The sequence below is a fragment of the Aotus nancymaae genome, unplaced genomic scaffold (genome assembly GCF_030222135.1).
Source record: "Aotus nancymaae isolate 86718 unplaced genomic scaffold, 86718_ANA_hifiasm-v0.15.2.pri h1tg000010l, whole genome shotgun sequence".
Lineage (NCBI taxonomy): Eukaryota > Metazoa > Chordata > Mammalia > Primates > Aotidae > Aotus > Aotus nancymaae.
The window spans coordinates 79,633,475-79,704,438 of NW_026988421.1; the positions used below are offsets into that span (position 1 = coordinate 79,633,475).

Here is a 70,964-nt window from a genome sequence, read left to right on the forward strand (position 1 = left end):
GGGAGCAGGCGGTGCAGAGCGTGGCCAGGCAGCAGGAGACAGCCTTTCTCTCTCTCTCTCTCTCTCTCTCTCTCTCTCTCTCTCTCTCTCTCTCTCTCTCATTCTCTCTCTCTCACCTACGGTGTCTGATGTGGAACTGATCCAGGGAAGTGGGGATATTGGTCCAGGGGCTCACGATGGTATAAGGCAAGGAGGCCCCTAGCAAGCACTGGCAGGAGTCCTCCTCCTCCCTGAGTGTCCGCCTGCACCAGCACCCAAGGCACTTTCTAGAAGCTGAGCAGGGATGCCGAGGTTGGTGTCTCAGCAAAGCACCACAAACACGAAGCCCTGTGCCGGGCACTGCCCTGAGAGTCCTGTGCTTTGGAAACCTGGGCTTGTGTGTCCTGAGCCTCGCTGCAGAGAGGGCTTGGTCTGCAGAGGGCATCTGGTTCCCCGCTGGTGGGTCTGTCTCTGAGAAGATAAGCCTAGACTCTGGCATCTGAGGACAGCCTAATCATGAGGGATTGGAGGAGGTGTTTTGACTCATAAAAGGGAGAATGTAGCCGGACAAAGGCAGAATGGATTTGAAAAATACTTATGGCTTCTGTTTGTACCCTGTTGTAATACTGTCATGAAGATTGTCTCGCTTAATCTTTTTTAAAACATGCCTTTCTTGAGACACAATTCACTCATTTAAGTGTATAATTCAACGTTTTTTAGTATTTACAGAAATGTACAACCATCACCACAATCAGTAATATTAGAACATTTTCATCACTTCAAAATGAAACCCTGTAACCTTACACTCTTACCCACTATCCACACCCATATCCCTGCCTCCCAGCTCTAAGAAACAGCTCATCTGGCCGGGTGCGGTGGCTCAAGCCTGTAATCCCAGCACTTTGGGAGGCCGAGACGGGTGGATCACGAGGTCAGGAGATCGAGACCATCCTGGTCAACATGGTGAAACCCCGTCTCTACTAATACAAAAAATTAGCTGGGCATGGTGGCGCGTGCCTGTAATCCCAGCTACTCAGGAGGCTGAGGCAGGAGAATTGCCTGAACCCAGGAGGCGGAGGTTGCGGTGAGCCGTGATCACGCCATTGCACTCCAGCCTGGGTAACGAGCGAAACTCCGCCTCAAAAAAAAAAAAAAAGAAAAAGAAACAGCTCATCTACTTTTGATTTCTACAGATTTTCCCGTTCTGGAAATTTTTCATGTGAATAGAATCATATAATATGTGATTTTTTTGTGACTGTCTTATTTCACTTAGGAAAATGTATTCAAGGTTCATCCATGTAGCATGCTTCAGTACTTCATTCCTTTTTTTTTTTTTTTTTTAGGCAAGGTCTTCCCCTTGCCCTGTCACCCAGGCTGCAGTACAGTGACATGATCATGGCTCACTGCAGTCTTGACCTTTCAGGCTCAAGTTCATTCCTTTTTATGGTTGAATAATATTCCATCCTATGCACGTACCACATTTTGTTTATTCATTAACAGATGCAAATTTGGGTTATTGCCACCTTTTGGCTATTATGAATAATCATGCTATAAAAATGTCTGTACAAGTTTTTGTGTGAACATACATTTTCATTTCTCTTGGACACATGCCTGGGCATGGGATTGTTGGGTCATATGGTAACTCTATGTTTAACTTTTTGAGGAACTGCCAGTTTTCCAAAGAGACTGTATATTTTGCACTCCCACTGGCAATGTGTGAGATCTGATTTCTCCATATCCTTGCAAACAATTATTATCCAACTTTTTGATCGTGGCCATCCCAGTGTGTGTGAAGTAGTATCTCATTACAGCACTGATCTGCACTGCCTGATGGCTAATGGCGTTGGGCATCTTTTCATGTGCTTATTGGCCATTTGTGTATCTTTCTTGCGGAAATGTCTATTTAGATGATTTGCTTATTTTTAAAATTGGGTTATTTATCATTTTATTATTGAGTTGTAAGAGTTTTTTATATATGCCAGATTCAAGTCCCCATCATATTTGTAAATAGCAGCTATTCTCTCTCACTCTGTGGATTATTTTTTCACTTTCTTGATGATGTCCTTTGAAGCACAAAAGCTTTTCATTTTGATGAAGTCCAGTTTATCTAATTTTTCCTTCATTGCTCTTGCTTTTGATTTTATACCTAGGAATTCTTTTGCAAAGCCAGGGTCATGAAGAGTTACCCTTATGTTTTCTTCTAAGGGATACACAGTTTTAGCTCTTACATTTAGATCCTTGATGCATTTTGAGTTAATTTTTGTATATGCTATGAGATAAGGAAGCAAATTTATTCTTTTGCATATGGAAATCCAGTTGTCCCGGTATGTTCTCATTTAACCATTACAATCCAGAGATATCATGAGCCTATTCTTTAAAATAAACATCTCCGTTTTACATCTCCCCATAAGACTCCTTAAAGGGGAGATGTAAAAGGGAGATGCTTATTTTAAACAATAGGCTCATGTGATTGTGGGAGCTGGAAATTCTGAAATGTATTCTGCAAGCCCCAGTGACTGCAAATTCAGACAAGAGTTGACGCTGTAGTCTTGAGGGCAGGCAGCTGGCTGGTGACTCAGGCAAGGTTTCTCTGTTGCAATCTTGAGGCTGAATTGCTTCTTCCTCAGGATTAGATGAGATCCACCCGCATTTTGGTGGATAATCTGCTTCATGTACAGGCTGCTGGTAGCAAATATATATCACATCCACCAAATACCTTCCCAGCAGCATCTAAACTAGGGCTGCACCAAACAACTTGGTACCATAGGGTAGTCAAGTTGACATAAAATCAGTTATCACAGGTAGCATGGTTGCTGTTTCTTAGAAGAAACTGAGGCTTGGAGAGGTTAAAAGCTTTCTCCAGGAGCACAGTCAGTAGCAGAGTCTAAACATAAACTGGATTATCAGGTGTTAGGCGGGGAGTCAAGAAAGGGAAAGGAGAAAATGTTGGTCAAAGGGTACAAACGATACATAAATTCCAGAAATCTTCTGTGTAGCCTAGTGACTGTGGTTAATAATGCTGTATTGTGCACTTGAAAACGGATGTGGTGGCTCACACCTGTAATCCCAGCACTTTGGGAGGCCAAGGCGGGTGGATCACGAGGTCAAGAGATCAAGACCATCCTGGCTAACATGGTGAAACCCTGTCTCTACTAAAAGTACAAAAAAAAAAAAAAAAAATTAGCTGGGTGGGGTGGTGCGCACCTGTAGTCCCAGCTACTCAGGAGGTTGAGGCTGGAGAATCCCTTGCACCTGGGAGGCGGAGCTACTGCACTCCAGCCTGGTGACAGAGCGAGACTCCATTTCAAAAAAAAGAAAGAAAGAAAATTACAAGAGAGTATGGATTTTAACCATTTGCACCACAAAATGTGTAAGGTATTGGATATGTTAATTAGCTTGATTCAATCATTTTGCAATGTGTACATAAACATCACATTGTACACCATAAATATATGCAATTTTATGTGTCAATGGCACCTCATAAAGCTTGCAGACAAAAACGACACTTGGACTGGAAGCTGGCTCCTCAAGTCACTCCATTCTTATGTCCATACTAACTCTCCCTGTTCTGAGAACAGTCCAGGCTTAGAGAGCACTTGACTTCTCAGAATTCCAAGTAGATTCCAGAAAAAAATACCATTTCACTGACGGCAGACACACACACTGTGTAAATGACTAGAATTTCTCTAAAGCATACATTTCTCCTCTCACTGTGCCTCAACTCTTAGTCACAGTGATGTAGGGCCTGCTGGCCAGGTGCCATCCTCATTTAGGGAAGTTTTTCTATGATGTGGCCTCTCTCCTTGTTTTTCTTCCTGCTCTTTCTCCTAAGCCCATCAGACATGTGCGTGTGTCTGAACCCCAGCAATGAACAGGCATCAGGATCTTTTCCCTGAGAGCCAGGGGCACTTGGTTTGCCTTCGGGAGGCTGTGGCTGCCGGGTGGATGGAGGGCCTGTGGGCGTGTGCGCGCGGTAACTTCCAGCCAAGGTATGAGTAGAAAGGCCGACGGCACTAGGAGAGCATGGGAAAGATGATGAAGAGGAGGAAGAGAAAAAAGAATGAGGAACAAAAAGAAGGTTTCAGGTGACAGAGGACCGTGTAGCCCTAACGTTTTCCTGAGCATTACACACAGAGAAGCTGGCAAGGACGGAAGTGCAGGCTTCCCGAGAACCCACGAAGCATTTGTATATGTGGCACTTTGTGGATGATGAGCAAGGATCCAGCAAGCCACGTCCCCTGGCTGTGACCATGCAGCCGGTACATGACCTGGTGAGGATTTGAACACAGGCGGGGCCAACCCTCCCCGCCATGCCCTGCCAGCTACCCCACTGCTTCCAGTTGGCCTCTGCTGTTGGCTTCTGAGCTGCCCCTGACTGTGGATGCTGCATAATATCGTCCAATGCCCTAGTACTCATTCCACAGGAACAGCAGGCATTAACCAGAGCCATGGCAGGCAAGCAAGCCAGGATGATGGCCACTGAGCCAGAGGAAGAGGTGGCTCAAGCACTGCCTGGTGGGAGCATTGTCCAGGGAAGGAAAGAATGGTCCAGGCACTAACATAGATGACCTCAAAAGGTGCCAGAGGTTAGGGTGCAGCCTGGCCTCCAGGATTCGAGTGCGATGCGGGGGTCCTGAGCACTCACACACTCACCGCCTGGCTCACATGAGGTGGTCACACCTCGGGCATTGTTAGGGATTTGAGAAATGTTTGCAGCTTCATGCCCTTTGAGCTAGGTATCCCTCCCCTTTTGTGTCCACTGCTGAGCCTCAGAGGTGCCCGGTAAGGGTTGGCCTGGGACGGCCTGTTGCTGCCAAGAGTCGTTTCCAGGGTCAGCTTCATTTTACTTATGCTGAAACCTCCAAATGCCCTTAGTACTAGGGATGTCACCCCATCCCCAGCTGAGGACAAATGTCAGTGTGTGAGTTCAGAACACTAGGAGACTGGGAGTGCCTGGAATTTGAGACCTCTCTCCCCAGCTTTCTGCCTAAACGCTCTCCTAAGAGCTAACAGGTCAGTAAGACACATCAGGCGTGAAGACATCAGTGCAGTGGCGGGTGGGGGGCACCATCACCGAGAACCACCTGCCCTCAACACCCGTTCATTCACTTCCATTCTGGTTTCCATGTAGGGAGTTTACAAAATCACAGTAGAAAAAAAGACCATTATCAATAAAGTGACAGGTCTTTTTGACATTCTTCTCCTTCCTGGCATTTGCTGTGTGTCTTTCTGGTCCTTTGATGAACTACTTCCTTATATATAAGCATATCCTTGGAACACAGACATTCTGTGCGTTTTTATTTATGTGCCAGATATCACATGCCAGTCCGCAGCCTGCTCGTTTTGCTCAGCACTATATTTTTGACATCTAGCCATGCGGGTGTGCGTCAACTAGTGTGATTTCCCGTGGCTCTACATTATGTCACCATAGGCATGTGTCACTCTTTAGTCAGCTCTTTGCTGATGGATGGATATTTGGTCTGTCACAGTTCTGGTTTCCAGTGAAACACACTGAGATGGGACTGGCTGCAGGAAGCATGCAGGTGGCAGCCTAGGGAGCTGCACGTGACAGGAGGGGAGGGCCTTGGACTGCACAGAGAGAAGGAAAGGTTGAGGGTGATGCAGCTGCCACGGGACCTCAGCCAGTTCCAAGAGGAGTGGGGTTGTCTCTTCAAAGTCACCTCAAATTGAAGCCAGAGCCAAGACTTCATGCCTCTCATGACATTCTCGGATGGAGGTTGTCCGCAGTGAATGGATGGGACCTGGGCAAGTTGCTCCCTATAGACTGCTGAGGGCAATTCCAGGGAGAGGGGTCCTGATCTGGGCAGGTGCTCGGCATCCATTCTGAGGCCATGCCAGCCTTTCATGATTACAAGCGCTGCTGCAGTAATCTCAGTAATCTGCAGCTTATCTCTGAAGTGCCTGTTTGCTCATGTGCAAGCGTGTCTCCAGAATAGGTGTAAATAAGTGGAGTTTCTGGGTCTGCCATCTCTATTTGACTCTGCGAATTGTCCTCCAGGGTGACTGAAGCCACGACAGTCCCACCAGCCACTGATGCTAGTGCTCATTCCTCCCCTTGCCAGTCCAGTGCCACTATGCTATGTTGTCACATGCTTTCATTTTTGCAAATCCAGAGAATATAGAATGGAATCTTGTTTTCATTTCCATTTGCTTTTCCATAATTATAAATAAGGCTGAGCACACACACACACACACACACACACACACACACACTCTGTTGCAAATTCTCTCTTCTGCATCCTACTTTGCCCCTGAATGTAAACCATAGCATCCTCAGACACCGTTTCTTCTCTTCCCTCCTTTCTATCTCAGTTTACCCAAGAAGAGGGTGTTTCCTTTGAGTCTTTTAGTAGTTTCAGAAGTTGCCTAATGCATCAGAAAGTCCTGTTGTGTGCATGTGTGAGCCTGTGTGAGTGTGCACATGTGTACACATGCACGCATTGCATGCACACATGTGTTAATGTGTGGTGTGTCCATGTGTGCACACGTGTGATACGTATGTAATCAACGAGAAGTTTCTGTTAAAGAGCCTTGCCATGCTCATACTCTTTGAAAGAGGAATCCTGACTTGGAGTCTCTATCTTAAAAAATATATGAAATATAGAAAGATTGAATATATTAAGTTATAATGTAATACATTGTTATAGATGGTGTGCCCATGTGTGAACGTGTCGATGTGTGACGTGCAGTATGTCCGTGTGCACATGTGTATCCAGCTGTGTGTATAGGGTGGGTGAGGGAACTGTCACCCTGGTCAGGCTCTGCTTCAACTCAAACCAGTGTTGTTTAACGCTTAAAAAGAGGCTGGTCTCTGGGGTAACCAGAGAAACACAGTCTTGTTATCTTCTGCCTCCTGCTGCCCCTCAGCCGTGTACCCCAGTGACCTCTGGAGAAAAATTGGATGCCTTCTAACCTTACCCCAAATCAGGTCCAGGAAGAAACAGGAACGGAACTAACCACAGTTCATTCAATTATTCTCCTATTGTTGGTCATTTTAGAAAGTTTCCTGTTTTCACTAGGAAAAGCAATGTTCAGTTAACATCAAATTATACTAAATTAAAGCTAAACTTATTTTTAAAATTGATTTAATTAAAATTAATATACTGAATCTTTCCATATTAAACTTTGATTTTTAAGACGCAGACACGGAGTCAAGATTTCTCTTTCAAAGAGTATGAGTATTGGGAGGCTCTTTAACAGAAACTTCTTGTTGATCTGATCTTCAATCCTTTGGTTAGTAGTAAGAGCAGCCTCCTTCCACTGAGGGCTCAGAGCACACCAGTGCCGACGCCTGGGAGGGACCAGCATCTGCGTGCACCTCATCTCCCCCACTCTGGGCTCCGGTCAGGACTCATGTAGTAGTAGTAGTCCCAGCGGTTTGGGAGGCTGAAGTGGGAGGATTGCCTGAGCCCAGGAATTAGAGGTTATAATGCGCTAAGATCACTGCTCTCCAGCCTGGGCAACAGAGCAAGGCCCTGTCTCAAATAATCATTTTGAAAATCAATGCCAAGTTGTCGCAATTTTATTTTGCCAAGTCTGAATGTTACTAAAAAAAAAAAAAAAAAATCGGGCTGGGCGCGGTGGCTCACGCCTGTAATCCCAGCACGTTGGGAGGCCGAGGCAGGTGGATCACGAGGTCAAGAGATCGAGACCATCCTGGTCAACATGGTGAAACCCCTTCTCTACTAAAAATACAAAAAATTAGCTGGGCATGGTGGTGCATGCCTGTAATCCCAGCTACTCAGGAGGCTGAGGCAGGAGAATTGCCTGAACCCAGGAGGCGGGGGTTGCGGTGAGCCGAGATCGCGCCATTGCACTCCAGCCTGGGTAACAAGAGCGAAACTCGGTCTCAAAAAAAAAAAAAAAAAATCAACCTATTACTTACTGTGTCTATTATTTCACAAAAAGTATGAAGATATTTGAACACTCCCAAACTGTATTTGGCTTTTACAAACAATATTTCATTATACTCATTTTTCTTACTTTGATCCAGAAAGTGATCCAGCCCCTGGCCCCTGGTTGGCCCAAGCCCTGCCCATTTCTACCCCAGCCTAAACCCCTCTGCTCTCCAGGGATATGGCTTGTATGTCACGGCTCTCTGGGACCAAGGGGACTCTGGAGTCAGAGCAGAAGCTCATGAGAGGGTGCTGCGAAGAGATGGACTTTGGCTCAGTCTTGGGCACATCCTCCTGATAAATGGGCATGCTCACATGAGCTGGGCTTTCTGGATGAGTGGTGCGTGGCTGAGCCAAAGTGCTCCAGGGAAGCCGAGGTCACTATTCTGCAGATTTCTACCTGGAGTAGGTGCTCTCTTCCAAGGCTCAGATCCTACGATTTGTAAAGGAAAAGAAAAATGTTCTGAAGGTTCTTCAATCTGACCCTGCATAAACCACTTGTGTTCCCTGCTGGTTTGAGGTGTGGCCTGTCTTGGGCATGGTTTCCTTGGGAGAAGGCCAGGGAAGAAACGGCAGTAGTTCTGACCCCTACTCCAAGGCACTGATGCACGATGTCACAGGCCGGCCTTTGAGAGATGAACAGTTTTCCTGCCCTTGGCTGACAAATTGGAGAAACCTCAGGGCTTCCTCATCCTGCACCTGGGGAGGCAGGCAGGGCTGCCTTAGCAGCAAAGTTCTGACTCCTGTCTTTCCAGGATCGAGTCACTCCTGAGGCCTGAAATAGCTCCCAAGTATCTAAGGGACTTGAGAAACCAAGATGCCACCCTCTACATGCATTCAGAATTGGCTGTATCATTGGTGGGGCTGAGTGCAGAATGAAAATGTTGGCTCCTTGTTCAAAACTTATTACACATTTCAAGATGGCAACAGCAGACCATTCAACCAAGCCCGGAGCCTGAGCGCCTACTGGGCCACACACCCGAGCCTGTGAACACTGGAGCGCTTTCAGAGCCAGGTCCCTTGTAGATGAGAGGCCAGCATGGCCCTACTGGCCTCTCCTCTGTCTCTTTGCACCATCACAGCTGGAGGCCAGGCCTGCTGCAGGGGCTATCACGGAAGGGAGCGCACTCCCAGAGGTGAGGGTGGTCCAGGCTCTGCTGCTGCGTGCCTGGCACCGCCTCCTCCACCTCCCTTCCTCGTCTGCAGAGGAGCAAACCCACCTTACTGAGGGCTACTGTAAGGATGACTGGAGATGATGGCATGCAGCCTTCCAGGTCCAAGCGGGCCTATCTCAGAGGCCCAGAATAAGGGGCCCCAGGGGCAGACATAGCAGAAACCTAAGGAAGACTCTGAGGAGGAGCTGATGTCCAGGGCAGAGAGAACGAATCAGAAGAGCCGGATACAGAACCAAAGCCTTGGTGTCCCACAGGGAAAAAGAGCTTTGGCATTCAGTGGAGTGGGGCCTCCCATTCCACCTGTGCTGGGGAGTTAAGCCAGGCTCAAAAAAGACAAGGCTGCACACTCTCAGAAGCACTGACCTGGGATTCCACCTCTCTTCCAACTCTGGTAGAATTCTGAAAGAGAGCACCTACTCCAGGTAGAAATCTGCAGAACAGTGACCTCGGCTTCCCTGGAGCACTTTGGCTCAGCCACCCACCACTCCTCCAGAAAGCCTGGCTCATGTGAACATGCCCCAGTGTTCACACCACATCACTCACCCCAGTGTTTAGTGACTCTGCTAACAGGACCTCTCCTTCTCAAGCGAGTAGTACCCTACAGGCTCCAGGCTGACCAGAGATTCTTATAGTGGCAGGGCAAGAAAGGCAATGCCCAGGGAGGCTGGTTACCAGGGAGGGAAGAGCCCATGGAGAGAAGAATCCAAGGAAGGAAGGGTCAAGGGCAGAGAGAACTCAGGGAGGGTAGTGCCCAGGGAAGTCAATGCCCAGGGAGGAGTGATCCCAGAGAGGGCAGAGTCCAGAGAGGCAGAATCCAGGGAGGGCGGAGTCCAGGGAGGAGAAAGTCCAGGAAGGGTAGACCCCCAGGGAGGGTGGACCCCAAGGAGGGTGGAGCCCAGGGAGGGGAGAGTCCAGGGAGGACAGAGTCTAGGAAGGGTAGACCCCAGGAAGGGTGGAGCCCAGGGAGGGTGGAGCCCAGGGAGGGGAGAGTCCAGGGAAGGTGGAGCTCAGGGAGGGGAGAGCCCAGGGAGGGTGGAGCCCAGGGAGGGGAGAGCCCAGGGAGGGTGGAGCCCAGGGAGGGGAGAGTCCAGGGAGGGTGGAGCCCAGGGAGGACAGAGCCCAGGGAAGGTGGAACCCAGGGAGGGAAGAGTCCGAGGAGGGTGGAGCCCAGGGAAGGTGGAGTCCGAGGAGGGTGGAGCCCAGGGAAGGTGCAGTCCAGGGAGGGGAGAGTCCAGAGAGGGGAGAGTTCAGAGATGGCAGAACCCAGGGCTGAGAGAGTCCAGGGTGGGGGAGTTCAGGGAGGGGAGAGTCCAGGAAGGGCAGAGCCCAAGACAGGGCAGCACCCTGGTAGAGCAGAATTTGCCCAGGAGAGCATAGATGATTTATTTTAACTTATTTATGCCCTTGTTTTGATTTTTCCTGCCACTATTGACTTTGATCTTGACACTGAAGAAAGCACCAGGACTCCATACAGTAGAGAGAGACTGGGCTTGGTGTCACAAACTGGAGCTCAAATTCTGGCTTCGGCAGTTGCTGGCTTGGCTTGTGGTTCTAGCAAAGTGTGAGGGCTTCACATGCTTCTGTCTTCTGTGTGTTTGTAAAAGGCAGAACGAAGACTCCTACTCATCTGCTGGTTATTTAGAGCCACTGAAGGCAGCTCTGGGCCAGGGCAGGTCTCAGAGGTGCTCCTGGCAGCCTCTCTGCGTCCCCATTGTCTCGTTGTCTCTGTCTCTCCATGTGTCTGGCTGCTGCTTTCTACATGGCATTCCTGAGCCTCTCTTCCCTCGCTATGGCACAGAGGTCAGGGCACAATGAGGGGCAGAGGACATCCTGGCCATCCTGCCAAGTGAGTGTATGGGTAGGGACAGTCCCCTGGCTTTGCTGGACTTACACTTCTTCATCCATGTGACAGTGATAAGATTGCCATCCTGATGGAATGCAAGGGAAATGCTTCAGGAAACATGACAAATGCAGTCTTGAACTGGTGGTCATCAGGCAAAGGAAATGTGATCAAAAGAATAACCCAGTGACATGGAGGCTGGGAAACATGCCATGGGTGTTTCCTTGCATGCTCTGTCACTGCAAATGGGTACAAATCATGTTTGCCCTCTGGGAGTGACTAAGGTGAGAAGCACACAGGCCTTGTCCCCAGGGGACTCAAGACAAGATGTCAGCAGCTCTCAGTGCCAGGCCCATGAGGACTGTGCAGGAGGAGCGCTGTGGCCCTCCTCAGAGCCCGAGAGGTCCAACCGGAGCATCAGGAGGTGGGTAGGATGGCAGCACAGTAGCTAGGCCACCAGAAGACTGGCTGGGGCTGTGGGACTGGGAGTGGGGTCAGCAGGGCAGCTCCTCTGGAGGCAGAGAATAAGAAGGTGGTGTTAGGCTGGAGAGGAGGGGAGGACTTAAGCGTTGTCTTTTAGGGCGTTCAGAGTCTGCCTCTCCTGACATATTGGGAGGTGGAGGAAGGCAGGCAAGTAAGTGTCATCTTTGATTTGCAAACCCCTACAAACAGGCTCCCCACCCCCTCACACACAAAAGCCCGTACACAAGCACACCACTCACCTCAATATGCACACACCACATCACTCACCCCAATGTGGACACACCACATCACTCACCTCAGCGTGCACACACCACATCACTCACCCTAATGTGCACACACCACATCACTCACCCCAGCGTGCACACACCACATCACTCACCCTAATGTGCCCACACCACATCACTCACCCCAGTGTGCACACACCACATCACTCACCACAGTGTTCACAGTACATCACTCACCCCAATGTGCACGCACCACATCACTCGCCCCAGCGTTCACAGTACATCACTCACCCCAATGTGCACACACCACATCACTCACTCCAATGTGCACACACATCACCCACCCCAGTGTGCACACACATCACTCGCCCCAGCGTGCACACACCACATCACTCGCCCCAGTGTGCACGCACATCACTCACCCCAGCGTGCACACACCACATCACTCGCCCCAGTGTTCGCACCACATCACTCACCCCAGTGTGCACACACCACATCACTCACCCCAGTGTTCACACCACATCATTCATCCCAGTGTGCACACACCACATCACTCGCCCCAATGTGCACACACCACATCACTCACCACAGTGTTCACAGTACATCACTCACCCCAATGTGCACGCACCACATCACTCGCCCCAGCATGCACGCACCACATCACTCGCCCCAGTGTGCACACACATTATTCGCCCCAGTGTTCACACCACATCACTTGCCCCAGTGTGCATGCACCACATCACTCGCCCCAGTGTGTACACACATTACCCACCCCAATGTGCACACACCACATCACCCACCCCAATGTGCACACACCACATCACCCACCCCAATGTGCACACACCACATCACTCACCCCAGTGTGCAGAGACCAGCCACCTACATCCACCCAGCCCTGGGGCAGCTGCCTGTCCCTCCCCTCTGCCCCCTTAGGAAAGGGAGGCCCATTCCAGTGGGGTCTGGAGGGTGTAGCAGGCAGGGTATGGGTCTAGAGCGTCCTCAAGATTGGGTCTCACATTCAGGAGGGACTGCAAATTAGACATTTGACTTTATTTCCAAGTGAGACTTTCAAGCAGGCACAGAAACACCACCAGTACTGAAAGAAGATGCTCAACACCCGACTTGGAATAGCATTGTAACACCACACTGCCTGGCATGTACCAGAAATTCATATTTTCTTTAACACCAGTAATTAAACCAGAATGTTTCATTGTATTTTTGTGTTAAAGTTGTTCATTGGTTCCATGTAAACATTTAACATAACGCTTTCCCACCCCCTCCCACACACACTGTTTAAAAAAAATAAATGGGAGCTTCAACTGAGGAGCAGCCCTGGCTTCTCTAAGCCTCTCCTAGGCCCTGCTCTGGCTGGAGGTCAGAGGGCCATGGGTGCACTCTTCACTACTTTCAGAATCTTCCTCACACCGCCCCATTCCATGTGTGGCCAGGAGATTCGGAGGAGAGGGTGAAACACTGAGCAAGTGGAAGATGTGTCCTCCCTTGGGTTCATGGAGGCTGGGTCTGGTCCCACAATCCAAGCTCAGGCAGGACTCTGGGATGCATGACTCAAGAGAGCCGGCAAATGCAGGCAGAGCCAGTGATTGCCCATAAGGAATATAGCTCTTCCGAGGCTGGGAAGGCCTCCCACAGGAAGGCTGCAGTCTTGTCACTTGAGGACATGTCACCAAGGCATAAAAATAGGAATGTTTCAAAGACCAAAGCACAAGCACATTTAATTCCAACAAATTCAAATCCAGGCCTGTCTCCCATGGGGTTGTCTCTGGGGGCACCCTAGGTACCATATCGTGGTGATCTGGCTATGCTGAGTAACTGCAGAGATGCCGGCCCCAGACTGCCCCATCCCTCAGGGGAAAGTGTGGCCCGCCCCTCTCAAACAGTCACATGGTTTCAGCCATGGACAGCGAGAGGTCCCGTGTGCGCCACTGGCCGCAGGAGCACTGCACGAGGGGGTCAGTGTATCATGCAGCCCACAAGGCTGCTGTCCTGACCTCTCTGTCTGTTCTGCCATTGGCCTGAGACTGTTTCTCAGTGCCTCAGAGGAGATACTAAAAAACATTTGGCCACTGAGTGAGCACTGGCAACAGTGGCCAGACCATGCCCTGGATGTGACAAGCAGCCCAGTCACACTTGTGACTGATGAGCCTCAGCCCAGCCTGGCCTGAACACTCCTGGGCTCCCAGTGACTCACTGCGCTTTAGCTAGAGAGGACCTGCTAAACTGCAGCGGGGCACTTGGGAAGATCCTGGGCTTTGGGGTCCCACAGAGCTGGGTTGGAATCATGCCATTGATCAATGCTACTTTATGTGCCTGCATTTTGGTCTCTGCGTCTCTAAATTGGAAGCCATGCCCCTCTAACTGGGTTGTGGGAAATAACGTGCAGTGATGGATGTGGAGCGTGGCCTGCTCCTTCCCTCCACTCCGCAGGGTTTCGGAATGAGCCCGTCCTCCCCCACCTCTCTAACTTCCATCAGTCTCTGCAGTCACCTGCCCGCCTGTGCTCCTCCGGCTCACTGCTGCTCAGTTTTCTGCTGACTCTGGATTGTTTTTCCCCTTGTCTCCTTTTTGTCACCTCCTTGCACCCCCACAACCCTCCCAGGCTTTCTCGTTGTGCTCAAACCCCCATTTCCTTAGGGTTCGCTGGCAGTTGAATCGGTGGTGTGTGCTTTGGATGGGGGATGGGGCGGGACAGCAGGCTCCCTTTCCCCCTCCAGGCTGGCATGCAGACAGAGTCAGTCCTTGTTGTGCCCAGGGGGATGCAGGACCTCTCGTGAGGAGCCCCTTTCGCCTGCCTCCCCAGCCCCACAGGCAGGTACTACCTGCACCCACACTCTGCCACACTCATGCCCTCGTAGTGGTACTTGAGGGTGGGCACCCCCATGTCATCCTTGTAGAGGACAGAGATGGGGCTCAGTTTGGTGGGCACACAGCAGGCCTTGCCCACCTTTGTGGGGAACTTGAGATGCACCAGGCTCTGCACAATCGCGTGTTTCGTCGGTGTCACATCATCGGCCAAGGGGAAGAAGCAGTTGCCCTTACACTCGTAGGCTTCGTACTCCTTGGGCGCAATGATCCAGCTGTCCCAGCCAATGTCCTTAAAGTTCACCAGCAGGGAGGTCTTCTGACAGTGGCTGCTCGCCCCGGCGCTCCTTTTCCGTCTGGCTAAAGTTGGTCCTGCAGCCACGTGGCTGTCCATGTCCTCCTCGTGGCTGCTCTCACCTGCCTCTGTGGAGACATCCTTGGACAGCTTCTTGAGCACGCTCTCTTGCTCATGGCCAATCATCTCCCTGAGCTCCAGTCTGGCCTCCTTGGCCCCGCTGCTGTGGTCATTGGAGAAGACAACAAAGAAGGGCAGGTTTCCGGAACCTGGAGGAACGCTGATGTCCAGCTTGTCGCAGCCCTTCCTGTGGCTCTCCACAGTCACTTCCAGCTTATTTTTGCTCTTGGTGGAGTCGGCCCGGACCCAGCGCTTCACGGCGCTGGACACTTCCAAGGTCTCCCAGCCCTCATCCCGAATGTTCTGGGACACCAAGAAGTTCTTGGTCCAGGCAGCACTATCCCAGGCATCTGTTCCATCCAGTACATCATAAATGACCATGCTTCCTTTCAGGTCGTGAGAGGGGTCCACGTGATTTTGACAGGAGACATAGAGTCGGAGCTCGGCCCTGGTGATCTGCTCGTGCCTGGGAATGGAGATGTTGAAGAGCAAGATGTGCTTCTGGAAGGGGAAGTCCTCCGTGGCAGTTACCGAGATGGCGTCTGAAATGCAAACACACCTGGTGGGCATCTGCCGACAGGTCTGTTTCTGTGACCTGAAGCTGAGTCTCAGGGTTTAGACAGAAGAACATCTGGGATAACAGTTTTGGTCTCTATTATCTCTATTTGGTTTCACCCAAGCCCTTAAGATAGAAGAGTGTTTTGAAAGGTACATTTAAGATCTTCCAAAGAAAAGCAAAGGCAGGAGATGCCGGAGATGCCTCCAACTGAGACTGACAACTCCTACTGTTTCCTGAGCATCTACTATGTGACAGGCATTACACGGGAAGCTTGGCAGAATACATTTCACATTAATCCTCACACTCACCCTGGGAGGATCTAATTATTATTCCATCTTTGCAGATGTGGAGACTGGGATTCAAGGCAGTTAACTACCAAAATGCACACAGCTAGTTAACTATCCTGGCACTTAGTAGCACACAGCTAGTTGAGTACATAAAGAAAACAGCAAAACTCACTGTCAGGTCCTGAGTATATGAATTTAAAGGAGGGATCCTGGGTGGGGACAGTGAAAGCTCAATATTAAGACAATGTTAAAAATCTCAGCATTTAAACAGTGTACAAGTCGTCTGGAATTGTAATTTCCAAACAAAGTGAAAGTGGACAATCATTTTCAGTGTTTGAGGGAAAAAAAACTATTGGCTTAAATTGCTTTGTCATGTCAAGCAAAAACGGGGCTTGCCTTTTCCACATAGTTATCTCAATTTCCCATTTACCCTGGGCTGACACTTTGTCATTAGCACGCTCCTGCTATACCGTGGCTGGCTCACGGGCAGAGGAAAGGTTGCATTTTTTGAGCACTGGCTATGTGCCACATGTGTGGAGACCCTGTGTTGTAGGGAAACCCAGCCGGCAGGTTTTGAAGTTCCAGTCCTGCCTCTGCAGACCGATTAGGTCTGGCCCAGCTGTGGTATGAAGCTGGGGCCCTTAGCCATTTGCAAGTCTCAGACCCAGGAGGGGAGAGGCCCTGTGCTCCTGGACATTCAAAGGGAGACAGCAGCAGCAAAAGCCGGCTGTGCAGGCGGACAGGCCTAGGTCAGAATCCAGTGGCTTAACACTTCTTAGGAGACCTGGGTGGGCACCCTTGGTGGCTGCAAGCTTTGACTGAACAGTTTCGCTGTTCAGAAACTCATTTCATCTGCATCATGTGAGCTTGACTCAGTTAGGACATACGTTCTAGGTCCATGTTTGTTATCTTCTAGTCCTTCTAAGTCAGATATGTTTCTACTTAAAAACAATTAGGTTCTCTTCCAACACTTCTCTGTTAAAGAATTTTATCTGATTTTTAAAACCCTTTCACAAGAAAAGAATAGATGTGCTTTCAAAGTTTAAAATATACAAGTTAGTTGGGGAAAAAATAGGTTGTCTGATCTGTTTTGAGTGTGAAGGGGACAGCAAGAGAAGGGGGAAAGGAAGAGAAGTGAATCAGAGCAGGGAGATGGAAAGAAGAGGAGAGCAAAGGGAAAGGGGAAGAAAAAGGGAGCTGACATCCCTGTGCACCTGCTGTGTGAAACATGGGGCACAGCCCAGAGAAGGTGAATCCTTCAGAGCAGAGCGGCCGAGTAGCACTCTCGGTGACAATGAAAATGTCCTGCAATCTGCCCTGCCTGATAGCGAAGCCATTAGCCACACATTTGAAAGGAAGCTGGTGAGGCTAAAGAACTACATTTTAATTTTATTTCATTGTAACTAATTTAAATGGAAGTTTGAAGAGCCTCCTATGGCCAGCGGCCTCCACGATGGTCAGGGCAGCTGTGGACCTGTGAGCCCCACCCCAGTGCGCCTGATGCAAGCAGAGACCTTACCTTCCATGCTGAAGCTCCGCACGATGTTGGACGCTGGCGTGGTTGACTTATCGGACGTGTACCTGTTGTACAGGTCGATCATGTACTGTGGCGGCTCCACTCTGGTTTTGTCCTGTGAAGGGACCCCGCTCAGGTTAAGGCTGCGTAAGAAATCTACCTTCATGTTCTCCAGAAACAGCTTCAGGTTGAAGGTGTGCTCTGGCAGCTCACCTCCAGGCACCCTCAGTGGGCTGTGGGCGTTTCCCCCAGCAGACCCTTGTCCCCAGCTCTGCAGTGGCTTCCCCTGTAGGGAGCCGGCCAGCAGGGACAGCAGGGGCAGGGCCACCCACAGTGCCCCAGGATACATCTTGGGCCCACGCAATCACCCAGAGAGGAGACTGCAGGCGGCCGTGCTGTGTTAGCAGGCACGGGGGGGAGCCGGGAAGGAGCGGGAGGGCATCTCCCTGCTGTTTGCTGTGGAGGAACCGTCCTGGCCAGTGCCCACTCTTGCCTGCCGCCAGGCTGGATTGTCCTCCACTTGTGCTAATTTGGCCCTCAATGCTGTGCTCCAACCTCTTATCTGAGGGAGTCCTTCGTTAATGAAGGCTCTATAAACATCTGACAAACACACAGGGCATGTGGGAAGGACACGGCCTACTGTAAGGAATCTGTGCTTCTCCCGGGGGTTATTGCCCCCTAATTAGGATCCTTTCTCATTTCCTTGCCAGGGCTGTTCAGAAGAATCTCCAGGCAGGGTGACATATACTCCATCTCATGGGCCACAGGAGTGAAGAATCCAGGAAGCAAGACCAGTAAGTCCTCCAAATAAAGAAAGGACAGTGCAAGATCACAGTGAGCCGTGGAGGCTGGGGAGATGGGGGTAGGGTGGGGACCGCATCAGGGCTCAGAGGAGGCCTGCTCCTTGTAAAGTCAGAACCTGCCAGCAAGGCTCCCTGCTCTGTTGGTGGGATACATTGCTGAGCATTAGAGATCACGGGTGAATATGGCCCCCGTGCAAATTAGTGTGGTGATGAGTCCGACTAGACAGAGGCTGGGATCTCAGCTCACCAATTTTCCACAAATGTCACCTGGAGAAAGTCACCACAGCTCTTGGAGCCTCCCGTTCAGAAGATAGTTGTAGACGGTTGAGAGGATGCTGTGTCCCAGGCTGGCTTGGTGGCTGCATTCTGGCTGCCCCATCTCCAGCCCAGGGCTGACTGAGCTGGAGATGGGGGAGGAAGCCCCAGGTTCCCCCGGCCTGCTCTAGGGGAGCTCCACAACACACTGCAGCCTGCGGGGAGCTCCCCACATCCCCACATCCCAGCCCTGTCACTGGTCTGTTGTGAGGTGGTCTTAGCTCACATCGACCTGGAAGACACCTGGGCCACACTCATCAGCAGGGAGAACCACACAATCTGATAGACAGGGGAGCAGGTGGGTTGTTCAGAGACTGGTACATGCCAAGAAGATGATCCCCTGGCCTGTGGAGGCCGATAAGCTGCGGCCTAGGCAAGGGACCCAAGGACTGCGTTAAGAGCAATGTGTCCACACTTGGACTCTGTCCATTTCCATCACATGGGGCTTTGAGCAAAGCAAAGAAGGAGCATGGTCAGAAATACTCTGGGGTATGGTGTGCCTGGTGGTTTACTCTGGGAAGATGCTCCACACTGATGAGGCTGTGGGGGAGAGATTGCAGAGAGCTGAGCAGGTTTAGGGGGTGCAGGAGGGGCCACAGCATGCTGTGGTCAGAGATTGCAGAGGGGGATGGGTGAAAACAGGAACCTCTGAATGGCCAGGTCTAGACGGAACTTGTTATCTCTGTACTTTGACAACATGGGCTAGGGGAAGACGGGAAGGGTGTTGCTTCAGAAACGCTGCTTGGGAAGATGACTGGAAGTGTGCTGGGCTTTGCTCCAGCCCAGTGCAAGAATTCCATGGGGAAGAGAAAAGATGAACAAATGGGTGCCATGCCCAAGAAATGGAGCTGCAAATGCGAAGGAGGGTGTGGTCTGGGAGGAGTGAGAACAGGGCAGATGCCTGCAACGTGCTCCGGCCAGGAGCCTTTCACACCCGAAAGGCTGAGCAGAGGGATAGCCTAATGGCCTGGATGTGCGCAGGGAGGAGCAAGGGGCTGCTACCTGATGTTATTTTTTAACTGTGACATTATGTTCCTGGTTATAAAAGTAATCTGTAGTGTAGAAAACTTGAGGAATGGAAAACATTATTATTATTATTATTGAGACAGTATTTTGCTCTTGTTGCCCAGGCTGGAGTGCAATGGCGTGATCTCGGCTCACTGAAACCTCCATCTCCCAAGTTCAAGCGATTCTCCTGCCTCAGCCTCCCAAGTAGCTGGGATTACAGGCACGCACCACCACTCCGGGCTATTTTTTTTTTTTTTCGTATTTTTAATAGAGATGGGGTTTCACCATGTTGGCCAGGCTGGTCTCGAACTCCTGACCTCAGGTAATCCTCCTGCCTCAGCCTCCCAAAGTGCTGGGGTTATAGGTGTGAGCCACCATGCCCAGCTGGAAAACATTATTAAAGAGAAAATAAAAATAACTTACAATTTAATCATCCAGTGATGCACACAGCTAACATTTTGAGACACCTCCAGCTCCACAATCCTATATCTGAAACCCTTCTGGCCAGGAGTGTGTTGAGACTCTGATAGCTTCAGATTTGGGTGATTTTGTATTGTGTATATGCAATAACATCTCCAAAGGGGTCAGAGAAAACACCTCATAATGACACACATGAATATTTCTGCAGTGAAACCAATAAAGACACAAATGTCATTCAGGTCAAGTTTTCCCAGAAAATGAATTAAAAGAAACTTTAGGTTCTCTGATGGTTTTGTATTTAGGAGGTCTCAGATGAAGGACTATGGACCTGACTGTATCCAGCATCATCACAGCTGCCTGCGGTGCTGGTCACACAGTCTGACGTGGGTGGCTTTCCCTGGAGCTGTACAATGCAACATGCCAGTGTATATCTGAAACAATCTGATGTGCCTCACAAACTCAAGGTATCAATATGTTCACATCTCTTTTATTGGTTTTAATGGATTGCTTGAGGTTTCCTGATCCGTATTAGCAGGAAGTTCAGTCTTCTCCTTTCCCGAATTGTCCAAGTGCCCCACGGGTCAATAAGGCCAAAGGAGATGGGTTGTGAAGGTGTTAGTCCAGCTTCTTCTGCTGGGAAGTGGGAGTGAGAGAGGGGTCCCACCTGCTGTTGCTTCTCAACACCACTGGCTTTGCTGTTGGGCACCGCTCCTACATATGTAAACAACTGTTGTTCATAGCTGTTGGGATGCCCTCTAGCCCAGGTCTCTGGGGTGACCCCATGTGGCAACAAGGTAACAGTGTTCACAGACATGCCAGGCTTACCCATCTCCAGCATGCATGTCTCGGTAGCCAGTTGTTGAGTGGAGAGAAGAGAACAGCTATGATCACACTCCAATTCCAACCTGCCCTTTCTCGAATCCCTAGGTTCTTATGAGGGACCTAGGTCACCAGCGGGACTCTCACTTTCATCAGGTGGTGATTTCAGGGACCTGGTCACCTTTTCATACAAATGGGCCTTGGTCCATCTGAGAAAATCCCCCAACTCCGGGTCTTAGGGAACAAGTCTCGGTCTTGTGCTGCCTTTCCGAGGAGGAGACAGACCCTGGACTTTCCCTCCTGCAGGAGGGCCCCTCCCTCTGCCATCACCAGCTTTGTGTTGTTGGGACCTCAGGAAGGAGCTGCCTTACTTGAACAACAGAAGGTCTTACTTATCCCTCCTTTCCCCCTCCTCCAAACTGTGTACTTTCTAATTGTTCACTGACTTGCCAGAGAAGTCCATCCACATGATTATTCAAAGCCTAAAGATCTGAATTATGGTAGTGTTCTGTGTCTATGCCTAAATAAAGCAAAAGCTGGCATAAAATTTAAGAAACTCTACACCAAAGTGTCTTCAATCTCTGCCTTAGGTTTACTTTTGAAGCCACTTGAGGTATACGAGGTTTGATGTTATACAGGCTTGTTTCTCTTTTAAAATATTTTCTAATTAAAAAAATTAAAAATGCTGTCATTTAGATTCCTTTGTCACAAGGTGCAGAAAAGCTGAATCCAAAGAGGCTTAAGCAAAGTGGATTGTGCCTGACTAATGAAACCTTCTCAGTTGGCAATGATTTGGCTTTAGCATGGCTTGAGCTATAGAACAGGCAAAGTTCTAACCATACTTTCTTCTCTCTCAGTCCTGCCTTCCACCTTGCGGGCTTCACACTCCATCTCTGTGTGTCTTGGCAAGGTGACTGGTCACTGCAGCTGGCCTGCATCTCTTTCATATGGGGGCAAGGTGGGGTCGAGGAGGAGCAAAAGCCTCTTTTTCAGGAAGTGACAGGGAGTCTCATGGTGTCTCTCTGACCCTGGTTGGATCATCTGCCAACACCCCAGCCAATCGCCGTGGCCAGGGAAATGCAATGTCCTGAATGTTCTGATTGGCTGAGGACCCTGGGATGGGCGTGGCACAGGCAGCACAGGGAGAGAGTCCGGTTGGCATGAACTCAAGAAGGGTCTAGATCTGGGCACTAGGAGGAGGTACTGTGGAAGGATTGCATAAATATCTTCCCACGTGATGAAAAACTTTCCATGAACTTATTTATTTATTTATTTGTTTATGAGACGAGCGCTCACTCTGTCACCAAGGCTGGAGTGCAGTGGCGTGATCATGGCTCACTGCAGCCTCGACCTCCTTACACCTTAGCCTCCTGAGTAGCTGGGACCACAGGCATGACCCACCATACCAGCCCAATTTTTATATTTTTTATAGAGATAGGGTTCCAACATGTTGTCCAGTTTGGTCTCAAACCCTTGAACTCAGCAATCTGCCAGCCTCCACTACACAAAGTGCTGGGGTTACAGGCACTGTGCCCAGCCTATGAACTTCATTTTTAATGACTAAACATTTTCCAATTGTATGGACATATCTTAATCTATTCAAACATTTTCCAATAGTAGGACAATCAAAACTATTAAGATGATGTTGCAAGACACATAACTGTACATTATCATAGTGTATATTTTGCGTCATTTTTTGGACAGGTCATTGGAAGTGGAATATCTAGGTCAAGGTATACATAAACATTTGCAAAGCTCTTGGTAAGCATTGCTAAGCGGCTTTCCAGAAATGCTTTTTAAATATACACTCTCATTAGCTGAGCCTAAGAACTTGTCTTACCACACTGTTACCAATACTTCTTTCTAATCTTTAGCAAATTATTGAACAGCAGCAACAAAAAATGCTAATTTGCACTGCTCTGTAGTCTGGACTATATTTTTCCCCACTGTTTTCAGGAGACAAACCACAGGATCTGGGCTTCAGCCTCCAAGGAGGTATAGCCGTGTCCAGGTCTCACCTGTGCTGGTCTAGGGCTGTGCTCAGGAGTCACATTTGTTACCGTGCTATGAGTCTAGGAAGAGGGCCCAAGGGCTCCGCAGATTCCCGGGTGTTCCACGGGAATGTGGCTCAGGGTAAGCATTCAATAACTGGTCATTAGCGTTGCTCTTGTCAGTGCATGCTCTTTCTGTGACTGTTTCTCTCTTCCCCACCCCTGGGACAGCTCTGCCCTTCCATTCTGCGGAGCCGCAGGGCGGGCTGTGCTCTTGCTTCAGGACTACTTCACGCCCCTCCCCACTGTCCTCTGCCTGGATCAGTCCCAACTGCCCTTTAGTAGCTGCCTAGGACTCCCACACCACGCAACCTTTGTGTTCCAAGCAACAGTCAGATTCATCTAACAAGCACTAAACGGCCCTAGGGCTGCTCCTCTGCTGTCAGCAATTTGACATGCCCAGCGAGTCTTCCCAGCCTTCACAGCCGCAGAGGCTCCTCCAGGGCAGGCTTCCCATGCTCTCGTCTCTGCATATGTCTTTGAACACCTCCGAGTGCTCTGTGGTGGGTGCTGGTCAGGCTGGGTTCTGTCCCAGTGGCTGCCAGCTCGGCCCTGTTCCCCTGTCTATTCTCAATGTCCAGAGTTTCTCATGACTGTGCTGTTGTGATATTTAACCAAAACCTCCATAGCATCACAAACATCAGGACTTGTGAATTACAGAAATCATGGTGCCACTGCAATTGCTATGGAAGAAGCACGATTCAATAAACAAGAGAAGTAAATTTGACTCATCTGTGTGTTTCAAGCATTCTTGAAGCCCGTTCCTCCAAAAAGGTGGCATTGGCTTCAGTGTTCATTCATGGAGGGAGAAAGGATCTGCCTGAGTTTCTGTTACACCATGACTCTAGAGCATCAGGAACCCCTTCCCTCCCAGGAGACATCACTAGACCATGATCTCAAAGTGTGGCTCTGGAGCCAGCAGCAGCAGCACCTGGGAACTGGATGGAATTAGAGCCTCAACCTGAATCAGAAACAATGCTAGGGGTGAGGCCCAACCTGTGTCAAGCTCTCCAGGTGATTCTGATCTGCATTCTGCACAGTGGTTTTGACAAAAGGAGGAGCTAATGAGAGACTTCCAAGAGAAAACGTATGAATACACTGTCTAGCATGGTACTTGGCACCTAGGAAATGCTACATAATTGTACAAATAGACGTGTTTCTTCTCCAGCCCACCCACCTACCCTTGATTTATAAAAACAAGCCTGCTGGAAGAGACAGAGGAGTGTGGCTTGGGGTTGGGCTGAGTATGAGTTAGGTGGACTGAAGGCAGGGTACATAGAGGATGCGTGGACATCACTATCTCAGGGAACAGAGAGAAGGGGAATGGAAACCTCAGAAGGACCGGTGAAGGATCTTATGTTCCCAGGTTTTGGTAAAGGGAAATCGTCTTGAACTCTAATGTCAATGTTTTTGGTGCACAAGTCACAGCAGAGCTGGCCAGCTGGACTGCCCTCCTGGTTTCCCACTGAAACTACCTTCCAGCTCTTCTTGGTATGTGTTGCTGCAAACTCTCTTTTTGATGTCCTTATTCCACCAGCCAAGCCCAGCTCTTTCATCCTTCTCGGCCTCAAAGTTGGCCTCTCTGTGGAGTTGTCTCCATTCCTCCTCGTCAAGAGTCCATTCCTCCTCCTCTAGAGTCCCCTCCTCTCACCCTCCCCTTCCCACTTCAGATATCCATAAGTTCCTCAGTTGCAGTTCTGTCTCCATCCTGACCACAGAAGAAGCATGAGTTATAAGCTTCCGCTCTGATGACATTTTATGAGTGACTTAGTCATAGAGAAGCACCTATTGGGACACCCCAGGCAAGACACCTGCCAGTACCAGGACTCAGTCTCCCCATTTCTCCAGTATAAAGGTTGCATTGAAAGCCTTCTAAAGTTTTCTCCCAGCCTTCAAGTTTCTAGCTCTTTATGTTTGTCAGATGAACTAATGTATAAGAGGCCCTGCCCTTCTAGAAGATGTGTAAGTTCAGAGATGGGGCCCAGCTGCAGGCCACCACCCTGCTCCCTCCAGAATGAAATAGGCCCAGGTGAGTGACATCAGCAAACCAGTCACATCTAGACTATGTGCTGGAACCTTCTGGGCTCTTATGAAAATGTAATGTTGATATTTTTTGTTTTAAGGGAAAAAAGTTATTTCAAAGACACATTTCTTTTTAACCTCACTTTACTGTGTCCCAACCTCAGTGTTGTTGGGACAATCCTATTAGACTGGGGATCACTGGACAGGAAGTTCAGGGGCAGTGCCAGCCACGTAGGCCTTGAATCAGGCAGCTTTGACTATCAAACTTAATATTCCCTGTGGTCTTGGCAAGACATCAGTGGATCTGTTACTTACCCTTCCTGAGCACGTTTTTCTGCAGCTCCAATTGGGCAGTAAGTTGCAAGGCTGCTGTGAGGCTAAGCAAGATCCTATAAGTGCATGGTCTTCTGTAAGTTGGAGGAGTCACTAATGATACCATAGAGTTGGGACACGTCATCCACATGCCCCATTCCATATTCCAAGGTCTTCCAGACATGCCCAGGAAAGATGGCAACTACTGATCACCTTTCATCCAGTCACAGGCCTGGAGCCCATGCCCATGGCTGGACCCAGGGAGCATGTCCCAGCCTGTCCTCCCCAGTCCCAGCAAGCCAGAAGTGAGGACTCAGAGGCATTCCAGGTATTTGGAGGGAATCCAGAAGGTCTCCAGGAAACTGTAAGTGCCAGAAAGAATAAGATGAAACTGCTATGTGACAGCCCATACTCAGCAAAATAGAAAGGGGCGGATGAATGAGAATAAAATGAGGGATGGAATATTTGGAAGAAAGGACTTGGAGTTCATCAAGCCCCAACATTTTTACTTATTTTGCTATTAACTTATATCCTGTCACATTCCCAAAAGAATTAGACATGGCAAACCAAGTATTACGTGCAGGTCAGTCTGCGCCAGCCCGGCAACCTACAGCAGCTTGAAGGGAACAATTTGGTCCCATGTCCAATTCCTGTGAGAGTGAAGGAATAAGGCAGTGAGTGTGGAGGACCATCTGCACCTCCCATCCCCTGAGCTCTGTCAGCAGGCAAGGCCATGTGCCCAGCAGACTTGGGTCCCCACTCCATGGCAGCTGTTCACATGTGTCCCAGGACCACTTGGAGCACCTCATAGGAGATACTGAGCAGAAGCTGCAGGGCTCCACACGGGCACCCTCGCTTCCCCCTCACGTACCAGTTCTGGCTAATCATTCTCCAGTTTCAGTGGCTTGGTCTCCAGGGGTTGCCACTCTTCAGATGCTACCTAGACTCCTAGAATCACTGTGGCTGCCTGTGCAGAAGGCCAGGGAAGGGGACTTGACATCTCCCCTCCCAGGGCGGCTGGAAGCCAAGAGGCCCTGAACACCTAGTTCCCTTGCTCGAGGCCAGACTGCCCTGAGGAGTAAGTAAGCGCCAAAACTCCCCACAGGATTGCTCCTAGCTTGCTTTCCTGGCTCACTCCACCCTTGCTCATGTCTCCTGGGAGCACTTCCCCGCACATCTCTTGCACAGGAATCCTGGTCTCCAGAGCCCAGTTTAAAGCCCAAGGTAGACACCAGGGCTGCTTATCTCCTTGGACATGCCCTCTTAGAAAACCACTGTGGCTTTGCAGTCTTCTCTAAGACTTGGGGCCATGTCATGTGTAGGTCCCAGCTGATGGGACTGCTACATATATACCTGTCTCAAGCTGAACCCAGATTCTCCTTCAGAAATGCTGGTCAAGCAGCTTCAGGCACTCCATCGTAAGGCAATTTAATGAAGGGCATAAGGGAAGGATTTGGGGTGGCTATTTGGGAACAGGGCTGCTGGGTGACCCTTCTACACATATGCAAAGGAGAAGTAGGTGCAGGGGACCACATGGCCCTCCCACTTCCTCAGGAGTCCCTGGACCTTGCGAGAGACCCCTACTTATGCTAAATCTTTTGCTCCTTTAATTACCAGAAGTAAAAGATCTCTGACCAGGCAACCATAGATGATCCTTTAAACACCCCAGGCACCTCCCCATCAATCAATGTCCTTGAGGCTAGGAGATGAGAGGAAACCCCGAGAGGCCACTGTCCCTGTCTGGGGCCATGTCCATTCTCGACATCCGCCCAGGTTGGGGATTTTCAGGAACCAGTGGTGGGGCAGGCCCCTGGAAGGCATGGAAAAGTCTGGGTTTCTGGAGCCTGGGACAGATTCCAGAGAGTATAGAGATGGCCTAGGGGACTCCAGAGACCCTAAAAGAGGCTGGGTTCCAGGATGTTTTACTTACAGATAGAGAGCCAGTGAGATTTCGAAATGGGTGGCATTCAGTTTTTCAAGATATCACTGTATCTTTAATTTATTAGCTTTCCATAGAAACACATAACATACACAATCTACAGTATAGAAAGTATAATTTACAAAAATATAAAATCTTGGTTATTTTTTAGTATTCCCACGTTACTGTGTGTGTTATTTCAATATGCATGTTTAAACAACTCACGCTCATTATGACTATGTCTGTGGGGAATGGTGTCAATGCCCTCCTCTTTTGTTGTTTTAAAATAAAATATATATATTAAGAAAAAAACAACATCGGTTACATGTGCATACTGTATGGATAAAAGCTCTGCAGTGGATTTTGAAAGGAAACACCCATTTACACCACGATTATCCTGTTTTCCAAAATCACTATGTGGCCCAAAGTGTTCTGAACTGAACATTTAAACAGAGTTCCTTCCGCATGCAAGGAATGAGCGCCCTAGGATTTGCATAGTCTTCTTGCTCAATCATGAGATGATGATCACATCAAGCCAACGTCGTGGACACCTTTTGTTTTCAGGCCTTCAGAACGCTGGGTATGAACGAGGGGCCACTTTCAGGCCAGGGCTAATTCCTAAATTCCTTCAGGGACTCAGGCTGGCATTTATGGGGCTAGTCATTAGCAATGAGAGACCCCGAAATGATGCACTGGCGGACAGCTCTTTCTGGGCCCCAGTGATGTTGCCTATAAGCTCTGCTGTGTGTCTGCCCCGCACCGCCAGTGAAGTCTTGGCTGCAGAAGGCTCTGAGAAGGCGGCTCTGCTGGGCGTAGCTTCTTTCCACCCTGGAGCGGTCTCACCGGCAGGCACAGGTGTCCACGGACATGTTGGGGTACACCTTAAGAACCACATTTCGGTTCTCATCCAGGAAGAGGACCCCAAGGGAGTTCATCTTATCAGGAACACAGCAGGGCTCTGGGATGCCAGGGACGATGCCCACAGCCCTGACAATGCTCTGGATGGTGGCATGGTTGGACGGGCGGACGATCTGCAAGGCAGGAAAGGAGTAGGGTTACTCAGCTCTGACCTCCTCCACCCACCCGTGCTGTCCTTACAGTCCCAGCCCATACTGCTCTGCTGTTGTTCCCCAGCTGAGGCCACAGAAGAGGCGTCCACCTAGAGGAATGGACGAGATCCCAGGGCTGGGCACACGATTCCTCTAAAATCACACGTATGTTGACTCCTGGGCTGAGGTCTGTAGGAAGCCCCAGGCCTTCCTGCCCCTCGGCTTCCCTGAGGCATGCTGTGTCCCCAACAAGGCACAGCCACACGGGGGCGCCTGAGTGTTACACATCCCTGCAGAGCACCCGGAACCAGGCAGAAGATGCCCAGAGGGAAAGCTCAGCAGACGCCAGCACAGCTCTGATCTCGTGGTCTGAGGAGGACAGGCATGCTTCCCACGAGGTCGTGCTCTTGTCACTGAAGGGAAAGCCTGACACGTGTATGGCAGTGTGACAGGCCGGACTCTGACATTTCCCAGGGGCTGCTCTCCCTGCATCCCCCTAACCCTTTTTTTTGTCAGCATAGCAATTTTATGGAGTGGGTATTGCCTGGACTTTGCTGGAAAGACACTGAGGCTTAAAACGGCTGAATAACTTGACCAAGTCCCCCAGTAGAAAGTGACCTGGTTTGGGAAACTGTGCCCACCTCTGACAAGACAACCCAACCAAGTTGTCCACTTCGGAGCATCACCAGCCAAACAGAGATTTTTCTATGTAGTGTGGTTGAGGAGGAAGCCCTCTTGTGTGGGGTGGTGGAAGGGGAGCAGGGCAGGGACACCTGCCTTTGCAGTGTTCTGGCTGGTGTCCCTGAAGGTGGGGAGGCAGCAAGCTAGGGTGATAAGCTAAGCGCATGGCTGGCCAGCTGCAAGCCTGCAGGGTTCCGGGCTTGCATCTGGCTGGGTTTGTGCTAGGCCCTTTTAGCAGGCCCTGTCTCTCTGTCAGGTACCTCCCTTCCTCTTTCTTGCACATACATGGTTTTGAGAAGCCATGTAATTCCCAAACATGTTACTGCTGCCCCATGTCTGGGTTTGGACTTCCCCAGCTGGCTGATTTATTTAAGTTCAAATTGGATTTATGCACTGACTTCCTTTTCTTGGAGGGAAAGGCATGACCTGCACTGGGCAGAGTAACTAAGCAGGAGGAAACTGTGTGCTGAGCGTCGAGGGCTGACATCACAGGCAGCCAGGCTCCTGTAGGGCAGGCTGTAGGGAGAGGGGTGGATTCAGCCACAGACCAGGCTGGAGCGAAGGTGAGAATAGGAAAGCCTGGGCTGCACAAGAGACAAAACAGCCCAGTGCTGTGTGTCCTGCAGATCCTGTGCACAGTGAAGGCTGGTTGCCTCTGGATTCCTGCCCCGAGCTGCAAGGAGGGAGCCCACACTGGGAGAGCCACTGAGGCTAGCACTGTGCTGGTCACAGATCGCCACACCCTGGGGTCCAGGCTGGGAACAGAAATGAGAGCCTTGGTCAGGAGGAAGCGTCTGGGACCTGCCCTGTGTATAGGAGGCAGCATCTACTCAACCTCTGCAGATAGTTGCTATGTGGGGATGCATTTCTAAAGAGATGAATTATCTTGTATTTCAACAGAATGTTCTGATTTTGAAGTCCCAATTCAACCAAGACAATAAAAAATAGGGCCAAACACAACACATATGTGGGCGGCAACTACCCAACGGGCTGTCACTTGGTGACCTATGTCTACCTATGTCCTGCCTGGAATAGATGGGAGGTGCTTTATCCCCATATTGCAGATGAGGAAACAGAGATCATGCAGGCTGAGGAGCTTGAAGGTAGCGGCAAAGCTGAGCCTTAGAATCTGACAACAGGCGGAAGGCACCCTACCTTAGGCATGGGGAATTCGCATGCTCCCGCGCAGTAGTAGGCATCGAAAGATTTGGGTGAGATTATCCACTCATTCCAGCCGATGTCTGCGAAGTCCACCTTCAGGTATCTCCGGGAGCATACCCTCGGCTCGCCCCACTGCTTCCTCCGGGCTTTCTGCATCGTCTTCTCGTCGAAGTCCAGCACCTGCGAGGAGGCAATGAACACCTCCTGGCCCTTCTTCCTGCGGTCTTTGCGCCCCGGCCGGGGTTTCAGCGCCCGGAAGGGGCTGGACCACAGCTGGTGCTTGTGGAAGTGCTGCGCGTGGGTGCGCGGCGGCCTCTCGTCCAGCCCCGGCAGCTCGTTGTCCTGGAGGGGCCCGGTGGCCTGGGCAGCTCGGCGCACGCGGGGGTCTGCTGAGCTGTTGGGGGCTGCACGGGGCTCGGGGTCTCCGGCAGGGAAGGGGTCGTATCTCTGCAGCGTCACCGCCACGCTGTTGGGCTCCGAGATGGCCAGGTCGTTGGCATAGACGAGGATGTAGGGCGCGTAGGGGCTGGGCCGGGGCACCCCGGAGTCCCTCTCCCCAGGATCCAGCTGGGCGGAGAGGAGCAGCTCGCCATCCCGGCGGGCCGCCTTGACGATGGGGGAGATGTCCTTGGCCTGCCACAGGCCGCGCGGCGGGGACGCCAGGGCCATGGCCCCACGGAGTAGCCCCTGCGTGGCCGCGTTCTGCGAGAGGCTGCGGAAGAGCAAGTGCTGGCGTTCGGACGGGCCCGGGGTCAGCGGGCCGCCTGAAGCGTTCTTGGCCCGAGGCTTGCATAGCACCTCGCGCGCACGGGGCCACCGAGGCGGCTCTGAGTAGAAGTGGAAAGTGGCCGTAAGGATCATTTCCGAGTCCTGCATGGAAGTCAGGTTGAAGAAATACACGGCCTTCTGGTCGATCACTTCTGTGAGGGAAGGAGAGACCACAGGCTGTGAAATTCTGCTTGGCGCGCCCAATGGTGACAGTCTCCCACCCAGGGCTGGAGGAGCAACGCTCACTTATCCACACTTCCAGGACGTGCCCCTCCCCTGCTTTGCTTCCCTCATTTCATGTAGTCCTCACATGAAACTGATGAGGGCGCCCTTTGTAATCCTCAGGGCACAGGTGAGGAATTAAGGTTGAGATGGTCAATATCCCATAGCAAACGAACAAACAAACAAACAAAAGGAAGCAGCAGCAAAGAAATAGGAGCAGACAGGGAGGCACTCAGGCCTGCAGACTCTAAAGCTCCTGTCCCCCTGCCCTCTACTGCCTCTGCATGCACAAATGAACAAATGTCACTGACACCTTCATTAAGTGCTCAGGATGGCTTGGGTTGGGTCCAAGTCCTGCATCAAGGCAGCCCCTCCTGTATTTGCACAGCCCTCTATTTATGCAATCAGTTTTTAAATGCACTCATTAAATACACTTCACATTAAATCCAAACATTCTTCCAAAAGAGATGAGATAAATAAACACTCATGCTTTTTGAGCACCTCCTAAGGGAAACCGGGATGAAAAGTGCAGCCATTTCGGCATCTGTTCTTTGTCCTGCCTGAAAACTTTTAAGATCGTTTTAAAAAGCAAAGAGCAATATCAGGATTACACAAGGCCACTTGACTAAATCTCCAAGGTCCAGGTAAGGACCAGGAAGTCTCAACCATTACATCTCCAACTTGGCTCAAGAATGCTCCAGCTCCTGTTTCCCTGGGGCTGATGGCCACTCCTTCCTATTTGTCTGGTGGAAGCAGGCATTCCCCAAGGCCCCAGGGCAGCACAGCCACAGTCTGCAGTCCCAGGAGGCTGCCCCCGCCTTGGCAGCAGCATGAGTATTGTGTCAGGTTTGAATCGCCTAAACATTATTATCTATCAGTGAGCGCTCTCAAATAGCCAAGTCCCCTCTAGGCTTTGGAGGGGTGCAGAGTCTCTCCTGGTGCCTCCCTGGGATGCTACACACTTAAAAGGACACCAGAGAGGCCAGGTGGGCTTTCTGCTTCCCACTGCTTCCTTTCCTGATAACCAAGTGTCCTTCTGTTGGGGAACATCTGGAGAGGAGCAGAGCTGCCAAGCCCGGGAAGTATGGTGGGGGGACACTGAGCTCTCTAGGGGCATGGGTGGGGGCCACACCTCTCTGACACCTGTACCCACAGGATCTGCAGGAATTTTTTTAACAGAAATATTCCACTTCCTCTTCTTTGTTTCTGTTGGGAAGAAGGCATAATTCAATTGGGATGGTTCTCATCCTCTTAAGGGATACGAGAGGGAAGAAACAGAGAAGCACATCTAAGGAAGGCCTGATAGAGAAAGGCTGGTAAAGGCTCAGCTGACACTGAAGCTGTTACCTTATTTAATCCTCACAACAAACCTGCCAGGGCAGTGTTGCAGCCCCTCAACCTGCTCCACACAGGAGCAGCAGCCCAGGGTCTCCAGGCACATTTGAACGGGGCTTCCGCAAGCCTGTGGCCTTGACTGCATGACAATGACTTCACATTTTTTTTATTGCATTTTAGGTTTTGGGGTACATGTGAAGAACATGAAAGATTGCTGCATAGGTGCATATGTGGCAGTGTGATTTGCTGCCTTCCTCCCCTTCACCTATATCTGGCATTTCTATGACTTCGCATTTTAATCAGCACCCCAGGGGACGCTGGCCCTCAGGGAAGTTTGGGAAGTCAGCAGCAGCTGATAGCTCATTCCGGTGGTTTGACCTATGGGTAGGGTGAAAGTCCACCAATAATGCTGCACCCCCACCCCCAAGCTAAGAAATGCCCTAGGAACCAAGCTTTCAGGACTCAGTGGGGCCACGTCCTGAGCCTTGCTTTCCCCATCTGCCTCACAAGAACAACAGCCTCTATCTCACGTAGAGGATTATCTGGAGGATCACAGAAATAACCTAGTGAAATGCCAGGCACAAAGGAGATGCCTCCAAATGTGCTTTCTGCCACTTGCATCTAAAGGACCAAGGCTGCAGAGCAAGCTCCCCTCCATCCACTGGGGTACCTTGCATTCACCAGTCCAAATATCTGAGCTGCAACCCGGCCAACACAGCATATGTGTTTTTCTTTGATCTAGTTCAAGTCTCAACTCCTCCATTGTTCTGCTAACAGATTCAGAGTGGGATGGAACCTTTGAGGTTATGCAAAAGGGTATGAGTCCTACCTCCATGTGGCTTGAATACCTCCAGCCAGAGGAGGAGACTGGAGGCTCATCCCTCACCGGGAAGCCTGCTCTGTGAAGACCCTCCCTGCTGGGGACTGCTGGGGACAAGATGGGTCACCCCCAGCCCCAGTGCTTGAGGGCCACAGACTGGCCCTCTCTCTGGATATGCCGGCATGTACGAAGTGCAGGGGGCTCCAGGTTGTGGCTCAGAGAAGAAACCTCAGCCTGAAGTCTCTCAGTTTTACTGAGCCTAGGCCATAAAAGAGAAGCCCCGAAGAGAAAGTCCTTATTTCCTATGATGGGTGCTGGTGCCCTGTGGGCCGTATCTTTTCTCTCTTCTTTCTTGTCTCCCTTCTTCTCGTCTCTTTTTTCTTCTCCTCTTTCCCCTTTTCTATCCACCCTCTTTTCCTTTCTTTCTTCCTCCTCTTCTCTTTGTTTTCCCAATAAACATTTGTAAAACTCCTATTCTGGGCTAAGTTGGGCCGAGCAGGGTCATAAAGTTCCAGAGGTAGGCAGGCCCGATAAAGTAAGGCCTTGGTAAGGGGTTGAGTTTCATTTGGGGGCAATGGAGGGCTCCAAGCTTGGGCGTGACCTAGAAGAGAGACAGATTCATAATGGCCATGACGACCATCTTCAGTGTCCCCTCAATTTCACAGTTTTATAGAGCACTGTCCAAGCGAGGCCCCTGGTGTGCTGGGTGCATTCCATCACAGGTCACGCCCAAGCTTGGAGCCCTCCGTTGCCCCCAAATAAAACTCAACCCCTTACCAAGGCCTTACTTTATCCGGCCTGCCTGCCTCTGGAACTTCATCTCCTATCCTCAGCCCAACTCCATCCCTCTGCCCCCATCACACTGGCCTTCTCGTCCTTCCAACATGTGGCTTTCTTCTCAGGACTATGCTCCACACTTCCTTCCACCTTCATGGTTCCCCATCCAGGTACCAATCAGCCCTCTTCAGGTATCTGCTCAAATGGAACCTCCTACAATAGGTCCCTTGGGCTCCCATGGCTGGACAAGCAGCCCCATCACTCTGTCTGCCCCTGATTCTTTGACCTTCCTGACACCCTGCTGTATACTGATTTGTTTATTGCTCTTATCATTCACCCTAAAACATAAACTCTAACAGGACAGGGCATTGCCAGTTTTATTCACTACTGCACCCCTAGGCCCCAGCATAAGGCTTAGGTGTCAGCTGCAGCTCAGAGATGCATGTTGAATGATGGGATTCTCTGTGCAAAGCCTGTCCAAGTCGGGACAAGAGAAAAGTGTGGTCTGTTGCTTCAGTTAATACTGGGGATTCCTGATATGCTGCTCTAGAATGCAGTAACCACAGCCTTAAGAAATCCAGAAATCCTCATTCTTTACAAAGATGCAGCTGATGATGCAAATCCTACTGGAGACAGTGGGCAGCCAGATCTTTAGCCTGACTTCTCCTTGAGCTTCAGTGTTCCCATCTTTAAATCGGAACAAAATTGTTTATTAATTATGACATTCTAAGCTCCAAGTGCATGTGCTCAGCCTTGTGCTGAGTGTTCTGCATGCTTGATTCATCATTTCCACCATGAGGAGAGTAGGGAGGGGTCATTCATTCTGTGAACCAAGAACTGAAGCTTCAGAGAGGATGTACAATTTGCCTAAAGTCACACAGCTGGCAAGGGGTGGAGTCAGGGCTTGTACCCAGGTCTGTTTGACCCCAAGCCCACGCCTTTTGCTTCTCCATGTGTTCTGGGTGTGTTCATGATCTGCCTAAGAGCTAATGGACAAAGACCACGTGCTGTGAACCGCAGCATGTTTTGCAAACAGAGGTCATTATTTTGATATTTTGGAGTTCTGACTCCCTAAGAAGGGAAAGACCGACTTTATTTTGACAAGCTGCTCACTCAGTGGCTCTTGGGAATTCTCAGAACCGTGACCAGGTCCGCTTTGCTGGGCACTCAACCTCCTTCCTGAGGGCAGTGGGGATGGGACTAGGGGAAGGGACCTTCTCATCCAAAGGTCTGTCCAGCCCCACTGCTGGTCAACTCTCAGCCAAGAGCAGCCCCTCAGATGCTCTGCCCTATGTAAAAAGACTCCAAGACGTTTTGGAGATCTGTTCTTTCACCCACTGCCCCTCAAACAGCCATCAGGGCAATCAGAGTGACAACGCTGGGCTTAGATGCACGCACCAACAGAAGCTGGAGGAAGGGGCGGTGGGAAAGGGCAGTGGGCCGGACGGTGTTGCAGAGAAGAGCGGGGAACTAAAACGGACTTAGTACTTACTGCCTATTTCCATGCAGGCTGTAGGGTTGAGGTTCAACTCCTGCTTGCATCCCTTACTAGCTTTGGGGCCCCAGGTAAGTCATGGAAGCACTCTGTGCCTCAGTTTCCTCACCCATAAACTGGATAGAGTATTTGCACCTCGAAAAGTTATTGTGAGATCAACTCTGCAGAGCGCACTAGCAGCACTGTGCCTGGCACCCAGCAAGGGCTCAGAATAGCTGTGGCCTCAGGAGCTGTCAACACCCTCAGGGCACCACGCCCTTGCTCCCTGACCTCCTGTCCAGTGGGAGGCCTCACTTCCCCTCCAGCCCCTCCAGGAGGAGCCTGATAGCTCTGGCCTCTCTCCCTCCCACTTTTAAGCAATCTCTGGGCTCTGTTTGCTCCGCTTCCTGTTTCTACACAACCATCCTGAGCACAGCATCTTTCCACCCTGCATTCAGGGCCCCGGACCCAATCACAACAGTGATCGCAGAGCTCTGTTGCCTCTTACGTCACACTCATGCCTCAAAAGCAAATCGTCTATTAGAGGTGAAAGGTTAAGATCTTTACTATGTAAAGAATATCTGCATATCAGGAAGAGAAAGCAGGGACCCCCATACACGGAGGCAGTTTCCACAGGGAAAACTTCAAATGGCCAGCAGGCATGGGGAGAAGTTCAAGATGACCAGTAATGAAAAGAAGTAATTTCAAATGGAAATACCTGCAGGTTTTACCTGCATGCTGAAAATATAATCCATAAAAGCTATGGATATTTGTGAGATATATGCACCTATATCTCACATATATCTATCTTATATATATCCATATATATCTTATATATAAGGGTAAAATGGAGATATGAATAGATAGATAGATAGATAGACAAATGATATAGATTGATAAATGATATAGCTGGAATGACTCTACCAAAATATCACACTAACAACTCTGGTTGTATCTGGCTATGTGATTAGGGATGACTTATGCTCTTTACTGTGATTTTCTATAATTTCCAAATTTTCCCCAATAAGCATGCATTTCATATAATCTCTCTCTCTCCTTTCTCCCTCTTTCCCTGCAGTCCTTCCTCTTCCTCTCTCTCTCTTCTTTCTCTCTCTCCCTTCCCTCCTTTCCTCTCTCCCTCCCTCCTTTTCTCTCTCCCTCCCTCCTTCCCTCTGTCTCTCATGCACATTGCCTGTCGGGGACAAACTCATAATACTCATGACTCTCCATGGCCTGCTTGCTCGTCCACCTCCATCTCCTGCCTTTCTCTCCTTGCGTTATCTTTTCATTAAAACCAAACTCCTGCCAGTCTCTAAACACAGTGGACTGCTTCACTTCCATACCTGGCTAAGCCCCACTTGCCCTTCAAAGTGGCTGGGGCCTGGCCTGCTCTGGGAAGGCTTTCAGGGTCCCAACCAAAGGCCCCGCCCTTGCCAGGTCAATGGGCCCTTGGGCTCCCACAGCACCCCAACCCTCCTTCCTCCATTGCACCCCCAGGCCCACTGCCCTATTCTGCTGCTTACTTTGATCTGCCCTGCCAGTTTATGAACTTTTCTGGGCATCTTTGTGTCCCCTGAGCTTACAGCACTTGCCACCAAACCAAGTGCTTAGAATATACTTGGGGAACTGAAATCAACTTGAATTTTGGCATTTTTGACAGGTGAGTATCTAGTATTATTCTCATTTTAGAGATGAAGAAAACCAACTCAGTATCACATTGGTAGGTGACAAAGCTTAGATCTAAACACAGGTCATTCAGTGGGAATTGGGAGTGGTCTAACCTTAACCCTTAGGGTCAGGCTCGCAGGCTTTCTCCACTGATGCAAACTTAATAGGGAACAAAATGTACTTCAGGAAGCAATAGGGAGGGAAGGAAGGGGCGGCTGTATAATAACTGCAAGAGCTAATACATCATTGACACTTCCATGTGTCAGGACTGGTGTAAGCACTTGACATACCTCAGTTCCCATTAAAAAAAAATCTCATAAGAAAGGCAGCATCATTACCTCCATTTAGAAGTAAAAAAAAACTGAGTCACGGAGAAGTTCAGTCCCTTGCCCAGATCGCAAAATTGGGATTTGGACCCCACCAGGCCAGCTCACAGCCAGCACTTGGCAGCTGCGCTGCACTGCAGGTGAGGTATAGTTGTGCACTGCAGGCTGTGGGGATGGAGGCATTTGTTCTTCAGGATGAGTTGCTGCCCCACTGAGGCAGGAGATACCCACCACTGGGGAACAGACTGAGACTGGCACGTTCTCAGACCAGAGCTGAAGCCTACTACATGGGTGGCATCATCCATGAGAGAAGGGTACCTGCCCAAACTCGTACCTCCTCACAGATGGGTCGCTGGATCAGGAAGCAGGTGCATCTGACGGCAGGCAAGAGGCTGGGTGAGAAACACTTAGATGAATTGATGGGGGGAGGATCAAGCAACCTGCCTGGGCCCCCACTGTATGTAAGGCACAAAACCTACTTAGCCCATTTAATCTTCACCTCTTCACTGTACCGCAAGGGAACTGATGCTCAAAGAGGTAAGCTAACCTGTGCCACAGCACACAGCTGGTAGCTGGTACAGTTGGGATTCACACTCAAATGTGCCTCAGGCTTCCAAAGAAGAGGGATTTGTCAGACACTCCGGACTGTACCAGAATCCAGATTTCCCAGGCTTGTCTGTTTCGTCCTACCTCTCCTAGACCCTGGTCATAGCTCTTATGGAGATGGTAGGGTGTGGGGAGTGGCAGTGAGAATAGCAATGGCCTGGCAGATGGGAGGTGCCAACCCTTGCCACTCTCAACCACCCGTGAATCTCAGTTTTCTTATCTGTAAAGTGGGAGTGCTGGATTTAAGGTACTGTCTTCAGGTCCTTTTTGAGAATAATATCCTGAACGCCACTGTTAATTGTACTACCCACTTTCTGTGAAAACAGAATGACACAAGCAGGCATCTCCATGCCTGGCTGCAGCAAGTGGATGGGCTCAGTGGGCAGGCTCACCCATGTTGCAGCAGTGACCCTGCTGGCTTCGAGGATTGAGTTAACAGAGATGCAAGGTCAACTCTAAACCCACAAGAATACACAGTACTTAGCACAATTCTTTGTGCTCCCAGGGGAATCCCATACATCAACACTTAATCTGGCCAGTGCTGGGCTCTGAGCTTACACATATGACCTCATTTCATCTTTCCTTCAGCCCCACAGGGGAGATACTGGCAAGCCTTATCCATTTTATCGAGGAATACACTCAAGTCCACATAGCTTTAGTGATTTACCCAAAGTCATATTCACGCCAGGTGATTCTTAAATGACTTAATTTAACAATGTTCCTCCAGAAATGGACCCCACATGGTCCATTTCTTTACTATGTAAAGAATATCTGCAAGAAAGTTATGAGTGAGGATGGAGTTAGATCCAGTTGGCCTGGAGCCCAGGGCCACTGACCTGGTTAGTCTGCTAAGTGGAGGAGGAGGGCATAGGGCCTCTTTGTGCCAGGTGCTCCCCAGTTCATGGTTATGGGAGGCCACAGATGTTACCTTGAGTCACACAGCCAGTGACAAATCTGACTCCAGGCTGTCTAGCCCCACAGCCAGGCTTGTTTCCCTCTCCCTCATGGGGGAGCCTGTAGGCTGCAGATTTTTCTCCCATTGAATGGTCTCATCCTCTGCAGAGCTGCAGGGGACCCTCACCCACATTTTCTGGAACAGTATTCTTCAACCAAGAGTAATCACCATGACAACCAGGGTCTTCTCACCACCCCTGCGGCCCAGGCTGCACCTCCTCTCTACCCAGGGCCTGCAAAGCTTGGCAGGCTGATGAAGCAAGAGCCTGAAAGCGCTCTCAGAGCAGGGCTGCCTGGGCCTCTGCAAGTGCCCTCTGCTCAACTCCATCCAAGGGGCTGGGGAAGTGGAAAGACAGGACAGAGACTGGAGACAAGCAGAGTGTTACCACTGACTAAGCCCCTGGACCCTTCCTTAAACCCCTGTGGTCTGAACGCTTCATACCAGTGCGTGGAAGTCCTCAGTCCCGGACAGCCAAGGCCCTTCTCAGTCCACTCTGCTTCCCTGGACACAGGAACCATGACTGCCACCAGCCAGAGGCTACTGCTTCTTGACTGGAACCTCTGTCAGCATTGCCTATGTTCACCGCCTGTGCCTTCCTCATTTGTAAAGTGCCTACATAATTGACCCTATGACAGGGATACTCCCCTGGCCCATGTCCCCTCTGCCACTCTGTGATTAGAGCCTTGTGTAGGGGAAGTCTGTGTCCAGCAATGTGGGAGCACCCCAGGGGCAGGACCTCTGTCCACCCTGTGCCACTGTGGAGGTTCAGGGTCTGGCGTGGAGAGCTCGGTGAATTATTAGTGAAAGAATGAATGAACCACCCACCCGTTGGCCAGACTGAAGAGGAAAAGTAGAGGTGCACGGGTGGGGAGACAGAAAAGTAAGGAAGGGGGAGAATGAGGAGAAGAGGTCCCCGGGGCGCCCTCTACTTACCCAGCCTGGCCCTGAAGCTGCGGACCGTGTTGCCCCCTCCTGGTCTCGCGCCCTGCCGGCTGTACTTCTCATAAAGCCGGTGCATGTGGACAGCGACCATGTCCTGGGCGCCAGGTCCCAGCGTGGCAGCCGCGTCCCCAGGGAGCCGCTGGGGATCCCTGTCCCCCTGCAGGCCGTCGGCGGCGGCGGGCAGTGCGGACCAGGCGCGGGCCATGTGGCTGCCGCCCGCGTCCCGGAGTAGCAGCAGAAGCAGCGGCAGCAGTGGCAGCAGTTGGGGCCCGGGTCCCCGGCTGGTCTGAGCGGGGTCACGAGCCATGGCGCAGTGAGGGCGGCGAAGGGCGAAGTCCAGGAGGAGGAGGGCGAGCGCGGGCGCACCGGAGGCTGCGGACGGACCTCGCGGCGAGAGGGCGCGCGGGGAGCCCGGGCAGCAGGGCGCTGGGTACCGAGGTCCGCCTGGGGTGAGGGGCTTAGCGGGGGTGGCAGCGGGCGCGCGGTCTGTGGGTCCAGGTGGCCAGAGCCCCCGGCCGGCAGTCACGGCCGTCCGGAGCAGCGCAGAGCCGAACCGGTGCGCTGCCTCGGCGCACTCGGGCCACGAAACTTTGCAGCCCACAGCGCTCCTGGCCCGGCGGGTTCGAGGGGCGGGGAGGGGCGGGGCAGCCCGCGGCGCCCTCGGGGGGACCCGGCTGCACGCCCCAGACCTCTGGGGCTGCTGACGAGAGGGCCGTCCCCGGCCCGGCTGCGGTGTGCGTGCGCCCGTGTGTGGCGGCGTGCGCGCGCTGGGGAGTGCGCCCGCGAGTATGGGGGGCGTGGGCGTGGGCGAGCGCGCTCCCCGCTCCCCTGCCGAGAGCCCGAGACCCAGCCCCGCGGCCGGCTCCTGTGTGTCGGCGCCGCAGCCTGGCCTGGCCGCGAGGGGGGCTGGGCGGCATTTGGAGGGGGGCCTGCCTGCTGGGTTGCCCCTGCAAAGGCATGCGATGGCTATGTGGTTGCAAGATGACAGCTCCCCTGTGCGGACCAGAGAAGGGATGTGTGTGCGCCCAGTTGCCTCTGAGCCAGCGTGTGTCCAAAATGCGAGTGTGGGGAGCAGGGATCCCCTCTGGGCTGACTCCGAAAAGAGAAGCCCTCACCACAAGGCTCATGGCGTCCAGGGCAAATGGAACAAGATCCTGATTAAAATTCAGAATTAGCTGATTAACCGTGCCTTATTTGGCAACAGTGATTCCAGTTGTTGAAGGAAAACATCAAAGGTCCTTATTAATCTTTGGACATGTAGCCTTCAGGATTGTAGGGGTAAGACATGCTTTCAATTTGCCCTTCAAAATATGTCCAAAGCATCAGAACAGGAGGAGAGAAAGCAGTGGCTTTCCCAAGAAAGCTTCCCAAAGAAGTGAGGGTGTAGTGAGTCCCTGGCCCCTGCCCCTCAGCTTAACCCTGGGGCAGAAGGTCCTGAACTTTATCTTGCCTCTAGCAGGATTTCTTCCCCATGGATAGAATTCAAGGGCTCCTATGAACTTGATGGGGAAAAAAAATACATCTTTATTTTCATTAACTCTAGCTGAAACTTACCATTAACTAATATTATAAATGCAAGCAACCAACTACAGTGGTATTAGTGACTTTGTCACCGATAGGCACCATCCACAGATATTTTCACATCGTGTGAGAGTGGTTGCAGATTTATCACAGTATCATGTTTGCTCAGTACTACTTCAGTTAGGCCTATTGCTAGTTAGTTAAATACTTAACAAAAAGGAACATAGTTACTATGGTGCAAAATTGTTTTAAAATATTTTTGATAGCTATAATGTAATTGTCTTCCTCTGTAACTCTGCATGTTTCATTTTATGTATTTAAAAATAACATTATTTTAAGAAAGGGACCACAAGCTTCCCCAGACTTAGAAAGGGGCTCAAGACCCACCTAAAAAGTTTAAGGACCTTTGGGAGAGAAGAAAAGGGCCACTTCAAGCCCATGTTCTTCCAGAAAGCTCCCAGGTACATACAATCCATGCTACATTTCAAAGAACTATTTGCAAACTTGTGAACAGGCTGTTCCCTTTGCTTGGTAACTTTGGGCTCCGTGAGCCAAAATGGTTACTTTTCTTGGAGGGCTCACAATGCAATAATTGAAAAATTGCTGGAAAAAGCTTCTGTTGGTGTGTAAAACACAACCCGTTTGTAATTTTTTAAAATCTTGCAGTGTCAAATTAGAGGCCATCCTATTAAGAGCTTCTGAACCTCAGACCTGTAGCTTTTGGAAAATCAGACAGAAGTGTTTTATTTCTTTTGAAAATTAGATCACAGTGTGTTCAACTTCCCATTAGGATAGCTCCCATTTGTTCTGAACCAGTTTTCCAAAATGGTTTGTCTGGAGGTGAGATGATCGAGTCTCAGCCTGGGACTTAGTGAATCTCTCCTTATAAATAATCTGGACCATCCTTCAGTGATCCCTTCCCCCACTCCCACCCCTGTTTCCCTCCTTCTCCATGTGCCCGTCACTTCCCCTCTGTCCCCCTCTCCCCTTCTCCCCCAGAATGCCTCTGACCTGCACCGGCTGGGGGTAACCTCTGCTCATGGGTAGTTTTGTCTTTGCTGGGGCCATACACAATCGAAGCCTGTGAAAAGGAGGGTGAGTCCGCAGGAGGCCCTCACAAGCTGGGCTATTCGGAATCCCCGTCCATTAAAGCCTTCTCGCTCTCCTTAACTCATTCCCGCTCCATTCAAGCCAGCCTGAGGGTCAGGCTTTAGCCAGCACTAAAACCTGTAGGGTACAGATTCTCTGACATTGTTGGGAAAGAATTAAGGCATCAGCCAGGGACGGCTAATATTTCTTGCCTCATTTTATTGCTGAACAGCGGGACTGTAAAGTCTTGAACACGAGCACTGTGGCCCCCTTTCATGTAGCCGAGATGATGGGATAAAAATGTGTTTGGTGAAGCAATTCAGATTACCACTGGGTCACATCCTTGCTGACTCTCAGCACGGTCCTTGAAACAGCATCGCTAAGACAAGAAACAATCTCTGTGCAATTTCAGCTCATGCAGAACAGTTTTTCTAGCGTAGAAATGAGGCTAATTGTGGAGCTTGCCCACGAGAGTGTTTTGTTTTTTAATAGCTCAGGCCGCAGCTCAAAATAAGAGTTGAGATGGCAGATTGTGGAGACAAGTCCTCGGAGCTGTGATTTCTGACAGCTTCCTACAAAATTATCCTGGTCCTAGGAATTCCGTACATTTCAGTTACCCAGGGAGGTCTTGAACTTGCCGATTGGAGTGGAGAGTGTTCTCTCTAGGGAGATGAGAGGTAGTTTGGGGACCCTCAGTCCTCTAGGCTTCCTTGCCATAGACTCCGGGGTAGCAGGGCTTTCTTCAGCTCAGAAAGCCATGAGCAAGGAGTGAAGAGACTCCATAGTTATGAAGCTCTGCACCCAAGTAAGGAAGCAAAGCAAACCCTGGGTAGTTTTGAAAAGCAAGCTCATTTGGTCTCATCCAGAACCTCTCCCCAAGTAAGTGTTCCCAAGCGATTGTTTCATGACATTGTCCAGTTAATTTGTGGCAGAGCCAGTGTATGATTCTAACTAGCTCTGCAACCCTGGGGCAGCCCCATTGCCTCTCTGGAATCCTGGGAGCCCCTCGTTTAAGTGAGAAGTCTGGCCTCCAGGCTCTGCCGCTGCTCCCGTACTCTCCTTCTGGTTCCGTAGTCCCATGTCAACACGTTCCTGGAAGTGAGGGCGGTTCCCATGACCCTGTGGAGTCAACTGGGACTAGATTCGTGTCCCTGTTTTCACTGCTACTTAGCTGTGTGATGTTAAGCCAGTTACTTGCCTTCTCTGGACCTCAGTTCTTTCAACTCTAAGATGGGGACAAAGGCAGGATAGTATGAGGATTCTTGGCAAGGTTTTAAAGTGAGATAATATTAACTGAATTGCATTCATCGTTGGGACTGGTCTTTTCATTTATTGTGGGTTTGAAAGAAGTTGTAGCACATTTAAAGTGGACCCAGACTGGCAGATTTGGTGAGAAGTTCAAGCTTGGCTATTCCTTACTCTGCAGAGGAAATTTGTTTCTTAGTGCACAGTGCCAACAACTAAAAAAAAAAAAATGTTGTGAGGGAAAGGAAATGTTTTCTTGATGAGGAAGGCATAGACCTCTACCAAGGAGCTGTTATGCTGTTATTGTCTGTGTCTGCAGGTTCTTATCCAAAGATTGGGAGGATGATTCACAGCCCTTCATCTAGATTTTCAAAGCTCCTCGCCCTTAAGGACAAAAGCAATGCAAGTGAGTCCCTGTTCCCATTGGGGCATGAGCTGTGGGGCGCTAGAGACAGGAACCCCAGGGCCTCCCCAGGCCGCCAGGCCAGAGCGTAATAAATCTGTGAAATAACAAGCACAAAGGACTTTATAATCAATGACAGATTTTATTTTTGCTCTGGCAAAATCCATCCGTGGAGTTAACATTTTATAGGGAAATAACTACCCACTTTGTGACTCCTCCTCAGCCCATATTCTCTTTCCTAAAGTTGGAAAAAACTCAGAGAATCAAAGTCGGCTCCTCTGAGAACCGTGGCAAGCGAAAGCATGACTTCCCCTGGGCGGGAACCCAACTCTCCCGTTACTTCCTAGGGTGGTGGGGGCCATTCATTTCTGTTTTGCTAAAATACCCGTGACATGTGAATAAACCAGGATTACAGAACATTGTCTCGGTCAGTAATCTGAGCCGGCATGGGCTCTGGTTTGATGAAATATGGTGCTCTCTGAGCAAACATGGGAATTGGTATTACTTCTCGTTAAAGCTGAACAGTGGGGCTATTTAGAACTGACGCATGAATGCAGCACTGTGGGGAGTGACAATCTGAAGGGAACCGATTTGGGGGAGGAGGGCAGTGGGGTGTGTGTGTGTGTGTGTGTGTGAGAGAGAGAGAGAGAGAGAGAGAGAGAAAGAGAGAGAGAGAGAGAGAGAGAGTTGGCTGGAGCCAGCCAGTTAGGAGGAGTCTATGGGAGAGGCAGCCAAGAGGACACTTGGAAAATTAGGGCCCCTTCGTGGCTGCACGGTCTCCTTATCACCCCCAAATAATCTTGCTCAAAACCTTTGACTGCTGTCCTTCACAGGATGGATAAAGCCTTCTGTCCTTGTCCTGGCATTCAAGCCCTAACTATCTGACCTCTCTGTCCTGCTGGAGTCTTTCTCCAGCTTCTGTTCTTATGCATCCTCTTCTGCCCCAGAATTTAGGGCAGCTTCATTCCCTGAATTCTCATCCCAGGCCCTTCCCCATGGCCTTCGGGTGACTGTAGCTAATCCCCCTGTTGCCAGCACCCAGGGGTTCATGGCCTCAGCTGCCAGGACTGCTGTCTGCTGAGGGCTCACAGTGGAGTGCCTCCCCAGGAAGGCTGACAGGAGTGGCCCCACTCAAAGTCATCTCACGCTCTGGGGACAGCCAAACACAGTGACAGGGTGCTCCATAGGGCCACCTGCCTCCAAGGCTCTCTATACCACTGTGTCATTTAGCTGCTCCCTCTGGCTATCTGTTCCTTCCACTCCCTTATCGGTGTTTCCCCCTAGCACTCTCCCATACACTTCTGCACTCAAATTTCTATCTCAGAGGCCCTACCCTGAGACACCCGACCTGAGATAGTTCATGCCAGGAACGATCTAAGGAAGTGGGCTGTAAGGTAGGGTCTGAGGCCCTGGTCATCTGACGTCCAGTGGCAATGAGGACTCTGTGGCTAAGTCCCCATAGCCTGATGCTGTGGTGGTGAGCTGGAGGGGTCACTTTCTTATGGGTTAGAGAGGTTCAGGGGAAGGAATGATTTTGAAGACTGTGGGATGGTTGAGCGCCATGGACGCATTGGAGAGAGACAATAAAAGGTTGAGAGGGATGAAACACTAATTCAAGGCAGAGTGTGAGAATTGGAGGGTCTTCTTGGCAGCACCTAAAGAAACTCTAGTTCTTACAGCCAATTCTGCTGAGGACTGGGTCCAGGACTTAAGTTACATATGAAGGTAATAGCTTCAGAGATGGTTTCGTTCTTAACCCCAGCACTTCTGTTATACCAAAATCAGGCCCTGGTGGAGAAGGAGTGGGGACCCTGAGCCTTAGGGTGGGAACATCTTGGTGGATATACTCAAGAGTCTTAAAACCTTATACTTCCTTGAACACTCTGGGCCTGGGGAGGTGGCCTCTGTCCACCATGCTTGAAGATGATAAAGATGTAGCATGTGCCCCTCTCATAATCTACCCTTACCTGTACCCTGGCTGCGAGATGAAAGCTGGGCTTATGTCATCACCTCGCCCAGCCAGGGAATTGCCAGGGCCAACTAAGGGGAAAAATACTGTAGACTGGAGGATCTGTAGAGTCAGCGTGTATAAGCAGGACTTGAAGAGAGAGTATGCTTGCGGTGGGTTGCACGGGTGCTGAATCAAGGCGGACTGGATATGGAAGTGGATAAGGGAGAGTTCGTCAAGCCAGGAGCATGGTCCCATAATGCAGGATTTCCACCATGGCAAGGGCCCTAGGGCATGGGGCTGATATGTTTATGGGTTGGCCTTTGGATACTTGGAAAAAGCAATGGCCTTCACAAAATAAAGTGTCAATGCTGAAATAGCTGTGGTAAGTGATAGAGGAATGGACTACAGGCTCAGAGAGTAGACATGCTGGATTAGAAATGGTACACAGGCTGGAAAGCCACCAGCCTATATGTTCTGTGGAAGGACTCAGAGGACTCTCCATTTACCAAAGTGATAAGAAGTCCACGGGTGAGAGGGGCACCAGCAACATGCAAAGGTCAGGGATGGCTTTTGTCTGTAGGTTGGGGCTGAGGGTAGAGGGTATTGTTACTCATCTGGGCTAGCAAAAATGGGGTTGAAAGGATCCCAGAATAATGGAGTACTTTGCTGTCCAAATCAAAGTAGATGCAATTATCCAAATGAGAGGCGTGGTCAGATTGCAGCCAAGGTTCCCAACTCACGTGGAGCTATGAAGATGCTTAATCAAACCTGCAGTCTCTAGGGGTCATATTGATGGGCAGCCCACAAGAGCACCACTCAATTTGTACAATCCGAGGATGGATAAATGAGGCTGAGGGCAGCCATTCCCAAAACAGTCACACTCCCTTGCTGGGCTTGAGCCAGTTTCTGTACCTGAACACTTTGAGTGAAGGAGAGGCTGGGACCTCAGGAGGAAGGAACCTGCAACACCACAGCAAGGATAGATGGTCATGATTTCCTGTCCTTCCCGAAAGGGACCTATCGCCATTCACTCAGGTAACCACTGAATCTGAGGGAAGGGGAGCATCCAGACACTTCAAGAATAAATGGATACATGGTCCAAGGTGACAGTGATACCAAGGACCCAAGGCCTCATTATAACTCTCTTGCTAGAGTGGATTTTGTGGAAACCAGATGGTCAATGAATCCTGGTGCAGCCCAGCTCACTGGGCTTGTGGACTCATCCACAGCTATTTCCCTACACCTCGAATGTAGAATTGCAACAAACATCCTTCGTAGCTGCCAGAACTTTGCATTGGTTCCTTGGCTTACAGGGCAAGAGTTAGAGGAGTGGGGAAGGCAAATTGAAACTTGTAGGGTAAGAGTTACCATAGTAGGGAAGTCCAAGGAGAAGCGTCTGAAACCATTCCCTCATCCCCGTCCTGGCCAGATGAATAAGTCAAAATCAGTGTCATGTCCCAAGGGAAATGATAGAGATTAGTGCCATCCTTAAATCCTAAAGGATGCAGCTGTGATAGTTACAGGCTCTCCTCATTTAATTCACCAGTCTGGCCCCTACAAAAAAATATGCTAGAGAATGATAGTGATGGCTGCAAATTCACCAAGTGATGTGTCAATAGCCCTTACTGCAGTGTCTGTACCAGATGTCAGATCTTGGCTAGAGCGGACTGACATGGCCTTAGGTATCTGGTATGCAGCCTCTGACCTAAGGAATGTGTTCTTTTTCATCCTATTCAAGAATGTAGAAGCAGTTTTTATTCCCATGGGGCAGGTACCAGTATACATTTACTAGTATGTGTATTTCTTGCCCTAGGGCCATGTTAACTGTACCACCTCTGTCATGAGGGATCAATTGGACCTGGGTCTTCTGGATATTCCATTGAGCATAACATTGGTCCTCTGTATTAATGACATTGTATTAACCAGAATAAATCATAAGAAGTGGAATCAGTAATCAGTAAGAATACTTGAGGGACCTTGGTAAGATGCCTGCGCTCCAGAGGGTGGGAGATGAACCCCATGGTGATTCTGGGGTCTGCCTCATCACTGAGACTATTAGATGGTGTGTTAGTCCATTTGTGTTGCTATAACAAATACCTGAGACTGGGTGATTTATAAAGAAAAGAGGTTTATTTGGCTCACAGTTCTGCAGGCTGTACAAGAAGCATGACCCCAGCATCTGCTTCTGGGGAGGGCCTCAGGGAGCTTCCACTCATGGTTGAAGACAAAGGTGGAGCAGACGTCACATGGTGAGAGAGGGTGCATGAAGGAGAGAGGGAGGAGGTGCCAGATTCTTTTAAGCAAGAGATGTCACGTGAATTCATAGAGTGAGAGCAAAGTCGTTACTGTGAGGACAGCACCAAGCCATTCATGAGAGATCTGCCCGCATGACCCAAACACCTCCCACTAGACCCACCTCCAACATTGGAGGTCACATTTCAACATGAGATTTGGAGGAGGCATCCAAACCATATCAGGTAATGAGTGGCCGGAGCACCTTAGGACATCCCCTTTAAAGTAGAAAACACATTTTGTCTTGCACGTCCCCTCTCTAAGAATTAAAAACAATTCCTGGTAGACTTTTTCGGGATCTGGAGATGACAAGTTTCATCCTTGTGAATGTACTCTGATCCAGAGGGACACAGAAGACTGCCAGCTTTGAGTGCACCCAGAGCAGAAAAGAACTCCGCAACCCATCCAGGCTGTGAAAGCCCAGCTTCTTAGATCATAGGAGCTGTCAGACCTGTGGTATTACAGGTATCTGTGAAGGAAAGACATCACATGGGATTTATGGCAAGGCCCAATAGGAACATGTCCAAGCCCTCTGCAGCAGTGAATTATCCGCCCTTTGAAAAGCACCTCCTGATGCTGGGCTTCATTTGAGATGAAGAGCCTACTCATGGGCCATCAGCTGATCAAGCAGCCAGAACTGCCTGTCATGAGCTGTGTTCTTGTAGATCCACCACGTCTACATGGTCCGTAAGCTTGGGCGGGCCCAGCAGTAACTCATCAAAGATGGAAAAGGTCCACTGGGATGGGCATGAGTAGTGCCAGGGGGTGCAATGAGGCTGCACTAGCAGGTGGCTCATACCTCCATGCCATCTACCAATGGGCACCTGTGCTTCTCTTTCAGTTCACACCTGTGGCCACATGGGGGTCTCTTATGATAAGGTGATGGAGAAGGAAGATGTCTGAGCTTGGTGCAGGGAGAGGTAGACTGGGTATATGGCTGCAAAGTGGAAATGGACTTTTGATGCACTGTACCCTAACTCAGGGACGACCCTGAAAGATAGAAGCAAGGAAGGGAAATCCCCCTTATGGGCAGAGCTTTAGGGGTACAGCTGGCATCCACCTTATATGGAAAGAAAAGTGACCTGAGGGATTTTGGGGCAGTGGGAAATGGCTTGGTTAGTTGACTGGGGGCCTGGAAGAAAGCATCTGAAACGTCAGGGCTACAAAGGCTTGTGGACAAGGCATGTGAATAGGCCCACAGGAGTCAGCAGGGAGTGAGAGGATCTTTATATTGCATGTCAGTGCCCACCAGAGAGCACCCACTGTGGAAGATGCACTGAACAACCAAGGACGTAGACTGGCTCTGCAGTGGACATCAGCAGCCTCTGTCATCAGTCAGAATGAGTGCCTGCCTGGAGCTGCTGTGGCAAGAATGGGAGCTGTGGATAGCATGGCAGCATGAGCACCAACTGACCAGGGCCAGTCTAGCTCTGCCACTTTCCAGTGTCCAGCCAACCAGCAAGGGAGACCAGTGCCAAGCCTGTAATATGGCCCATCCCCAGCTGAGCACACGAGTTACTTGGCGGAAGGATGATTAACTGAATTCTTTCCACCCTGGAAAGAGCAGTGTTTCATCTGGTCTGGAGTCTACACATATTCTTGGTTTGGTTTGTTGTTTTTGCCTTCAGAGCCTCAGCCAGCACCACAAAACTTAGAGAGCATTTGATATCTTCCTTCAGGATCCTATGTGACGGAGCATGGAACCAAGGGACTCACGTTGCAGCAAAGGAGGCACCACAGTGGACACAGACCGATGGGGTTTACCAGTTCCAGCACATCCCCATGACAGAGCATTGGAAAGTGCGGCTGAAGCTCCGTCTGGAGCGGATGCTCTGAGAGGGTGGGAGGCCATCCTCCACAACACAGCACTCACCTTAAACCAACGGCCAATATGCGGTGCTGTGTTTCAGCCAGTAGAAGTCATGGGTCCAGGAACCAAGGCACAGAAACAGGAGTAGCATTGCTCACGGTCATACTCACGGTCACACTCATGGCCCAGGGGAATCTGTGCTCCCTGAATGCTAGGCACAGTGGACTAAAGGTCCTGGTGCCCAGAGGAGAAATGCTTCTTCCAGAGGACATGGCAAGATTCCCTTTTCATGTTCAGTGACAGATGCTGCCAACCACTCCCAGCTCCTACGTCTAGAGACTGGACGGAAGGAGGGGAGTCTCCATCCTGCACGTATCTTCAGCCCTGTGCTGTCACACACTGGGGCAGGGAGGCTGTGCTTAGCATCCAGATGATCTACTGGGCCATTTCCTGGTACCTCCCTGCCAATTCTGATGACAAATGGACAAGGGCAGGAGCCATAGCTGGAGAAGGGCATGACCACCCTCTGGGGCGAGGGTCTGTGCCACCCCCCAGGTGAGTCCCTAGAGCAGCAGAAGCACGAGCCAAAGTGGAGGACCTGGCACGGGTGGCAGAGAACAGAGGTGTTGAGTACCCGAGGTCCCCAGCCCAGCCGCAGCACAGGCACTGTGCTCATCTCTTTAACCTTCCTCTTGTAAATTTTCCCAGGAAAAGAGACCAGGCATCCTGGGGAAGCTGTTCCCAGGTAGGACAGGATTATACAAAACAAATGAACGCAACTGTGGAGAGGGAGGCCTGAAGAGGAAGCTGTGGGGCTGCCCGGCTCTGCCCTTCAGGGCTGAGGCCCTCATCTCCCAGCTTTCAAGGGTGGTGCCTGCTGATGGCTCCTGGCTGGGACCCTCCCCAGGAATTGCCCTCTACAGCCTAAAGGAGCTGCCCTGCCCACGGCCATACCCACTCTTTCCCAGGGCCACTGCATCTCCTAGCTAGGATCATTTGGCGATACAAAAGCCTGGGCTCCCTAGTCTCAATCTGGGACAACTTTGAGGGACCATCCCAGCTCCAGAGCCGCCTGTGGGAGCAGCCACAGCCCCTGTTGTGATCACATCCCAATCAGCTTCTCGTCTGTCCAGCAGCCTCTCTCACCCGTTTCAGGAGGCGATGTTCCTAGGTTCTGGGAACATAAATCTGCCACACTCACCTCTCCACCCCTGAGCCTGGTTCCAGGGTGCTGCACGTGAGGCAGCAGGACCCGGGCACCCAGAGTGGCCGTGAGTCTCAACACGACAACTGCTTACTTCCTCATTCCCTTTCCGTCTTTCTGAAAAATGTCATTCTTCTTTTGGTATTTCTCTAACATCTCCCTCATACTTCCTGATTCCCTGCATTCACAGGGAATAGCAGCCTGCAGATTCATAAGAAATTCATGAGCCCATGCTTCTTTTATTTATTTTTATGGTTAGCTTCTATTTATAACAAGGAATGCTGGTTTTCCATTTATACTTGAGATGTAAAGATTCTGTTTAAAATACTTGTAAGTAAAACAGAGTGAGTAGGCTTTTTAAAAAAACAGCTAAGTAAATGACAGCGACCGCAGGCATGGTGAAGGTGGTTCACTGAAGGATGGTAACCTGGGCGATGCCTACACCAGTGATTTCTCCTGCCTGGGGGCCCCTCTGAGGCAGGTGAATATGTGCCCTGCAAACCCACCCCCAAGACTCCATTCTTTGCAAAGGCCCTGGCCCCTACATTTCAGAGAGAGTCTTGCCTTCCCATCAGATGTGTTCCACTCTGTGGAGCAATCTGTCTCCTCATCTCAACTGCAGCCGGCCAGCAAGGGCCTCGAGCCTCGAGCGCCGAGTCTTTCTTTCTTTCTTTTTTTTTTTTTTTTTTTTGAGATAGACTCTTGCTCTGTCTCCAGGCTGGAGTGCAGTGGCACAATCTCTGCTCACTGCAATGTCCACCTCCCGGGTTCAAGTGATTTTTCTGTCTCAGCCTCTGGAGTAACTGGGATTACAGGCATGTGTCACCACGCCCAGCTAATTTTTTGTATTTTTAGTAGAGACGGGGTTTCACCATGGCTAGGATGGTCTCAATCTCCTGACCTTGTGATCTGCCCACCTTGGTCTCCCAAAGTGCTGGGATTACAGGCGTGGGCCACGGCGCCCCGCCCAAGTCTTTCTTATTCCCTGTTGTTACTCTAGAACTTAGTAACAGGGACCAAGACACAGGGATTCTAAAGTGGTCCCCATAATTCTGCCCCTGGTGCATTCGCCCATAGCAATTCTATACTGAGTTGGGGTGGGGCCTTTGACCCTGACGTGTGTGACTCCTGGGATTCACTTGTGTTATATGGCAGAAATGATGAGATTTTGTGTAGGTAATTGGAGGCCCCAAAACAACTGTTTTGATGGAATGAAAAGGGAGATTATCCTGGGTGTGCCTGCCTTAATCCGGTGACAGCCCTTGAATGGAGGCCTGGGCCCTTTATGGAGAGGGCTGCATGCTGGCTGTGTCCTGAGACAGGGCCCCATCATGAGGCTCTAGGAGCTGGGAGCCAGTCCTGCTCACTGCCCGGAGGAAAGCGGGGCCCTCAGTACTACAGCCACTAGAGGCTTGGGAGAGGGAGGGCTCGGGCTCCGGAAAGGTCTGCATCCTGGCGGACACCTGCATGGCAGCCGTTCGGGAACCTAACTGGAGGGCCCAGCCAAGCATGCCCAGACTCCAGGTCCATGGAAGTTGTGAGGTAACATGTGTGTGCTGTTTTAAGCTGCAAAACTTGTGGATGTGTGTTATGCAGTGTTAGGAAACGGGCCTTGCAGCCTGGCAGACATGGGCCCAGTGAGTGTGCCAGCCTTCAGGGTGCCGTGCCCACTGGCTCCTGAGATTCATGGGCGCTTCCCACCTGGGGAGATGGGGCTGCCGGTGCAGGAAAGGGGTGGCAGCTGCTGCAGTCCTTGCCTTGCCCCTCACCTCACAGGTGCAGATGAGGAATAGGCCGAGGACTGGTCAGGGTCACTTAGCGGGGAGCACGCCCAGGAACCCCTCTGAGCCTGGCCTCCTCAGTCACGCTCTCGGTGCCGGCCAGCGCGGCGCCCACTCTATGCCCTTGAAGGCATCACCATCTCCTCTTTCTTTGGTGACTTCAGCTGTCAGTGGATCTCTCCACCCTGCTGCCTCCCCATGGGGTCTGAGCATCTGAGTAGCAGGTGGAATGTACCCTCTCTCCTCTCCCCTACGCTCTGGCTCTGGAACACAGTGGCTCTCCCCTCTGCCCCAGGCAGGCCTTCATCCTGGAACCCTGCCTTGGGTGCTCTGATAGCCTGGCCCCTCGCTCCAGTCTCCCTCACCCCCATCCTGCCACTCCACCCCTCGCTAGCTGTTTTGTCTGCCTGGCATGGCTTCCTGCCTTCTTTTTGAAACAGCTCTCTCCTTTCTGTGGAGGAAGGCTTTCCCCAAACCACACATGATGCTCAGTGGAGCTTCCTGTCTGAGAGGCTAAGTGCCATGCCAGGGGGTTGCTTCGTGACCTTGCCAGTCCTAACGCCTTCCCTCAAGTGAATCCCAGGAGAAACCCTAAGCTGGGTTAGTCATTGTTCCATAGGATTCCTCTAAGCAGACTTAGTGGTGAGAGCCCCGCTCTTCAGTTTGCTGAGGGGGAATAATGTCAGGTGGCCAGACCTGGCTGTGGCTGCCAAGGTTCCTGTAACACAGAGACATGTGTCTCTGAGGCAGCAGAGAAGAGGAGGAGGAGGTGGAGGAGGAGGAAGAAGAGAAGGAGGAGGAGGAGGGAGGGGAAAGAGGGGAGGAGGAGGAGAAAGAGGAACAAAAGGAGGGGGAGAATGAAGAGGAAGAGGAGGAGAGGTGAAGATGAGGGAAGAGGGGATGTGTTTTAGTTACAAATTATCCCCAAGCTTACAATGCCTCAAAACAATATACAGGTCCTGTCTCACAGCTTCTGTGGGTCAGTGGTTCAGCTGTGGTTGAGCTCAGGGTCTTTCTCAAGATTGCAGTCAAGGTGCGGGCTGGAATCACCCTCATCTCACACCTGCTTCAAAGCCCTCTCGAGGCTATGGGCAGGGTTCAGTTCTGGGCTCTTGGACTGGCAGCTCAGTTTCTTCCTAAGTTCTGAGCTAAGGATTCCCTGCTTATTCTGGGCCTTCTCTTTCAGAACATCTCCATCCACTTCCCGATCCGGCATCTCCACCCAGACCGCAGGCCAGCATTCCCCAGCAGTTCCAGGATGCCAAGCTCTCTTCCAGGGATCACCTGCTCCTCCTTCTGTGCCTGCTCCCCTCCTGTAATGGCGCCATGGAGCTGAAGGTTCATGGCTGGCTCCTCCCTCTTTTCACCTCATCCCAGCCAGCTGCCATCCTGTGAAGCGTCTCCTGGCTCCCCCTCTGCCTGCTCTGCACATGGACACTTTCTCATCCAGGTCTTGATGCTCTCTTGCTGCTTGTCCCCAAGCCAGTCTCACCATCTTCAGTCTCCTTTCTCAAGACCACAGAGCAATCTTCCTCACCACAGAGGTGTCCCCACCATCCTCCTGCTTGTGGGACCCCACCTGTTTCCTCTCCATGGCATGACACCTGTGTCAGACTCCCACACATGGTCCCCGCCCCTCCTCCACGCCTCTCTTCCAGGCACCTGCATGTCGTCTCATTTCCTGCCCACACACTCCTTCCTCCCAAGCACAGGCCTCCTCAGCCCTTCTCAGCCTGACATGTCCTCCCCGAGACCCACCCTTGAATCTTCCCCACCCACAAGTCCCAGGGTCAAGTTCATCTAGCCCAGGAGCCCTCTCAGAAGCCCCCCTGCCTCCACAGCCCTTTCCTTCCCCCAGGAATGGGACTTGCTCCAGACAGCCCTGTGTAGCGCTGTCCTGCAGGTGGCTGTCCCCTGCCCCAGGCTCATGAGGGGATCCTGGCTGATGACGGTCTGTCCCATGACAGGTGCCTGAGTGTTAGGGAATTTGCTCCAGGACCATGGGAAGGGAAGAAGGGGTCCATGACGCTTGGGGGTGACGCCCTCGATGGCATGAAGCCCCTCTGCCCACTTCTTTCCTCAGGCCTCCCTTCTGAGCCCTGATCATGAGGCAGGAGGGAGGAAAAGTTCACGGCCAGAAATGCTCAGCTCTGAGCAATTGTCGGTTTCCTATGGTTCTCCAGGACTTGCTACTCCTCCATTATTTACTCAGACATCACTGACGACAGAAGCCAAAACTAAACTAGAACCACTGAGAATGAAGGACTGATTGGCTGAGATAACAAAACTGCCTAGAGGGAGTGGTAAGCTAGGCTTGCGGAAAACTCAGAGTAGGGACTTTCACATTGTCAGCCTCCCTTCCTCTCCTCCCTCGCTCCCCTCCCCTTCCCTCCCTTCCCTTCCTCCCTCCCGTCATCCCTTCCCTTCTCCTCCTTCCTCCCTGCCTCCTCCTTCTTTCTCTCTCCCTTTCTCCTCTTCCCTCTCTCTTTCCCTTCCTTCTTCTCCCTTCTCTCCCTCTTCAGAATGAAAACAGCTTTGCTGTTAATTGACAATGTAATTACTGCTTGGCTGCTGTAAAGTGAGAGTGATGTATAAGGTAGTCCTATCCACATTCTGACTGTCATGTGGACACACAGGCAGGAAATGTTTGCTCTAGGGGCCAGACAGTCAATATCACAGGCTTTGTGGGCCATATGGTTTTATGAATGCAACCACAGACAATATGTCAATGCATGGGTATGGCTGAGTGCCAATAAAACTTTATATCAAAGAAGATGGTGGGCTGGATTTGGCCTGTGGGCTGTAGTTTGCCAACTACTGCCATAAACATTTTCTTCTGGCCTCAGTTATCAGCATCATTCTCTCCTATGACAAAATAGTGAAGCGGGTGGATGTATGGTGGTCATGAGTTTAGCATCTCTGGGCCCTCTCCGCCATGATTTATGGCCAAGGAGGAAAGTCCTGACTCTCTGCCAGCCCAGCTTGTGGATGCCAGAGGTGGACTGATTGGCCTGGCATGAGGCAGGCGCCCAAGTCTGGATCAATTGTGGAGGGAGGTGTGTGGCTCTTGGTGGCGGAGGGATGTGCTCTTTGATGAAGGGTGAGTTGTTTGGGACATGCAAAATGATGAATGTCCAGTACATTCTATATCCCTTGAACAGAGCCCAGCTTTTATGAAACCAGTCTTGCTTATTACTATGGCATGACATTTTTTAAGAAGAAGATTGTTTTCACTTACTCTGTCCCATCGTTGACTGTTTACACAGAAGTGCAGTATATCCCCTGACTCCTTCCCACCTTTATGAATGGGCTCCAGGCTAGGGAGTGTCTCCCAACTGGTGTTATTCAGTCCAGAGGACTCACAATATTGGCTTCCTGGGACCTACTTGATTTCTTGCTGACATTTCCCCTGTCCCCATGGCCCATTTCCACACCCCACCTCCTGCCTTGGGTAGGTCAGACTCTGGGAAGCATTGGCAGGCTCACATCCAGCTAGACACTGTCATAGCTAAAGCAGTGCTGTGATCTGTGCGCTTCTACCTCTGTGGGTGGAGCCCTGATCCCCTCCTGTGAACCTAACCTGCCCAGTGCAGGCTCAGATGTCTGTCTGGACCCAGCAAGCAGAGCTGTGGAGTCAGGCTGGTGGCTGAGCCCCTTGCACCTTGGAGAACCTGGGGTTCCTGCCTGTTGTCTCAGCGCTGCCTCCTTTCTGGCTGCTGGAGCTGCTGTGCCCGGCTCATTTCTGGTGTCAGCCTCTCTGGGGCCAGCTTCTTGATGCAGGTACAAGGCCTTGGCAGGCTCCTCTGCTGGAAAATGCAGATAATGATGACTGTTCCTCGGGGTGCTGTGAAGAGCAAAACGATTGAGAAAGCACGTGCAGGTCTTGGCTCACCACCAGGCAAGGGTGACCATCTTCATCTGCCCTGACTCATCCGGGTTTAAGCACTGAACATCCCGTATTTCAGAAAACCCTCAGTCCTGGACAAAGGAAAGCTACAGTAAGTGCCACCGGGGCTGGCATTGCTGGTTTCTTCCTGTCCCACCGTGGCCTGCACAGGGACAATATCCTCCCACACCTCCATTTCCAGGATGGAGACAACTCAAGGCCATCAATGAACAGCTCTTCTGCCTGCTGGGTGAGGAACGCAGAGATCAAACCCACCCGTGTGTTCCAGCCTCAGCCTTGGTTGCTTCCCTCTCAGGCCATCCTAGGAGAAGCCAGTTCCTCTGGGAGGGTTGTGGCGGTGCCCGGCCACCCACCAAACCTGGCTCCTGACTCCCCCATACACACACTGCTGCTCACTCAGGGCCGTGGGACTGCCAACCGCTAGCCCCCAACCACCCCTCCTCTCCCTTCTTCCTCCTGCTGTGCTGATCGGACCCCATACGTGTGCGTATGATGACCTCCTGCCTGGCCAATCTCTGTGCACACCCCTCCCTCCTCCTCCGATGCCAGGTTCTGCCTCCCGGGACTCCCTCTGTTCATGATAGCATGCATTGATGCCCTTCTCTGATGTTTAGCTATTTTCAGGGAGGAGTAAACAGCGTGGTGGGCTAGACATGGTGAGTACAGGGTGAAACTGCGAGGGAAACTAGACGGCCGGGCTGCCGGTCAGTGCCTTCTATGGACATGGGAGCTGTGGGGAAGGCAGTCAGCAGGGAGGGGTGGCATCAGGAGGGACTTGGAAGATGGGCTGGGGAGAGCCCCAGGAGGGAGGTAGTGAGGGGCTGCCACCTGAGTCTTCTGCTTCCTGGGAAGGACTCCAGGGGTAGACCTCCTCTCCCTCTGTGTCCACAGTGCCTGTGTCAGGCTGTGGCTGCTGCTGGCCCCACGGGACAGGAGCCCCTCAGCTTCTGCATCATTCCTGCTGCCAGGGCCAACCTTATAGTTAAAGCCAATTCCCTCCAAAGCCAACTAGACTCTGGGTGGATTCTTCTAGTGCCACTTTGCCCAATGATGCCCTTGCTTCAGGTTCAAACTAACCAAATGAACATACTGGGCTAGTTCATTTAGTTAGTTTGAACCAGAAGCATGAGATGGTTTCAGCGCTATACGAAGCAGTTGGATTTCTATTAGATTTCCCCTGATTTTCTTCCTTGTGAACATTTTTTTGTTACCCAGTCTAGCACTCTAGTGTTTATCACGTTTCTACTTTAGATACAATTCCTCAGACAGAGAGTGCTTCTCAATATGCATTCCTCTGTGGGGCTTGCTACTTCCTTCTGCCCATTTTAGTGTACAGTATGGCTTTCGGTGTCTGTCCCTGCTTTCAGGGTTGCCCTCTGTGACCAGGGACCCCAAGAAAACCATACCATGGTGCTATATTAGACCCTGCACCCCCATGTCAGAGCCATCAAGCAGAAATACCAACTTGCAGGGGGCTGAAAAAATGCTTCCTTATTATAAATGTACTTACAACTCATTGAGCAATATATGGAGCATCCCCATAGCAGAGATAGAACGAATTCTCTTTTTGTAGTGCCCAAACTTACCATTACCAGGTGGTTCAAGTCTCTTCCATCTTTTCTCTGTGAATGACTTCTTTTTCATACAGTTGATCTTTCTGTAGGCAACAGATTTGGAGTTTCTTTTTGTCACTAAGTGTTAGAACATAAGCATTTTTTAAATATCACAAATAAAATTTCAAAAACATATTGCCATAGAGTGTGGAATAATAGACATTAGGGACTTGGAAGGGTGGGAAGGTGGGAGGGGTGAGAAATCAGCTAAAGGGTATAGTATACACTAGTTGGGTGATAGTTACAGTAAAAGCCCAGACTATGCAATATATCCATGTAACAAAACTGCATTTGCATCCTCTAAATTGATATTAAAACATATTTTAACTGACTTTCTTTCCTTCCTTCCTTCCTTCCTTCTTTCTCTCTTTCTTTCTTTTGTTTTTTTGAGACAGAGTCTCACTCTGTTGCCCAGACTGGAGTGCAGTGGTGCAGTCTTAGTTCGCCGCAAACCTCTACCTCCTGAATTCAAACAATTCTTGTGCTTCAGCCTCCTAATTAGCTGGGACTACAGGTGTGCACCACCACGCATGGCTAATTTTTTTGTGTATGTGTGTGTGTATTTTAAGTAGAGACAGAGTTTTGCCGTGTTGGCCAAGCCTCAAGTGATTCACCTGTCTCACCCTCCCAAAGTGCTGGGTCTACAGGTATGAGCCACTATGCTCAGCCAATTGACTGTATACTTCATTGGTTAGCTTTGTCATGGTTCAGCTAACCAATATTCCCTTACTGTTTATTCCAGTTTTTACATATTATAAACAATAGCAAAAGGAACATCTTTGTGCCTAAATACCGTTTTTCTATATTTGTAATTATTTTGGCTTTGACAAATAATTTGCAAAAAGTACCAAAGAACAGATTTGCATAAGTGAAATTATTTGCTCAAAGAATACAAATATTTGCAGAGCTTTTGTACATATTTAAAACTGCTATCCCAAAGTAGTGATATTACTCAGTTTATTTTTTACATATCAAGTTTTACACTTTTCTAAAAGCAAGTCTAATTCTTCATGTTGTTGATACTTCTAAGCTTTGTGACGTCTCTCTCCCTAGATTAAATATTCAGTTATAGTTTCTTCTTGCATCACTTATCCTTTTGCATTTAATTGTTATCGTGTGTTGTTACAGCTACCTGTTAGGTCTGGATGGGATTTCTTTTGACCCACCCTGTGAGGCACGTGGGCTCGAATGGCTGGCTATGATTCACCTGGGCATGAATATTAAGAATAACCTGGGCTCCTCAGCCATGATCCTTCTCTGAACCCATCAGCTTCTGTGCATTCTTCCTGGTGGCTAGAGGGGCTTCCATTTGGGGTGTCAGGAAATGTGAGATACTGTGAGGCTTCACGGAATGGGTGGATGGGTGGCCCCCACATAATGTGGCAGACGAAGCCTCCCCCAGGTGGCCCTGCTGTCATCTCTGCACCCCAGCACCCTGGCCTAACCCCAGGACTCCACAAGTTCTGCTGAGCAGCTAGGCTGTCCCCTCATCTTGAGTAGCCACTCTGTCAGGTGGTGTCCGGCAGGAAGGATAAGCTCTATGTCACTCGCTGATGACAGGAGGCTGGGGCAGATGCTGGAACACTCCTTGGGTGCAGGTAGGGAGGCGCTGGTCCTGCCTCCCTAAGCCAGGCTCACAGGGCTTTTGGAGTCCTGATTTTGCACTCCCACTGCACCCACTGGGACTTGGCAAGTTTTTTCTCTTCAACATCCATGTGAAAATGCTTCCTGAGGGCCTTCTGTGAGCTGAGCACTGGGGCAGGTACTTCTGGGGATGAAGAAACTAAGAGCAGTGGTGCCCAAAGCTGGTGGGGGGGGTATGGCAGCTTCTGGGGACTAAGAGTAAGGTCAGGGCACAAGGTGAGGACAGAGGGGCAGGTGGGAGGTGGCAACGGTGGCAGGGCTCTCTCACTGGGGGACCCTAGCTGGGCCTGAGTGGAGAGGCCCAGAAGGCTTCCTGGAGGTGGTGACTCAGCTGGGAAGGAAGCAGCACAGGCAAAGAAGGACAGGCTTTGCAGGCAGGGCTCAGAGACACGAAGGCAGAGAGGGGAGCCGGCATGAGCTTTCCAGGAACTGCAAGTGTCTGGGTAAAGTGGGAGGTCAGGATGCCCCCGGCCTTCAGAGGCCTTCAGACAATCACAGACAGGAGGACCATGGCATCAGAACCCTGGGAGAGAAGAAGGAGGCAGTGGCATCTGGTAGCTGCTAGAGAAGAGTGACCTTGTAGGCAGCTCAGGGGCCCAGGTACCGATATGGGCAGAGGCATGGGGCTGGGTCCTTGCTGAGGCCGGGCACTGAACGTGTTGGTGCATGAGGTAAAGCTTGGAAGTTGGTCATCAACCCTCTCCCCAAGTCGCCACCCTAGCTGGAGGTGGATTCAAAAGATGACAGCCTCTGCTTTAATGGGGGTGGTATCTGGCCTCACACAGACCTGAAGGAGGCTCTCTCCAGACCTGGAGGAGGTCCATGGAGGGCAGCAGGCAGGGAGAGTGGCTGTCCTGACCAGACAGCAATGGGTGGAGGAGGGGCCGGCTGTGGCTATACGACCTTGAATGACCTTTGACTCCGCAAGCACAGTGTCTGTGTGTAACATGTGCCTTGACCGTGCATCTTGAGGTTTAAACATCATTTTTTAAATCACCCTCCATGATGCCAGGTCTCCTAGCCCTCAGAGAGGGCAGCCAGCTGGTGTTTTTCAAGCGGACCACCCACAGCCTTGCCAAGACATCTCCTTATGTCCAGGAGCCAGGTGTCCGGGTCCCTGCGCAGCTGTGGTGCCATCCTGTCCCAGACCTTTGCCACCCTGGGGGCCCGTCAGCGCCTCTCTGGAGCCTACAGAGGCACCTGGCAGGCTGGCAGGCAGCTTTTATGTGCCTAGTTAGGGTTTTATGGTGCAGCCGGGAGGATCTGCGTCTGACAAGGAATGCGTGTGGCTGTGGCGTCTGTGTCCCTGGCTGAGCCTGCCTGAGAGCACAGACTGGTGGGGTCACCTTGGGGACCATGCTCTGAGGCCCAGCCACAGAACAGGGGTCCAGGCCATTCCAGCTACGCCTTGCTTCTCCTGAGGTACTGATTTCCATTTATTCATGAATGGGCAGGGCTGAGCCAGGCCCAGGGGCTGGAGGACATGGGGCAGGGAGGCCTCCTGGCCTGGGGGAGTTCTGGGAGTGCCTCTCCAACACCCAGGGCCAGCTCTAGGTCCTGGCAACTCAGAGGGCAAGCTGCAGGACCGGCCACCCCACCCCGCTACCTGTCTCTGTGCAGTTTGTATTCCAGTGGGCAAGGTGAAAATAAACCCATAAGTAGACAAAGTACTCACAAGATGGTTTCTAGCAGGGTGGCTCTAGGAAAGACAGAAGGCAGGGCTGACTGGGAGGGTATGACAGTGGCAGGTGGTTGGGCTCACCTGGGGAAGAAAGGCCTGCTGAGATACAATGAAGCTTAGTTGCCAGCCATCAAAGGGCAGGCAGCAGGGCCACGTAACAGTGAGTTTAGGGTGTTCATGGTGCAGGCTGCAGACCAGAGCCAGGGAGGGCAGGAGGTGGCAGGGCCAGACCTGGGTCTTCTTGTCTTTGGTGAGGAATCTGCATTTCTCTTTGATTGGCATTGGAGCACTTGCAAGGGCTCACAGTCATGTGAGGCAGTTAATCATTAGGGGAGGTGGGGACACACTTGGCTACATACAGCCTAGAGAGATCAGCTCTGCCTGGGACCATCTCCACTCACACCTAGTGACCTCTGTCATTCTCAGAAGTGCCCCAGTCTAGATGATTAATTATGCAGTCAGCTTCATGATAACCGTCCTCATAGAGGGAGAGATGCTAAATTCTGACTCCTGAAAGCAGAGGATGCTCACCAGGCAGGCAACAGGGAAGAGAATTCTAAGTTCTGGAATTAGGAAATGCATGAATGTGTTGGGAATTGCAGGAAGCTCTGTAGGGATGACTCCTGAACCATCAGGGAAGGGATGCAGAAGAGGCAGGAGTGGTGCTTGAGAAGACTCCGTGAAGTTTGGACTCAGCCTTTTAGCCTTGGGTTGTTGAGAGTCACAAGAGAGTTCAAGGTCTGGGAGGAACCTGGTCAGCCTTATATTTAGAGAGAACTCGGTGGGGACTCAGGGAGGGGAACCAGGAAAGTGAGGAGCCGAGGCAGGGGGTAAGGAAGGAGGCTGTCATAGTGTCCCAGGAAGGAAGCGTCAGGGACCTGACCTATAGCAGGATCATGGGACTGCAGAGAAGGATGGATATGGGGGACTAATGAGGCAAGCTCAGCGAGGACGAGCAGATGCAGGAGGGGGATCCCGGCTGGGGCCCAGGTATAGGGGTCTAGGTGGAAGCCATGGAAAGCTGGAGAACCCAAGGTGAGGACAGCAGAGCTTGTCTTGTGCAGTCAGAGGGTGGCAGGGATGATTGATGCTCCCCTCCCAAGTGTCTGTAGCCTTCTTCTGTACTTCCCAGCCTTCTTTGAAGTTGGCAGAGGCCACGTGGCTAGCTCTTGCCAATAAGAATGTGAGTGGAAGTCAGGTATCACTTCCTGTCCAAGAACAGCATGTAGGGAGTGAGGTCCTCCACATTTCCCGCCTCCTGAGCTCTCCAAGATGACAGAATAATGAAGTGGAATCTACTGAATCCCTGATCTTCCAATCAAGGAAGGCTGTCTGACTTACATAGCGAGCCTGCAATGAGAGTGAAGCTGCTGGGGCTTACCACCACTGACTATGGAGGTCCTGTGTCCTGATTGCTCACATGGAGGGCAGTGGGACAGGAGGAGGTGACAAGGCACAATGTTGTCCTCAGTGTCCATCCCAGATTCACCAGTCAGGGAGCCCTCCTGCTCCCTGGGGAGACTGAAGAGACACAAGGCTTCAGCTGCTCTTTCCAATGCATCTACAAGGGCAGGAGCTCTTAGGTGTTCGTTTCATCTCTGAACCTCTCATGGCTTAGCCTGCAGTCAGCTGAGGCAAGGCTGTCCCAGAGGAGTCAGCAGCCAGGGGACTGTCCAGCTCCTGCTGCCATGAGGCTACTGCTCCCCGGGCTCAACCACTGCCCCTTTATTCATGCATCTGGCATCCCTGGTGAGCAATTTAGCTTCTCCCCATAGAAGACTCTAAAAGTAGTCAAAAGAGAACAGAAGCTTCTCCCCATAGAAGACTCTAAAATTAGTCAGAAGAGAACAGAAGGGAATCCCAAGGCTCTAAGAAACTCTGGACTTTTAATTATAGCACCATTCTGGTACCCATTGAAATTACAAAACAGAGGCAAATCCTCAGCTACTCGGGCAGTTAATCCAAGCAAAGCAATGTTCCCAGATTTTTGTATTTAGTGAAAGCCACATTGAGGTTACTGTTGTCAAAATCCAAAGCAAAGATCCGGTGGTAGCTGAGGGAAAGAAAGTAAATGATGTTTATTGAGTCTGTTCTGCAAAATTTCTTTCCTCTTCTTTTCCTTTCCTAGTAGCTTTCTGTAGATTTTTGTCCTGGGAAATCCCACTAAATAAAGATATGAGTTTAGTAAGTTCCAGTCTTCTGAGGTGCATCCATTGTCCACATTTATCTTATCCAGTGCTATTCTCCCAAGTCAAATAATCCCCTGCAAAAGGCAACTTCCATTTTAGCTATGTCTAAGCAGGCCTGGACTCCATCTGTCGCCATCCTGCCTGGCTCTGCTTTGGGGATCTTGTCTTCTCTCTGTCTATCATTGATGTCCCGGTTTGATTTATTTCTTCTTGGTCTTTTCCCTAAAGGCATATCACTGTTACACACTGGAACTATCCAAGCTTCCAGAATGCCTACTGAGAAGTTCAATGTCCTGTATTTCTATTTTCTTTGTAACCTGTCTTTGTTCTCCAGTTTTTTTCTCTGGAAGCTTTAGGATCTTCTTTTGATTCCCCATGTTCTAAATCTTCATGCTGATGCAGCTTCATGGGGTTTCTGCTGTACATTGTGCTGGATACTGTGTAGACTCTTTCTATGTAGAAACACATATTCTTCCAATCTAAGAAATTTTATAATTACTTCCTTAAGTTTCTTACACTTGTCCCCTGTTTCCCATCTCTCTCTCTCTCTCTCTCTCTCTTTAAATATTTATTTATTCACATATATTTTACATTCAGGGGTGCATGTGGAAATTTGTTACATGGGTAAATTGTGTGTTGCTGAGGTTTGAAGTATGAATGATCTCATTATTAAAGTAGTAAGCATCATACCTGATAGGTAGTTTTCCCACCCTCCCTCCCCTTTTACACTTCTTGTAGTCACCAGAGTCTATTGTTCTCATCTTTTTATCCATGTATACTCAATGTTTAGCTCCCATTTATAAGTGAGAATGCATGGTATTTGATTTCCTGTTACTGTGTTAATTTGCTTAAGGTATTGGTCACCAGCTGCATCCATGGGAGGAAATTTTTTTTATTGTTGCATAGTATTCCACAGTATATAGACTGATTCCATGTCTTTGCTATTGTAAATAGTGCTGTGATGAACATACAAATGCATGTGTTTTTTGGTAGAACAAATTATTTTGTTTTTTGGTATGCACCCAGTAATATGATTACTGGGTCAAATGGTAGTTCTGTTTTGAGTTATTTGAAAAACCTCCATACTAATTTCCATAGTAGTTGAACTAATTCAAATTCCCACCCACAGTGTATGAGCATCCCCTTTTCTTGCAACCTCTCCAACATCTGTTATTTCTTGACTTTTTAGTAATAGCCATTCTGACTGGGGTGAGATGGTAACACATTGTGATTTTTACTTACCTTTCTCAAAATAATAAGAGCCACCTATGACAAACCCACAGCCAACATCACACTAAATGGGCAAAAGCTGGAAGCATTCCACTTAAGAAATGTGCCAAACGAGGCTTATTCTCACCTCTCCTTTTCAACGTAGTACTGGCAGTCTTAGCCAGAGCAATCAGGCAAGAGAAAGAAATAGATGGTATCCAAATAGAAAAAGAAGACATCAAATTATCTCTCTTTTTTGATGATGTGAGATTCTATACCTAGAAAACCCTAAAGACTCTGCCATAAGGCTCCTAGTCTGATAAATCACTTTGGATAATAATAAGGCTCAGGATGCAAAATCAATGAACAAACATCAGTAGTGTTTCTATACACCAATAATGTTCAAGTTGGGAGCCAAATCAAGAATGCAATTCTATTTACAACACACACACACACACACACACACACACACACACACACACACACGCAAACCCTAGAAATACATTTAACCAAGGAGGTGAAAGATCTCTATAAGGCGAACTATGAAACATTGCTGAAAGAAATCATAGATGACACAAACAAATGGAAAAATATCCCATGCTCATGGATCAGAAGAATCAATATTTTTAAAATGGCTATACTGACCGAAGCAATCTACAGATTCATTGCTATTCCTACCAAAGCACCAATGTTCTTTCAAAGAATTAGAAAAAAACTATTCTAAAATTCATATGGAACCAAAAAAGAGCCCAAACAGCCAAAGCAATCCTAAGTAAAAAGAACAAACCAAAGGCATCAAACTATCCAACTTCAAACTATATCACAAGGCTACAGTAACAAAAACAGAATGGTATTAGTACAAAAACAGGCACATAGATCAATGGAATAGAATATAGAGCCAAGAAATAAAGGTGCACACCTACAACCATCTGATCTTTGACAAAGTTGATAATAACAAGTAATGGGGAAAGGACTCCCTACGTCATATGCAGAAGAATGAAACTGGACCCCTACCTTTCACTATATACAAAAATTAGCTCAAAATAGACTAAAGATGTAAATATAATATTCAAAACTATAAAAATCCTCAAGGAAAACCTAGGAAATGCCATTCTGGACATTGTCCTTGGCAAATAATTTATAACTAAGTCTCCAAAAGAAATTGCAACAAGGCTGGGTGAGGTGGCTCACTCCTGTAATCCTAGCACTTTGGGGGGCCAAGGCAGGTGGATCACTTGAGGTCAGGAGTTCAAGACCAGCCTGCCCAACATGGTGAAACCCTGTCTCTACTAAAAATACAAAAATTTAGTCAGGCGTGATGGCAGGCACTTGTAATCCCAGCTACTCAGGAGGCTGAGGCAGAAGAATTGCTTGGATCCAGGAGGCAGAGGTTGCAGTGAGCCGAGATCACACCACTGCACTCCAGCCTGGGTGACAAGAGTGAAACTCCATCTCAAAAACAAAACAAAACCAAAAACAAAAAAGAAATTGCAAGAAAAACAAAAATTGATAAGTGGGACCTAATTAAACTAAACTGTTTCTTCATAGCAAAACAAAGTACCAGCAGAGTAAGCAGACAACCTGTAGAAGGGGCGAAGATAGTCACAAACTGCACATCCAACAAAGGTCGAATATCCAGAATCTATAAGGAACTTCAACAATTCAATAAGCAAAAAACAAAGAATCTCATTTAAAAGTGGGAAAAGGGCATGAACAGACACTTCTCAAAAGAAGACATACATGTGGTCAGCAAATATATGAAAAAATGTCAAGTACTCCTATACACCAATAACAGAGAGCCAAATCATGAGTGAACTCCCATTCACAATTGCTACAAAGAGAATAAAATACCTAGGAATACAGCTAACAAGGGATGTGAAGGACCTCTTCAAGGAGAAATACAAACCATTGTTCCAGGGAATAAGAGAAGACACAAACAGATGGAAAAATATTCCATGCTTGTGGTTAGGAAGAATATGGTGAAAATGGCCATACTTTCCAAAGTAATTTAGAGATTCAATGCTATCCCCACCAAACTACCATTGACTTTCTTCACAGAATTGAAAAAAAACCACCTTAAACATCATATGGAACCATTAAAGAGCCTGCATAGCCAGGACAATCCTAATCAAAAAAATAAAATAAAAATAAAAAAACAAAACTGGAGGCATCACGCTACCTGATTTCAAACTATACTACAAGGCTTCAGTAATCAAAACAGCATGGTACTGTACAAAACAGAGATATAGACCAATGGAACAGAACAGAGGCCTCAGAAATAATGCCACACATCTACAACCATCTGAACTTTGACAACCAGACAAAAACAAGCAATGGGGAAAGGATTCCCTATTTAATAAATGGTGTTGGGAAAACTGGCTAGCCATATGCAGAAAGCTGAAACTGGATCTCTTCCTTACACTTTATACAAAAATGAACACCACATGGATTAAAGATTTAAACATAAGACCTAAACCATAAAAACCCTAGAAGAAAACCTAGGCAATACCATTCAGGACATAGGCATAGGCAAGGACTTCATGACTAAAACATCAAAAGCATTGGCAACAAAAGCCAAAATAGACAAATGGGATCTAAGTAAACTTAAGAGCTTCTGCACAGCAAAAGAAACCATCATTAGCGTGAACCAGCAACCAACAAAATGGAAAAAAGTTTTTGCAATCTACCTATCTGAAAAAGGGTTAATATTCAGAATCTACAAAGAACTTAAACAAATTTACAAGAAAAAAACAAAAACCCCATCAAAAAGTGGACAAAGGATATGAACAGACACTTTTCAAAAGAAGACATTTACGCAGCCGACAAATATATGAAAAGAAGCTCATCATCACTGGTCATTAGAGAAATGCAAATCAAAACCACATTGAGATACCACCTCATGCCAGTTAGAATGGCAATCAATAAAAAATCAGGAGACAACAGATGCTGGAGAGGATGTGAAGAAAAAGGAATGGTTTTATACTGTTGGTGGGAGTGTAAATTTGTTCAACTATCGTGGAAGACAGTGTGACAATTCCTCAAGGATCTAGAAATAGAAATACCATTTGACCCAGCAACTCCATTACTGGATAAGTACCCAAAGGATTATGAATCATTCTAGTATAAAGACACATGCACATGTATGTTTATTGCAGCACTGTTTACAATAGCAAAGACCTGGAACCAACCCAAATGGCCATCAATGATAGACTGGATAAAGAAAATGTGGCACATATGCACCAAGGAATACTATGCAGCCATAAAAAAGGATGAGTTCATGTCCTTTGCAGGGACATGGATGAAGTTGTAAACCATCATTCTCAGCAAACTGACACAAGAATAGAAAACCAAACACCGTGTGTTCTCACTCATAAGTGGGTGTTGAACAATGAGAACATATGGACATAGGGAGGGGAACATCACACACTGAAGCCTGTTGTGGGGAAAGGGGCTAGGGAAGTGATAGAAGGGGGTGGGGGAATTGGGGAGAGATAGCATTAGGAGAAATATCTAGTGTAGATGACGGGGTGATGGATGCAGCAAACCACCATGGCACGTGTATACCTATGTAACAAACCTGCACATTCTGCACATGGACCCCAGAACATAAAGTATAATAAAAATAAAATTTTAAAAAGTCAATCTTTGTTTGTTGTAGTTCTAGTTTCTGGGAAATGTTTAAAGTTTTATTTCCAAATGTCTTTGTTCTTTAAAAGATTTTCATTATTATGTATTTTCATTTATAATAATCCTTTTGATTGTCAGTTTAATACTTATACTTTCTTATTCTTTTTTTGACACAATTTTTTCCTCTGGCCTCTCTGAGAATCTTAATGCAAGTCTATTGGAGGTTTTCTTTTGCTTCCTGCATCACCTCTGTTTTATTTGGCATCTGTCTTTCATGCTGCAGAATTTCCTTGAATACCTGAGGATCCTTTGCCATTCATTCAAATTGAAGAGTTAGTCACTAGGAACCCAAGAATGAAATAAAAAAAATATGAGAAAATCTGTGAGAAGTCACAAGAAAGTTTAGTAATGTGGCTGGATACATTTCCCCAAAGCCAGAAAGCTTATAGAGATGATATCTAACTATAAAGAGTAGTAGAAAATCAGATGTCACTCACAGTGAGGGACCTAGAAATTATGCTAGCAAAGAAGAGAAATTCTTTTGTATTAGGGATCTCCAGAGAAACTGAACGAATAGGCTATATAGACATACATATAATAGAGAAGATTTATTATGAGAATTGGCTCACACAGTTATAGAGGCCAAAAAGTCCCACGATCTGCCATCTGCAAGCTGGAGACCCAGGAAAGACACTGGCGTAAATCAGGCTTGAGGTTCCAGGTGCTGAAAAATGTAAGACTCAGATTGAACCTAAAAGCTGAGAACCAGGAGCACCGACGACTGAAGGCAGGAGAATATGGATGTCCCAGTTCAAGCAGAGAGAAGTATTCTCCTTTCCTCTGCTTGTTTATTCTAATTAGGACCTTGAGGAATGAGATGATGCCCACCCACACTGGGAAGGGTCATCTGCTTTACTCAATTCCTCTGTTCAAATGTGGTTCTCTTCAGGAATTACTCTCCCAGAAACACTCAGCAATGATGCTTTACCAGCTGTCTGGACACCCCTTAGCCAAGTCAAGTTAACACATCAACAGCCTTCTTGGTGACAACGTGAATGCCTCATTAAAATGTCTAAAATAAGAACTGATTCATACATGGCAAGAATTAACATTGTATTTATGTTAGTCCTCTCAGATTTAATCTATGAATCCAATGCAATTCCTATTAAAATTCTGGAAGGATTTTTCTTAATGAACTCAACAAAGTGGTTATAAAATTATATGGAAGAGTAAAAGTGTGTGAATAACACACTTTGAAAAAGAAGAGCATCTATTAAAAAGCTGATAGGGTTAGGTAGGAGAAATAAGGTCAAGAGATCTTACTGTACAACATGATGATGATAGTCAACACCAATGCACTGCATTCTTGAAAACTGCTCAGAGTAGATTTTAAGTGTATCATCACAAAAAAGATAAGTATGTGAAGTAATGCATATGTTAATTAGCTCATTAGCCATTCCACAATGTATACATATTTCAAAGCAACATGTTGTACATCATAAATATATATAATATTTATTTATCAACTAAAAATAAGTTTAACATCCACTAGAACTGAGAAATGAGTGCAACAAAGTTGTAGAATGCAAGTTCAATATAAAAAATTGTATTTATATCTACCAACATCCAAAATTTAAAAATTAAAATTAGAAAACAGCCCCCTTTATAATAAGATCAAAAAATTGTGACACATCTAGAAATACATCTGATAAAGAGATGAAAGAATAGGATACTGACAACTCTAGGTCACTGTTGAGAGATTAAAGATCTAAACAAATGGAGAGAAACACTGTATTCACAGATCAGAAAACTTAATATTAAGATGTCGATTTTCCTCAAATTGATTTACAAATTCAATGCAATGCCAATAAAAACCTAAAAGGATTTTTTTTTGTAAAATTGAGAAACAATTCTAAAATTCATATGGAAATTCAAAGGACCTAGAATAACCAAAACCTTGAAAAAGAAGAACAAATTTGGAAAACTAATATTTACCAATTTCAAAACTTACAGAACTGCAGTAATCAAAACAGTGTAGTATTTGTGTCAAGACAAGGAAGCTATGGAACAAAATAAAAACTCCAGAAATGGATTCACACATACATAGACAACCAATTTTGAAATTGATACTA

The 70,964-nt window shown here is 49.4% G+C and overlaps 2 protein-coding genes across 2 annotated transcripts; both read right to left on the bottom strand.

The window, feature by feature from the left end:
* Positions 1–12,634: 12,634 nt before the first annotated feature.
* Positions 12,635–17,778, bottom strand: GDF2 (growth differentiation factor 2). The gene is made up of 2 exons (XM_012472593.2): positions 17,218–17,778; positions 12,635–15,394 (listed from the first exon to the last, which is right to left on the bottom strand). The coding sequence occupies exons 1-2, from the start codon at positions 17,561–17,563 to the stop codon at positions 14,451–14,453; spliced, it is 1,290 nt and encodes a 429-aa protein (XP_012328016.1). The 5' UTR covers positions 17,564–17,778; the 3' UTR covers positions 12,635–14,450.
* Positions 17,779–26,921: 9,143 nt separating this feature from the next.
* On the bottom strand, positions 26,922–40,418 carry GDF10 (growth differentiation factor 10). The gene is made up of 3 exons (XM_012472591.2): positions 39,658–40,418; positions 29,768–30,693; positions 26,922–27,913 (listed from the first exon to the last, which is right to left on the bottom strand). The coding sequence occupies exons 1-3, from the start codon at positions 39,971–39,973 to the stop codon at positions 27,722–27,724; spliced, it is 1,434 nt and encodes a 477-aa protein (XP_012328014.2). The 5' UTR covers positions 39,974–40,418; the 3' UTR covers positions 26,922–27,721.
* Between the last annotated feature and the right edge of the window lie 30,546 nt (positions 40,419–70,964).

What these genes read in the sequence shown, in the direction of transcription:
- GDF2 (XM_012472593.2), bottom strand. Translation starts at nt 17,563, where the DNA reads ATGTATCCTGGGGCACTGTGGGTGGCCCTGCCCCTGCTGTCCCTGCTG. An exon ending in GCGGAGCTTCAGCATGGAAG is followed by an intron (nt 15,395 to 17,217) that starts GTAAGGTCTCTG and finishes TTTGCATTTCAG; the next exon opens with ACGCCATCTCGGTAACTGCC.
- GDF10 (XM_012472591.2), bottom strand. Translation starts at nt 39,973, where the DNA reads ATGGCTCGTGACCCCGCTCAGACCAGCCGGGGACCCGGGCCCCAACTG. An exon ending in CAGCTTCAGGGCCAGGCTGG is followed by an intron (nt 30,694 to 39,657) that starts GTAAGTAGAGGG and finishes CTTCCCTCACAG; the next exon opens with AAGTGATCGACCAGAAGGCC. An exon ending in GCGAATTCCCCATGCCTAAG is followed by an intron (nt 27,914 to 29,767) that starts GTAGGGTGCCTT and finishes CCTGCCTTGCAG; the next exon opens with ATCGTCCGCCCGTCCAACCA.